At 48.6% G+C, this 71,841-nt stretch overlaps 1 protein-coding gene across 1 annotated transcript; it reads right to left on the bottom strand.

Moving 5' to 3' along the window:
* Positions 1-451: 451 nt before the first annotated feature.
* On the bottom strand, positions 452-36,988 carry Litaf (lipopolysaccharide induced TNF factor). Its single transcript, XM_034507835.2, has 4 exons — positions 36,885-36,988; positions 9,515-9,739; positions 5,648-5,804; positions 452-2,252 (listed from the first exon to the last, which is right to left on the bottom strand). Exons 2-4 carry the CDS (start codon positions 9,732-9,734, stop codon positions 2,144-2,146), a joined length of 486 nt encoding a protein of 161 aa, XP_034363726.1. The 5' UTR covers positions 9,735-9,739; positions 36,885-36,988; the 3' UTR covers positions 452-2,143.
* Between the last annotated feature and the right edge of the window lie 34,853 nt (positions 36,989-71,841).

The raw sequence follows: 71,841 nt of genomic DNA on the forward strand, positions 1-71,841 counted from the left end.
CTACCTCCAAGAAGCAATAGCAGGAGTCTAAATTCACACCTGGCATTTAACTCCATGTAATATATATCTTGAAGTCCTGACACAGGGCCTTTGTTTAGAAGACTCTGCATGTGTAATGAATACCAGCTTGAGATCAGTTACACATCACAATGACAGGCAAACTTCTAACTGCACAGCCTTGAACTTGACCAAATGAAAGAGAAACCACACAGTGGAGACCTCATACCCCATGAGCAGCGATTTCACAAGAACACAAATAAGGGTTTCGGTGCAATATAAACCACAACTAAATGACTTGATTCCCCACACCTTTCAACTTGAAGCTGTCACCACAGGTAGGAGAAAGGGGTGGCAGCCACGCTTCGGGCTTGGCACCCCGTCTCCTAGCATCTCATAGTCACGCCGGGCCAAGGAACAAGGAGGTTTTGTTCAGAGAATGAATGAGGACAGCTTTTCTTCTTGGTGTTTTATTAAAGCTTGAAAGCCGTGGCCTGCTGCCATCAATGACGACTATGGGCTCCCGACAGCCAAACCTTCAAATGCAACTCGTTAGCAACGGTCATCTTGCTATGGCTGAAGCCTGAGGTGTAGGTCTCGAAGGATTTTCTAGTGTAACAGAGCAACTTAAGATTCTTTGGGTAACGCCTGGAAACACAACACAAGGCCTTTCTTCATAACAGGTGAACTGAAGCGTTCACCTAGTGATCAAAGATTTTATTTGTTTAAAAGCAGATAGCATCAAAGTCATGTATGGTACCCATAATTCACTGCAAAAATTATGGTGAGTACTTCTGGATCATTGTATGAACAGCTCCGTCAATGGCTAGGCTGTATCTTAACCAATATGCAGACTTCTGTTCCAGGTCAGGCTGACTTCATACACTGATATTTGCAGCAGGTCCTGTGTAGGTTTAGGCTGGAGTCAGGACCTCCTGAGAAACTGGCCAGACTGTGTCAATATTATAAATGACAGAGTGGCCACCCTAGAAAGGCCCTGGACTTGTCTTTGGCATCCTTCTACCAGGTCAGTTGATGTTGGAGACCATGATGACTGTACCACACAAGCTCATCTCTAAAAAATGAAATCATGCTTCAGGGAGCTCCAGCAGCCAATCTCTTGGCACTGAAGCATGAGCTCAAATAGGGGTTCCCTGACTCCCCCAAAGAGTCCCCATAGACACAAGGTTTTCTAAACCACACCAAACCTATATAGGCAGTCGATGAAATTACCTGTTTGTTTTTCTGTCAAAGAAAAACAGAACAAAAAGCCCAATTGGTGCAAGGGCACTTGTTGAAAGCCCTGGGTATTTGAGAGGCAAAGACTGAGGATCGCCTGGGAGTTCAAGGCTGGCCTAGGCAACAAGCTGGTCTGTATATGAAAAACTAAAACAAAACCAACTAAAAACACACCAGCAAATGAAGGTTGTATCATGATTACAAAAATTATTCTAGAAATGTCTCCCTGCCAAGTAACTTCCGTATGTGTTTAAAAACAAAAGGAGTTCATGGGAGCTGTGTGAGGAAGAAGCCCCTTCACAGGACAGGGACTGAGACAGGATGGGCTGTGAGCCTTTTATTTAGTACTAGTGACCTTATCTGTATGTGACTGGTGGGTGTCAGCAGCCCTTCTGTGCACTTGGAAAAAAAAACATGAAATTAAAGTGATTCTGAGTGCCGGAGAAGCCTGCAATTACAGTGCCACAACGTCTTTAAGGCGAGGGGATGGGAAGAGATGGAACAGATCAAACCAAACAGTGAGAAATAAGGCAAACTGTGGCTTTGGGGTTTGGGACTGGTACCAGGAAGGCCCACTGAAGAAGAGGAGGCAGCCAATGGTAAATCATCGGAGGAGATGCAAATGGGGTAACAATCACAGTTAGTGGGGTAACGTGAGCAGGTGGTAAACCCTTGAAACAACACCCAAGGTCCACGTCTTCGCATGTGCAGGGCACAACTCCAGCAGCAGTTTCTGGGTTTGAAGGTTTGTTACCTTTCCGACTTTTCCCACCCCCTAAAAGACATGAAGATGGAGCCCATGAAGAGATGAGATCAAGGAAGGACCTCTTCTGGCTGTGGGGGCAAGGGTCAGGTGACTTCCGGTAGTACTTGTCTACTACCTCCCTGGCGGCTGGCTGGCCGAGTCCTACAAACGCTTGTAGGTGCCCAGGAGAGCTTTGCAGTTGGGGCAGTAATGGTCCACGTCCTGCAAGGCGTCTACGCAGAATGGGATGAAGCAGCAGCCAAGGATGCATCTGGGAGGAGAGACACAAGGAACACGTCACCAGCTGTGGAAGGAGGTCGGATGCAGCCAAGAACATGGGTTCATGCACTTGTGCTGGAACCCCCTGAAGGGCCTTTGATGGGTTGGGGGTGGAGCTAAAGGCCATCTGGAAGAATATGTCCCTGCATGCAAAAAGCTCAGAGTTTGACTCTCAATACCAGATGTACAAGCCTGTAATTCTAGCACTCAGGAGATACAGGCAGGAGAATCAGGAGTTCAAGGTCATTTTTGACTACCTGAGGGAGTTGGAGGCCAGCCTTGGATATATGAGACCCTGACTCAAAAAGGAAGGGGGAGGGTTTTTGCAAAAATAATTCTCTTAATACAGGACCACCCTGGAAACTTTAGTTGGGGCCCCAAACCCAAAACCAGTATCCTAAGTATGCCACCCAAGTACAAATGATATGTGAAATGAGATACAGCCAGGCGTGGTGGTAAACACCTGAGATCCTGTCACTAGAAAGGCAGAGGCAGGAGGATTTTGATTCAAAGCCAGCCTGGGATATACAGTTAAGACTAGAAAAGCAACAAAACACCAGTACTCAGGATGTGGCTCAGTGGGAGAGCACTTGGCCAGCATGTGGGAGAGCTGAACCCTAGCTCTGGCAGGAAAAAAAGCAAAACAAAACCAACAGGTAGGAGGAGCATTCTGGGACTGTCGCACAAACCACCACCAGCACCTCATAAACCGGACACAGTGGTATGGGGCTGGAATCCCAGCACTAGAGAGGTAGAGAGGCAGGGCATCAGTTCAAGGACACCTTGGGTATGTGGTGACTTCAGAGTGAGCCTGAGCTACATTAAACCCTATATAAAAGGAAGAGGAGGAGGAAGTAGCAGCCATCATCAGCTTAGATAAGGACTGGCAAACTGGCTTGTAAAGAAGTCACACAGGCCTCCCTGGTTGACAGAGAGTCCCAGGACAGCCAGGGCTACACAAAAGAAACCTTGTCTTGAGGGAAAAAAGAAGGGAACAGAGTTCATGTTAGATGCCCATGGCCTGTGTTTCGCCTGCTCAGCTGACCTGCTGCCTAGCTGTATAAACATGAAACAACGAGCCAGCAGCGTCCAGTCAAACTTAAACAGGAGTGGGCTGGAGTTAACTTGGGGACAAAGCTGTCTTCAGAGTTCTAGTGACCAGGAAACCAACTTCCCCAGATGACCCCTCTTAACAGTCACCTTCTGCACATGGGTAGGACTTCCTACAAACATCATAAAACCCAAACACTGCTGGTTGCTGCCTGCTCCACACCCCCACCCCCACCCCACCCCTGTGAGGCCCCTGCAACCCCAAACACTCATTGTGTATGGTTAGAGTTCATTCTAACCATACACGCAGAAGACAGAGAAGTGGGACTCCCGACTCAAAAAAACCTAAAACCTAAAATGTTGGGAATAAAAGGGACAGAAAGCCAGCCTCGACTTCAGAAGTTGGCTCACAAGAGGCTGACCTTGTACTACCCCACTCCAGTTTCAAAGATAAAGATAGTTTTAATATTAATATTGCAAAGCAATGAAATCTCCCTCCTCCCTTTCTTCTGAGACAGGATCTCACTACGTAAGCCAGGATGGCCTGGAATGCCCTATATAGATCAGACTGGCCTTGAACTCATAAAGATCTGCCTGCCTGTGCCACAACAGGCTGCTTTGTTTTGTGTGTGTGTGTGTGGGGGGGGGGGTGTCCATCTTACTGTGTAACCCAAGCTGGCCTTGAACTTGCATCTTCTTGTTTTGTCTTCCAAGACTAGGGTGACAGATGTGCACCATCAGGCTGGCAGCACTTTGTGGTACTGGAGATGGAAACTAGGACTCACAGATGCTGGGCAAGCCTCCGCCACTCTGTACTCTGCCACATCCCCAGCAGTCATTTTCCTTTTGTTTTTGGAAATAGGGTCTAGCCCAAACCCACTATGTGGCATAGGCTGGCCTTAGTCTCAGGCATGAGAGTGCAGGCATGTACCACTACGCACAGCTTTAATTCCCTCTGTGGACACTGTCTCACTCAGCTGATCAGGCAGGCCCTGAGCCTGTGATCCTACCTCACCCCTAAGTGCTGAAACGGCAGACCTAGTTAGCAGTGAACCTATCTTTAAGTCTTTTCTGCAGAGTGGGGCAAGAGTCCACAGTGGAGCTGCTAAGGAGGGCTGAGAAGGGCAGGCCCAGGGCCTGCTTCTTCCCTAGAGAACACTCTCTAAGGCTCTACATCTTTGAAATAAGGAAAAACAACATTGGTCCTTCTCCACCTAAAGTCACAAGCAGACAGTGAGGAGATGTAAGCTAGTCATCACCCAAATGTAGATGTCTCTGCTCTTCCAGGGAAAACACGAAGCTGTAGCCAAGTGGCTCACACATGAGGGGCTCACGGGTGAGGGGCTCACGGATGAGGGGGCTCACGGGTGAGGGGCTCACGGATGAGGGGGCTCACGGGTGAGGGGCTCATGGATGAGGGGGCTCACGGGTGAGGGGCTCACAGATGAGGGGCTCACAGATGAGGGGGCTCACAGGTGAGGGGCTCACAGATGAGGGGGCTCACAGGTGAGGGGCTCACAGGTGAGGGGCTCACAGGTGAGGGGGCTCACGGGTGAGGGGGCTCACAGGTGAGGGGGCTCACGGGTGAGGGGCTCACAGATGAGGGGGCTCAGAAGTGTTGGGGCTCATGGGTATGGGGGCTCACAGGTGAGGGGGCTCCCACTATTACCTGCTTTAGGAAAAACTGCAATTGCTTTTGCTCAGATTTCCCTCCCGGAACAGAAACTAGTACCTCTTTCAGTGCAGACATAAATATTTATGTAAACCCCCTGCACTGGCAATGAGAAAATACCAGAGGCTGTAAGTAGAAGCATACCTGGGTGAGGCTTTTATGTGTGTTAATGTATAAACCATTTGAAGCTCTCTTAGAGACAAAGCAAAAATTATTTAGGTCATGAAATTCTAGGACAAGAAGCCTGAGGGTCCCACCCTGTGCAGATGTGAGCAGCTGCTCTGTGGGTGCTACAGGAACACACACACAAAGAGAAAATGAAAGAGAGTGAGTGAGTGAGGAAGGGAGGGAGATAGGGAAGAGAAAAAGAAAGGCATGATAGGATGAGTTTATAATCCTGAGGTTGGGGAGTTAATCAGGGTCTGGGGATTACTATTCGGCCACCCTAACGTCTTTGGCAGGTCTAAGAGCACGGAGAGACCTTGTCTTAATAGACAAGACAAACAGGAGGCTAACCTTGGCCTCTAGAGTCATGCACACAGATTCCCACACGCATACACGCATTCCTGCAATGCATAGGACAGCCCCCACCACAGCTAAGTTTCCAGTCTGAATACCAGTAACCCCAGAGTGACCCTCCAGAGGTCAAGGAGCAGTACACTCACCCCAGCAGACACAGACTGCCACAGGACAGCCAGGTGAGGGCTCCGGCATTGTAGGACAGCTGGGTCACGATCATCTTGCTGCAGGAAGGACAGCACATCTGGACGGGGCGGTCATAGAAGGAGACAGGCTGCTGTACATAAACCGTCTGCACGGCAACTAAAAGCGGAAGACATTACCGGTCACTCAGTGAGCAAGAGAGAAAGCGCTTGATGATGTCAACATGTGAGGGTTGGGGCCACAGCGGTGACCCCAGAGCCCAAGCTCAGAGTGGTATCACTCTTGCTTGCCCAAAAGCATCAATCACCCAATGGCTTCTGAGGATAAAAGGATAAAAAAGATGTACTTGTCCAAACAATTATATCTCAGCCTAAAGGGATGGAGATTCTGATACAGCAGCCACCATGCTGAGTAAAATAAGCCAGCCACAGAAGGACAAGCACTGGGAGACTACAGCGATGCCTCCAGGAGCCCACGTCAGTCAGTGCCTGTGTGAAGATGTTGTTTAAAGGGCATCTTCACTCTGGAAAGACGGAGAGTTCAGAAACTAAACAGTGGAGGTGGACAGTGTGTCTACCTAACACCTAACAGCGAGCTGGACTTCACAGTGATTAAAGAAGTAATAGGAAGGACTTGGAGGTGGGAAGGAGACAGATAGGGAGAGTGAGAGAGGAGGGAAATGACGTGGATCCGATGAAGAATATATGAATAGACAGACAGACAGATAGACAGACACAATCTTCAAAGAATACATTCAAGTATTATTTTTAAGTAGAATAATTAAAGTGGTTTTTTCCCCTTCATCTTTTTGTGATTATGAGAATCTTACCATATAGGCCATGCTGCCTTTAAATCTGTGGTCCCCCTGCCTCAGCAGCCTACAATAGTCAATTTTATGTCTAGCGCATCTGTGTGCATGAGATGTTTAGGAAGGGATAGGATGGAACAGGGCCTCTCTATGTACTCCTGGCTAGCCTAGAACTTACTGCGTAGATAATTCTGGTCTTGGATTTGTGGCATTCCTCCTCCTGTGCCACCTGAGTATCATGAATGTTTTAAAACAGAAAAGAGAAAGAAAAATGACAAATGGAGAGAGCACACCGTGACAGATTTTCAGAACTTTCTGGGGAATTTTCTAAAGTTTATAGAGAAGACTTTCCTGTCCTCCTGGCAGGACCTGGCTCTCCTACATCACCTGTCCAGGTGGAGTCCTTACCGAAGACACCAACTCCCAGGCTCTGGGCCTAGGAGTAGGACTCAGTGGAGCAGCAGCAGCTGCCCCAAACTGCCTCTTCAGCTCCACCATTGGCGCACTGAGGCAGTTTGCGGACGGTATTAGAGATGCAGGGACATGATGGGTTTTAGGCCCGATTTCCACAGCCAGGAGTGGCTGGAGAGGAGGTGAGCTGGGAATGTTCTGGAAGCGGTGGCTGACAACTCTACCATGAGCTAAAGCAGTACAGAGTGAATTTATAGGTTCATGAGTTCCTTCTCCACACGGCTCTTACTGAAGTCAAAGGACAATTTCTACTAGAATCCTGAAAGGCAAATATTGCCTAATCTCTAAGGACATCAAATGGACATTTGCCACCAAGACCACCCCCAACACACACACACACACACATACACACACACATATCCACAAACACACATGCACATTCACATACACCTGCATGCAGGCACGCACACACATGCACACAGAGAAACAACCACAGACACACACACATGCATACAGACACACACACACACAAACACATACATATCCACAAACACACATGCACATTCACATACACCTGTATGCAGGCACGCACACACATGCACACAGAGAAACAACAACAGACACACACACATATGCATACAGACAGACACACACACACATACACACACACACACAAACACACAAACACATACATATCCACAAACACACATGCACATTCACATACATCTGCATGTAGGCACGCACACACATGCACACAGAGAAACAACCACAGACACACACACACACACACACACACACACACACAGGACGGGTATACTCTGACACTTGATGATAATGGTATAAAGCTTACCAACTAGGAAATACAAGCCCACAGCCAGGAAACTGAGTTGACCCACAGCTCAAATCCATAAACTACAGCTAAGAAGAAAGCCGGGAGCCAAGCTGCAAGACACTCATGGAGGCCAGGAGGTGTGCTCCAGCGATGGAGGCTCTGAAGGGCTGCTTCAGCTATGGCCCTGTCAAAGCAACTCCACTGCGAGGTCCTTAGAATGCCACTTCTGTGGTCTGGGGTCAGGGGACTGGGGCACCCAGCATTAACTCAGAACACTGAGACTCTGCTTCCAAAAGGCTGGAAGAAGCACACTTTGGCCATACATAAATTTGCATTAGGTAATTTTTGTTTTGGTTTGGTTCAGGAACAAGTTATTTCTTGATCACAGGATGATCTACCAGAGTAGAGGGCTGGTGCCATGGTTCAGTTGGTTGAGTGGTTGCCTAGTATGTAGCAACCCTCAGGACTTCATAAATTGGGCATGGTGAGGCCTGACTGCAATCTGAGCACTCAGGGTAAGAAAATCAGGAGTCCAAAACTAGCCTGGTCTACATACTGAGCTCCGGACCAACTAGAGCCACATAGCAATACCCTAGCTCACACTCTACCCCAACAAGTCAAGCAACACAATAACCACACTGGTTTCTTCTTAGCAGATGATGGCTCTGTGCTTCACACGGGGAAGTTAATTTTAGCAGAATGACCCACTGACTCAGAGAGCTGCTGCCAGACATCACAGATGAGGGAACTGAGACACAGGAAAGGAGAGAAGGGGCTAGAGAGATCGCTCAGCAATTAAGAGCACTGGCTGCTCTTCCCAGCACCCACGCGGTGGCTCACAATGCCTGTAAATCCAAAGGTAAATTCTGATTCAGGTATGTAACACGGGACACATACACACATACATACATACATACATACATACATACATACATACTTGCTAGCACCTACACACACACACACACACACACACACACACACACACACACTTTAAACAGAACAAGGTGGATAGCTCCTGTGGTTGACCTCTGGCCTCCACAGGTACACACACAAAAGAAATAAAGATAGGGCTGGGTGGGCAAGCTCTGCTGGCCCTCAGATAGTTTCCATCAGCTTACAGAGCACTCAGACTTGTCCTACAGGACTCTCAAGGACAAGGGATATGGAGAAGGCCCCCAAGGGTCCAGGTGAGACCCTGCCCCAAGGGAGGGGCAGCGGCTTTGCATTGTCTTCTTACTCAATGCTGTTTCTGTTTCTTGTACCTGCTCACATGGCAGCTGGCCGCAGGACAGGTTTTCTCTCTCCACCCTGGTCTCTGAACTCACAACCTCCCACTCCAAGAACTCTGGAACAGGGGTGGTGGCGAGGGCCAAGGGCCCAGCAGGCATGGGAGGATCTTAAACGGATTTTTCCTAGGAGTTTTGTTGTTATTCGTTTATTTATTTTGATTAATTTTTATTAATATCTGTGCATGTGTGTGTGCACGTACATGCACATGCATGTGGAGATCAGAGGACAACTTTGGGGAGCTGGTTCTTTCCACCATTTGAGTCCTGAGGAGAAAACTCAGGCAGTCAGGCTTAGCAGCCCTATTACCCACTGAGCCATCTCGCTGGCCACTAAATGTGTCTTATAATAGGGAAACCGCAGGCCTCAACAACGGGCTGTCTGAAATATCCTGTGAGAAACTAGGGTGGGGCGGACATCACAGTGCCTGTCATCTGCCTTTGACACTTGGGCACCTCACTGCCACCCTCTCCCTCCTGGAGTCCAGAAGGCTTGGTAACAGAGCTGCGAGGACCTGGGTAACAGACATACTTGCATTGGCGTTGGGGACAGGCACAGGCTGGGTGTAGTACGAAGGTGGATTCATGCCCTTCCCATCTGGGCCTGTAATGAGGCCTGTGGCTGGTCCCGGCACAGGTGCTGGGGGGGTTGGGTAGTAACTGTTGACACCCACTGTTTCTTCATAGGTTGGGGGTGCGGTGGGCATTACAGAAGGGCCTGCAGCTGCTTGGTAAGGTCCTGGAGCCGACATTTTACCTAAAACAAAACAAAACAAAAAGACACCCATAAGAAATTCTCTTGACCCAGAGAGTCGGGGGATGGCACATGCCTGAGATGGAGGTACTGGGGAGGTGAAGGCAAACCAAGATTATTCTCAGCTATATAACAAGTGTTGGAGACCAGCCCAGACTTCCTAAAACTGTCATAAACACCAAAAGGGACTGGGAGAAAGAAGGCATCCACATTCCCTGCCCCATCCCCCATGGCTCAAGTTTTCAACCTCCAATCTGGCAAACAGAACAACCAAGGAAATTATCACCTTCAAAGGGGACTTTCGAGTACAGATAAAAAGTAAGCAATTGTGCCCCAAATGACCGGAACCTAGAGACCCAGGGGGAGGCCGGAGCTGCAGTGGAGGAGCCTCCTCTTCAGCCCACACACCCAGAACCCAGCAGTTCTTGTTTAATCAATGTGGTTTTCACTAATCGGAAACGACGCAGCATTTACATGTCAGCTATGGGCAGGGTGTGAGCAAAACCCAGCATACCAGGAGAGAGAACTCTAGAAGGAATAGGAAAGGGAATTCTCGAGACTGGCTGTTCTCTTTGTCACACAGGGCTGGTTACATGGGTTCTTTTCAATTTGTATTTACAAATGGAATACAAAAGTTGAATACTAAAAACATGAAATTTCAATTTCTACAACTGATACTTGACCATTTATGTTTTTGTTTTGTTTTGTTTTTACAAAGTAACTGTTCAGGGCTCAGTGCCCCACACTATAATCTCAGCCCTGGAGTGGAAGAGGCGAGTTCAAGGACAGCCTGACCTACATTAAAAAAGTACTCAACGAATCTGACTCTTTTTTACTTTTATTTCTAAATGTGTGTGTGTGTGTCTGTGAGAGAGAGAGAGAGAGAGAGAGACAGAGAGAGAGAGAGAGAGAGAGAGAGAGAGAGAGACAGAGAGAGAGAGAGAGAGAGATGGAGTAAGTGCCAGAAGAGGTCACAGATGCCCTGGAGCTGTAGTGACAGCTTTGAGCCACTTGCCATGGATGCTGGGACCCAAACTCAGGTTGTCCCCTGGAGGAGCAATGCGTATTCTTCTAACCACAGAACCTTGGAGCCCTGGGCTGCCCTCCTGGTAAAGCAGAGCTGCCCTTTGGAGGACCCACAACACAAAACTCATGATCACCTGTAACCCCAGTTCCAGGGGATCCACTGTCCCCAGTTCCAGGGGATCCACTGTTTTCTTTTGGCCTGTGCAGGCAGTGCACATATGCGATGCACAGATACACATGCAGGTAAAACTCACACAGACATAATGTTTTTAATCTTAAAGAGACGCATATCAGCTGGAGATGTGGCTCGCTTGGCCAAGCGCTTGCCTAGCATGTGTACGGCCCTGGATTTGACCCCGGCATTTTAAAAACTGCATATGGTGGCAAATATTTGTAATCTCAATATCTGAGAGGTAGAGAGGCAGGCAGGAGGATTAGAAGTTTAAGGTCATTGTTGGCTACATATCAATTTTGAAGCCAGTTTGAGATACCCCTCAAGAGCCTGTCTCTCAACAGCCCCAAAGTAAACCAGCATCACATCATTCATTTCTCATCTGCAAAGTGGAGTCCCAGGGCAGCTAGGGACACAGTGACTTCCATTAGGGCAAAGAGTCTTTCTGCCCTTAGCCGAGCTGCTACCTGCCTGGAACTTATATTCCGGGATCCAGGCTGTGCCTTGGACAGCTGATGCTTGGCATCATGGGACACAGGGCTGTTTTGTGTATGGCTATTTCCCAACCAGGCAGGACAGGCTCTGTGGCTTTAGAAGAGCTATTCAAGTCTGTCTCAGGACACAGGCAGCCAGGACTGAAGGCAGTGTGCCATGGTACGGGGCCTGGGCAGACCTAGCGCCTCCATCCACAGAGATGATCAGTCCTGTTCCAGAATGTGTGGGAAGCAAAGAGTGGGCCCCTACAGAGAGAAGGCCAGAGTCCTTCAAGGAAACCCCACTGGACCCCATGGAGAGGAGTCCCCTGGGATTTAGACTAGCATTTCAAAGTGAGTAAAGAAATGGGAGGGGCTTGGTAAAACATCAAAAAAAATGCCAAGACAGCTAGCCAGTAAGGAGGCTCAGTGGATAAAGGTGCTCCTGTCAAACCTGACCCTCTAAACTCAGTCCTCAAGAGCTGCTTGGTGAAGAGACCTGACTCCCACAGCTGCTCTCCAGCCTCCCTCCACAGGCACGCTGTGGCTGTGTCCACCCCCAATGAATAAGTAAATAAAGTTAACATCCAATATCAGATAGGTTGTTACATAAAAATAAAGCCTAGATTTTAAAAACTTACTACACAAAATCTATGCAACTTAGACACTGGCTCCATGGTCAAAGGTACGAGCTACGTATGGGATTAAGTCCAGCTCCATCGGTGTCCTTTTCAAAGCATAGCTCTGAGAGAGCTTAAAGTGAGACACACGACTACCTTACCAGCAGAAAAAATGAAGTCTCCTCAAGGCAAGCCAGACACCCCATGTGGAAGTGGTGGGAGAAGGCACACCAAGTTCTCCAGAGGTCAAAAAGGAGGTTTCAGAAGATCACAGAAGCATGCTGTGAAAACCACTTCAGAGCAAGAAACACACACACACACACACACACCAACAGAAGAATGAGACAGGACCCAAAACCAGTTTGAGGTGCACTGTGGGTTTCTTCTGACAGGAAAGGAAATACAGAGAAACAAGGCCACAGGCAGGCAAAGCTCGCCCTCAAAATCAGCCGATGTCTCTGGGAGAGAGCCTACCACCATCCCCTCTACCTCTAGCACTGACCCGGCTTGCAGAAACTCCTGACGAGAGGAATAAGGCTGCTACTTCTCGGCAGTAACTGAAATTATCCTGCCACGAGAGGGGCAGATGTGAAGGGACACACTGGCCTTTCCCTGAACAGCCAGCCATGCTTCATAGATTTACTATGAAAACTGAGGGCCCACGTAAAAAATTACAATATCAGAAAACTGTGATGTGTTCAGGAATCCTAAAATTGGGTGGGACAAGAAAGGGTATTGTGAAAATGGCCTGGGGCCACCAGCTGAGCTGGCTTTACACAGCAGAGTCACCATAGCTCCTGCATTTTGGGTTTTGATTATCTTAAAAGACTTCAATGTACACCTGGCTGACCTAGAACTCCTGACCTGCCACCTCCTTAGCTCCCCAGGATTACAGCCTGGTGCCACCATGCTGGCTTTAATACTACATTTCAAAAGAATTGACCTACAGGTTTGACCTTCAAAATTTCCTGGTCTGTAGAATAAGGCCCTGCCTCCCATCCCAACACACACCCTCATTAACTGAGTCATCTTCATGTGCTCAGACAGAATCTTCTGGAGCATACAGATGAACAGTCTCTTCCAGGCTGTGGGGTCCAACAGACACGTAAACATTTATAATTCTTGAGAGAGAGCGAGAGATCGAAAGAGACAGAGAGAGACAGAGAGAGACAGAGACAGAGAAAGCAAGGGCCAGCAAAATGGCTCAGAGAGCTTCCACCCACACGGAAGGGGAAGAAAACTGACTCGTGCAAGTTGTCCTTTGACCTCCATACCAAAGCAAGCCATGATGTAAGTGTGTCCTGCCCCTCACAAAATTTTAATTAATTTTTGTTTGTTTGTTTGTTTGTTTGTTTGTTTAAAGAAAGTCCAGCTTTAGCCGGGCGGTGGTGGCGCACGCCTTTAATCCCAGCACTTGGGAGGCAGAGGCAGGCGGGTTTCTGAGTTCGAGGCCAGCCTGGTCTACAGAGTGAGTTCCAGGACAGCCAGGGCTACACAGAGAAACCCTGTCTCAAAAACCAAAACAAAAAACAAAACAAAAAAGTCCAGCCTCGTAACATCTTGTAACATGGTGGTCCTGGGAAGCTGAGTGGCCATACTAGTCAACTCAGGTAATCCTGACAAAATCCAGTTGCCATAGTTCCTGGGAGCTTTGTGGGGGAAATAAAGGAGTATCTAGCTGTCCCTTTCCTCCCTCCCCACTGTTTAACTTTGTCATTAGGATCTTTCAATTGTTCTTCCAAACTCACGTCACCAAGGGAACAAGGGAACACAAGGAACCAGCGTTGTTCATCCAGCCATCCGCCCCCCCCCCACCCCCATGTCTCTATCCTTAGCTAGTTCTAAACCTAGACTTCGGCATCCTTGTATAAACTAACAGGACCTGACAATCTCAAATCTTTTGTTTGGTTGTTTAGTTGTTTGTTTGTTTGTTTGTTTGGTTGGTTGGTTGGTTGGTTGAAGATGGCCTCACTATGTAGCGCTGGCTAACCTGAAACTCACATAGCCCCGTCTCCACCTGGCAAATGCTGAGCTTAAGGGGTGTGTCACCATGCCTAACTCTAGGCCTATTTTTTAAAGGTGGGAGCACAGAGGCTTTGGGTACTGCAAGGCCAGCTGCCTAAACACCCCCAGGTCCCACTGTTTTCAGTAAGGCCCAGAGCAGTGTTCTCAACCTGTGGGCCACGACACATTGGGGAGTAGAATGCCCTTTTCACAGGGGTCACCTAAGACCATCAGAAAACACAGATATTTATATCGTGATCCAAAACAACAGTAAAATTATAATTATGAAGTAGCAGCAAGAATAATTTTATGATTAGGGTCACCACGACATGAGGTTCTATCATTAGAAAGGTCTAGAGAATCATGCTTGGCACAGTGTCGCTGCTGTGGCGACCTTGAATAAAAGTCTTGCCACGTTTGAGCCCAGGCTCTGTAATAGCTTGCTGTAGTATAGAGGGGTCTCTGAGTTGGGTAAGCAACTCTTAGCTGCAGACAAGCAAGAACAGAAGTAGAGCCTGGACCAGTTGTGAGAATATCCCTGGTCTGTACCAACCCAGCACTCGAAACCCCGAGACTCCCTGTATGATGATCTGCTTTGGGGAAGACGGTAGCTTCAGTGATACACAGGACAGGATGGGACACACAGACTGATAGCCATCTGTGGCCTGCAGGACCATGTCTAGGAGACACACAGGCTCCACCCGAGCCTGCTACAGAGAAGGATCTCTCCGGCTTGTTTTCATTACCAAGCTCTATCCAGGCTAGGCAGAATAATTAAATTATGTTTAACTCAATTAATTAATTTAAATTTAATCTAATTTCTGCCTAACAAGAGAAATGACAATTAAGAACTGAGATTTTGCTGGGCAGAGGTGAGTTTTAGGACCACACACCACTGTAATAGTTAAGACTCTGTTTTTATACTGCCATCCTTTGTCGCTCCCTTAGGGTACTCGAGAAGGCCATCATGTCTCTTAGCCAGAGATGGCTCTTGATGTCACTGACGGAACCTTTCCAATACAAAGTTAACCGTTCGCTGACAGAACCTGGCTTTTCTTGCATCCCGCCAAGGCAGGCTGTCCCAGGACAGTTACAGCCCACCCGTGGGAGCAGATACCGCAGTGCATTTCCCTCCACTGCTCTGGGGACAAGCACAACTGAGCTGGCAGATGTCGACTTCCACCCTGTCACTGGGTCACTCTCAGTGTGAGCCAGGTCCTCCAGACCCACAACTTGGGCGTCCACCACTAAAACTACTGTGTGCTCAGCCCAAGAAGCAAGAAGGGGTGCCAGGTGGCTCTGGACACTGCTGGTGATTGTGTGTGTGCAGCCAGTCTCCCAGGGCTGTATATTATGGGAATGCCTGGCATTTATCTGGGGATTCAAACTCAAGCCTCGTTTTTGTGCAGAAAGTACTTTGCTAACTGAACCTTGCTAGGCATTTACTCTGAGCGTCTATATTCTGGATGACCAAATCTATTACAGTACTTATTTCTCATGGACCCACCCCACTCCTGGGTTCACAAATACACTAAGATGGAGTCTTGGTCTGGGCAGTGGTGGCACATGCCTTTAATCCTAGCACTAGGGAGGCAGAGGCAGGAAGATCTCTGAGTTTGAGACCATCCTGGTCTACAGAGTGAGTTCCAGGACACCCTGTCTCAAACAACAACAAGAAGCAACCTAAAAAAGAAATGAAGTCAGGGATGGCACTTGGGCTATGACTGCTAAGGCCCTAGTTTCCACCTCTAAACATAAAACAAAACAAAATACCAAGATGAACCTAGCCTCTTACGTTACTTAATAAACGAATTCACCCCTTTATGTGAGTCACTGAGACAAGAATACTATGATATATGATCATCCCAATTCCCACCTGAACAAGTGGGCTCAGACAGGTTAAGCTGCTTTCTACAAGGCAAAGGTGAGAGGCTGGGGCTTGAACCACATCCATGGGCTCCAGAGCTCTGCACACCTTACCAAAGCTCCTCCATTCTGGAGGAGCACCAGCAGCAGCGGCCTGATTTGCATGGGTTGCTCCCAAACCAAACTCACAAGAAAATAAGTGCAGGCAACAGCCCCAAGTCTGACTGGCAAGGGACCCCTGCTTTCTCTGACACTCTTAACACACAAGACTTATTTTTAATAAAGAAACTTTTTTGTATGGTATAATATGACTTTCATGCCCATACGTGATATAAAAATTCCTTGGCAAGTATAGGTTTCAACTATTTTATCACCAAGCACTTTTGATTTAAAAAAAAATAATAATCTGCCTCTTCCAAAACAGGATTCCATATTGGCTGGGGTGGGGAGATGCAAACTTCACAGGGCTGGCACCTCTCCACCTGCTTCAGAGATGGATCTGGGGCCCCTCACCTCCTGAGGAAAGCACACAGGTAGATAATGCTGCTGAAGATGAAAACACCTCCAAAATCCTGGAGAGAAGCCACACTATTGGGCCCAGTAATCTTTAGTGTTCTGAATTAAGATCAGCAAATGTCAAGGTATAGAGAGACACCCCATGTTCAGTCAGATTTGTTTCTAAGGAATTGTTCCAACAACTCAAGAATTCCCTGAGAGTCCAGGAGAGTCAGTTATTCCCAGCCCTGCCCACAAACCCTAAGTCTTCCTCTGGGCCTGTGCCCACAGCAGGCATCCCTTCCATGTTGATTGAAGCAGACTGGATGTCCTCACAGAGTTCAGCCCGAGCCCCAGTTAAAACGAAAGAGGAGGCTGCCAAGGGCCAAGAGGCCACCAGGCCACCAGGTCCCAGCCACAGCTTCTAATGATCCCAAAACTCATGGTGCTCTAGAGTCCAGACTCAAAAGGCTTCCTTCCCCACAGTCCTGTTGATGCCAAATGCCCACAACAGCAAAGTCGGCAGACATGGAAAGCAAACTGACTGTGGCCAGGGACTGGGGGATGGCACAGGAGGGAGGCGGGGCTCTTTTGGAGGCAATGAGATGGGCTAACACTAGACAGAGGTGACAGTTACACAACACTGTGAATCTATAGAGTGGCTTGCTGTTGGCTTAAATGGTTAGCTCTGTCAGCTAGCACATGCCTGTAACCTCGCACTCAGACAACAGAGACAAGGGGATCAAAAATTGAAAGCCAGATTGGGCTACACAGTGAGTCTCTGTTGCAAAAACACTAAGGAGCTGTTGGACAGATGGCTCTGTCACCTATAAGTTCCCTTTACGTAAGCATGAGGTCCTGAGTTCTGATCCCTTGCACCCACATAAAAATGCAGCTGTGGTACCAGGCATCTGGAACCCTAGCACTGAGCAGGTGGAGAAAGGGGCAACCCCAGAGTGCCACAGCCAGCTATTCTAGTCAGCTGGCAGCTCTGAATTCCGTGAAAGACCCTGCCTCCCAAGATAAAGCGGGGCATCACCACGTACACATGCACAATGAGGGCTCGTCTTAGAAAACTTAGTTATCTTCATATGACTTTCATGAGTCGGAAGCGTAAGGCGAAGCCTCCTTGAGGAGCAGCTCCCAGTGTCTTACTTGCTGTGAACAGTCTTGAGAGGTCTCACACCCAAACTTTTAGGGGTGCTTTGCTTTCTTCTGAGCACCTCTCTTTTTTCCTAGCCCTTGTGCTTAAGCATAAATCGAAGTATCTTTACTAAAATCTCTAACCCTGGGGGTAGGGGGGCAATGAAGACATTGCCAGAACTTTCCAAGCACAATTTAATATTCAGACTTGCAAATTGGTCCTTAACCCTTCCAAGGACTGAAGATCTGAAACCAATCAGTGACCACCCACACCACACCCTAACTAGGATGACCATGAGGGTCCCTCCCTATCCCATGCTTTGTCTCATCTGTTACCACTGCAAAGGTCTGCACCAGCAGTCTTGCTCACATGTCCCCAAGCAGGCTTTGCCTCTATAGGCCTCCCTCTGATGGCTGGGCCAGCCCCTCCTCATTCCCTACATCCATGCCTGTACTGTGGGCCTTTTCAGAGGCTCGGGCACACTCTGGCTCCTCCACGAAGCACAGTCAAGGGCACAGTTCACACCCAGGTGTCCTGTGTCCTGTCATGCTGTGTCCTTGCCATGTTGCCCCACGTGTGTGTGTGTGTGTGTGTGTGTGTGTGTGTGTGTGTGTGAGAGAGAGAGAGAGAGAGAGAGAGAGAGAGAGAGGTCTGTGTGTGTGATGTGTGTTGTCATCATTGTCTCCCCTCATCCTCATCCATGTCTGTCCCACAACCTGGTGTCCTGTGAGGGGACTTTAGTGCACAGGTTTTCCCATCTATAAAAGAGGCAAATGGTAGCTAATTCCTCATGCTTTAAGGAAAGTTAAAGGGACCCACCTGAGGCAAGTCCACAGAGTACAAAGGACAGGCAGGAGTCCTGCCTCATCTGCCAGCATCCCTAGCCTTTCCCTATAGCTGTCCAGGGCACTTTCCCATTACCTGTCTTCCTGACTACATGTGGGCTCTGTAAGAGCAAGAACGGAAATGTGTTAATAGCACCTTAGCAGCAATAAGCATGGCCAAAATGTCACGGTGACTCACAGGTGAGCCGATACCCTACCCTACCTAGGACAGAAGGTTTCCCTGAACACTTTGGGTCCAAAATCCAGGAAAGTCCCAAGCAGCTCAGAACAAGATGGTCCCAGTGATATTAAGAAAACACTTGCAGAGAACTGTATCCATGTTTAAATGCCACATAAGACCCATTTTAAGATCTGGAAGCACAGTTAGGTGTAGCTGATGTAGGGCTATAATTCCCAAGGAGGCCGGGCAGTGGTGGCGCACGCCTTTAATCCCAGCACTTGGGAGGCAGAGGCAGGCGGATTTCTGAGTTGGAGGCCAGCCTGGTCTACAGAGTGAGTTACAGGACAGCCAGGACCACACAGAGAAACCCTGTCTCAAAAAACCAAAAAAAAAAAAAAAAAAAGAAGCCACCTTGACCCCAAGTAGTTTGTGGCACATCTTAATAATAATAATAATTCCCAAGGAGGCTGAGCAGGAGGGTCAAGGCCAGGCTGGGCTATATAGACCCTCTCCAAAAGGGGGTGCATTAGGGAGCTAGGTCAGTTGGTGACATGTTTGTTTTGAAAACACAAAGACCTGAGTCTGATCCCGAGAACCCATGTGTTTTTAAAAAGCTAAACATAGTACTGCATGGCAGTGACCAAAGCACTGGGGGTAGAAACGACTCTCTGGGGTTCACTTGGCAGCCAACTTTGCCCACTGGGCAACCCCTAGGTCAGTGAGGTGGAACACCCAAGGAACCCCAAGCAAGGCTGACGTCTGGCCTCCTCACACAGATGTAATGGGTCATCTGGAAAAAAGCCCTAACTTACAATCTAAGGAAAGGAAGCAGTCTGTCAGGGGAAGTCACTGACGTAATGACGAGTGTTCGCATGGGCACCTTCACATTTCGGTTCAGATGTGAGACTCCAGTGAGAGGGTGGGCAGAGTGGCTAGCCACCTTCTGACTTGAGCCTGCAGCCAGCCCTTTGCTACCTACAGATTCCTGAGGGTAAAACATGGCTCGGCGGGGCGCCCTGGAATGTCCAGGCAGGAGGTCAAGCAAGCCACGATGTGGGCGGACAGACACTGAACAGGGAAATGTGGAGGCGGCCGAGCATGTTGAAACCAGAGAGAGGAAAATAAAATGCCAGTCTAGCAGGCCCACGGCCTGTTCATTTTGTAATCGCTGGTGAATGCTCACAATGGCACAATTTCCCAGCCCCGTGGAAGGGGCTTCTCCGAGGTTTTGCATCCACCCATCCCTGGGTCTAGGAAAGGATAAGGACAAGAATAAAGAGGTGCATTAGGGAGATAGGTGTAAGGACAAGGGGGGTGGGGCACGATCCTTCCTCTGTCGTGAAGGTCAAAGGGACAAAGGCAGGTTGAAAGGAACTAGAGGGCAGACTGAGCCTCCAAATGTCCTGTAGGTCAAAGGCTTTCCGAATTTCCCAGTGTCACCAGAACAAGCAGCCAGGTTCTGAGCCCCACAGGGAGATCCATTCAACAGCTGGACTCATGAGTGGGCTCCTATTGGCACCTCCCCATGTGGCTCAGAAAGACCTGCCATTCTGAACCAAACCTGCCTTTTCCTGGGGCATACGTAAATTCTGCAACCTTAACTTGGTTTACCCCAAGATGCTACACATCAGTGACTCCTGCAGGCAGTGTGCAGAGAGCTGTGTGTCACCACAAGGTGAGAGGAAACACTAACCCTGGAAAATGTAGAGGAAGAAGCCATGGGCCGAGGTAGAGCCCCGCCCCAAGGCACCGGGGAAGTCCAAATAACCCCTACCAGAAGAAAGGCAAGATGGCACCTAACTGTGGCCCAAGGATACACCTGAGGATGTGTCTCGTTCTCTGCCATCCCTTACTGTATGTTATTTTATTGTTGTTTTTAGGCAGGGTCTCATGTATCCCAGGCTAGCTTCACACTCATTATGAAGCTGAGGATAGTCTTAGACTTCTGACCCTTCTTGCTTTTCACATCTCTGGTACTGGAATTCCAGGCCTGTGGCACCATCGCTGGGTTACATTGTGCTGGGAACTGAATGGGTCTTTGTGCCTGCTAGGCAAGCACTCTACCAACTGAGCTATATTTTTAGCCCCTCTATGTGAAGCTGTGGGTTGGCTTCCTCCTGTTTAATTAAGGCCTGTAAGCTCCTAGAGGGTTTTTGGTGCAACAGCCCCAGGGGCCTCACCTCTTCTCTATCACAGTGAAGTCTACTTCTTGGCCCTGTCACCTCTCTCTCTCTTACAGATTCACCCTCTCTCACAGGTGCACCTTCTGCACAAGGCCTCTTCCTTCCCTGGCTACAGCCCCTACATAGTTTCTGTTTTCCTCAGGTTCTAAGCACAGGCTTGAAGACCACATCTTCCTGGCAAGATAATGCTGCCCAGACTTGTGATTTCTTTCCATAATGGGTCGCCAACAACTTGGGGTTCCCTCACTCCTCAACTCAAACCCTACAAACAGAGCACAGGCCTTCTCCAGGCCATGCTTGTGCATCTTCCCATTCTAGGCAGGCTTCACCTTCTCAAAACAGGGAGGCTCCATGAGCTTGCCACCACGATGGGAGAGAACGTCACTGCCACACTCCTGGTGTATCTGCACCAGATGGAAACCTGTTATGTGGAACACAACCAGCACACCTCAGAGTGGTAGAGTCCAGATCACGGCACACGAGCCAGAGAAACCAATCTGCAACAAATAGCAGAGCAAGACAGGACAACTAACCACAATGTGGGACCCAGGATGGGACAGAAGAGCTGGTGGCATGCAAAGGAGATGCGCGGTATGGCTGAGAAGTGGCAGGCCCATGACGAGCCCTCAGCAGTGTGATACCCTTGTGAGGACTCACAGCCGCACTGAGCACTGTCAGGCCGACTTGTCCTCGAACAGACCATGTTGAAAACCTGACCCCCAACACTGTGGTTCTGGAAAGGGAGTCTAAAGAACAGATCAATGTATCTAGTGATAAGGGTCCCTATAAAAGGCAGGTTAGTGCCCTTCCCTCTCTGCCTCAGGCCTCTGCCACATGACTTGACAGAAGGCCCTCCCCCATACCGTTTGCTAATGGACTTCCCGCTTCTATAACTGTAAACTAATTAGTTTCTGTTGATTATACATTAACCCAGTTCCAGGAGGAGGATAGGACTCAGTGGGTGGAGTCCCTGCTTAACATACCTAGGTCTGAAGGCCAGCACCTAGACAAGGGAGTAGGGGGGGGGAAGGAGCTTCAAGGTTGTTCTTAGCTATATAGGGAGCTCAAGGTCAGCCAGAGATTCAGTGAGATTGTTTCTATAAGTAAAATTTATTTACTTACTTATTTATTTAGAGACAGGGTTTCTTCTGTGTAGCTCTGGCTGTCCTAGAACTTGCTCTGTAGACCAGGCTGGCCTCGAACTCAAGGGATCTGCCTGCCTCTGCCTCAAGTGTTAGGATTAAAGATGTGCCACTACCACTGGCCGCTTCTAAAAGGTTTTTTTGTTTTTGTTGTTGTTTGTTTTGTTTTGTTTTGTTTTTGTAGGATTAGAAAAAGTCAAGCATGGTGGTACATCTTTAACACCAGTACTCAGAGGCAGAGGCCAGCCCATCTATATAGTTGTGTTCCAGGATGGCCAGAGCCATATAACAGAGAGACCCTGTCTCAATAACAATAAATAAACCGGGCTAGAGCTGGATTCAAGAGGGAATGTTTGGCTAGCAAGCACAAAGCCCTGAGCTAGACTGTTTTAATTACGAAAGTGTCATGTGTCCTCTTCTGTAGTAAACACAGGATGCAGACACAGGAGGGAGGTGCTGCCCTAATGGACAGCTGAAATGTACACATCTTTGGAACTGAGTAGCAGCCAGAGAGGAAGAGGCCAGCAGCAGCCAAAAGGGGGAGAGCAAAGTGACTTTAGGGGCACCTACAAAAGTGAGAAGGGACCCTGAGCCCACCATACTCATAGCCAGAGTGCCAGGCTAGGGCCTTCTTTCTGGCTGAGAGCTCAGAAAAAACTAAAGTAGAAAAAGCATGTGCATGCCCCAAGGCTCTGTGGGAGTAGAATGTAAGAACCACATTTGGCAGAAGAAATTCTTAAAGATGTTAAAGTCCTATGTTGTTGCATTTAACCACATCTAGCAAAACAGCTAGAAATGACCTAATGGAATTCATAAGTAAAACGGAAGCAGAAAGACAGCTGGAAACCACTCAGCCTGGCCACATAAGGAAATGTAGGGCATCCCTAGAGGAAAGCAAGGGTGTGGCTAGGTGACCGCCAGCTGAAAACAATGGTTTGGAAGGAGTCTGTGGACAATTACAGCAGGCAAGTGTGTTGGAGATGTCCCAGGAAAGCCGAGACCTCAAAGCCTGGCTTACTGAGGAGCTTAGAAAGCTAAGCCCACACACCTTATGAGGAACCCCTCCTCTGCAGCAGGTGCTGGAGCAGACACAAGCTACAGCAGCACACAGCCTCTTTCACCTGTGCCTCAAAGGAACCGGTATCTAGAGAACCGCGGTGCTACCGAGCAGAGACATGACAGGGATGGTACTGTGAGTCCCCATCAGGGTGACAGCTGGGGAAGGAACCACAGGGTGAAGTCACCAAACAGTGAACCATGAGAGCTGCTACATTAGAGACCTTGGCTAGGGGAGTGGGAGACCTAGCTCTCCAAACCTCAGAAGGTGGCACATGGAAGGAGAATATTCTGCCAGGCTTGCCTGTAATCTTAGCATTTAAGAAGCAGGCAGGAGGGCCAGCAGTTCAAGGCCATTCTGGACTACACAAGACCTGTCTAAAAAAAAGAGAAAGAAAAGGGGAGGAAATATATATGTGTGTGTGAGTGTGTGTGTGTGTATATATATGTATGTGTGTGTGTGTGTGTGTGTGTGTGTATGTATGTATGTATGTATGTGTGTGTGTATATATATATATATATATACACATACATATATATACATACATATGTGTGTGTGTGTGTGTGTGTGTGTGTGTGTGTGTGTGTGTGTGTTTATGTATGTTCTGGGGGTATGTGCCTTTGATCTCTGTAATCTTCATTTTCAAGGGGCAGAGGCAAAAAAAAAAAAAAAAAAAAATCACAAGTTCAAAGCCAGCTTGATACAGAACCACATCAAGACCCGTCTCAAAAAAAGGGAAGTGGAGGGCTAGAAAGACAGCTCAGGAGTTAAGAGCACTTAACTGCTCTTGCAGAAGACCCAAGTTCAATACCCAGCACCCACAGGTGCTCAGTACTGCCTGTAACTAGCTCTAGACAGTCACCCACAGGTGCTCAGTACTGCCTATATGTATTATGGGGTACAGGCTCAATGAGACATGGTCAGAAATGCACAGATGCAGATGTCACACTGTCTATCCTGTTGGATTGAGAAGTCAGCTGGGACCTGTCTTCCTCTTGCCTGGTCCTCTCTGGACAGGGACTGTCCTGTAACCATATGTTTTTCACAGGCTGATAGCTCAAAGAGAATGTGCTAAGTTGGTGTCCCTAAGTCTCACTCAGGTCTGACTCCAGAGATTCTGGACCTGAGACTAGAACTGGGCTGAACAAGACTTTGGCATGACGGGAACAGAATGGATTTCAGACGTGATAAGGCCATGTGAGGCCGGAGCAGAATACTATGTCCCAGATGTATAACTGCCCCTCAACACCAAACTCTGCACACAGACCCTGGATAGCACAGCAAAGAAAACCCTCAGTACATGCCAGCACCTTGCAGTTGAGCCTCTAGATCTGAAAGGATATGTTCCTATTTATTCTAGCACCCCAGCCTCATGAATTCTACTGCAGCAGTGAAACGCACTAAGGGCACACAGGAACTTTCTGGGCTAGTTTTGCATCTGTTCTGTAAATCTGAAGTTATATGAAGTGTTTACTTAGGGTTGGAGAGAGAGCTCTGCAGGTAAAGTGGTTACCTTATAACTATGGGAACTTAAGTTTTAATCTCTGTGAGCGGGGGGGGGGGGGGGGGGGGGGGGGGGGGGGGGGGGAGGGGGAGAGGGGGGAACAAGCATAGTGTGGCATTATTCATTTGTAATTCCAGACCCGGGGGTGGTTGAGGTAGGGGACAGAGACCGGCGGATCCCTGGAGCTCACTGGACAGTTCAGTTAACCAGAGCATGAGCTACAGGTCCAATGGGAAAATCCACATGAAAATCCAGTACTGAGCTCCCTGGCAAGCCAGCCTTACTAAGATGCGTACGGCACCTGAAGAATAACACCCAAGGTTGTCCTCTGGTGTCCATATAGACACTTGTGAACATACAAACATGAATACACACAGAAGATAACATAAAAAGCCTATGTGGGAGAGAAAAACCCATACCTAATGTCATGGTACTGCTTCTTACCCACCCACGCTGTTAAATCACATGGGAATTGGCTGGAGTGTAGACCTCCCCAGAGGGTAAACTGAGGCTCATGTCACAGAGGAATCAGCTGAAAGTCAGTGTGCATGAGTGTTCTGGACATGGATTTCCCTTTTGTGAGAGACATAGCTCCACCCACCGGAATACCGGGCTGTCTCTGTAGAGCTGCTGGAGAGGGCACTGGACTGCCCAGCCACCCTGCACACAGGATATGGTATGCAGCCATCAAACAGCATTGGGACTCTGCGTGTGGAGAGGACACGTCAACTCTGAGGAAGGTCATGGTGTGAACAAGCCAGCCAGGGACAGCAGGAAGATGATAGCACCTGCATTAGTCACAGTCCCTTCCAACACACCTACCTTGGGAGGCCACATAAGGGATGACGTCAGTTCCTGCAGGAAGTAGATGAGGTCAGAGAGGGGGGAGTGACCTTTGCTATTTTCATGTTCTCCTTGGCCACAGCTATAATCACACCCAACAAATAAACCCCCTTCTAGGTTAAAAAAAAAAAATGTCCTCAGCCTGCCTGCCTGCCGGCCCCAGTCTCAGGGCAGCTCCCCCAAAGTATGTTAAAGTAACTTGACCACAGCCCTTTGTCCTGTGAACTATGTGCCAGGTCCCTCCTGTTTGCACAGCGATCAAGGCCTCTAATTACAGGCTGAAGGAAGAATCTATCTGGTGTGTCCACATCTGCAGTCAACCAACCATGGGCTAAAATCGTTTGGAAAAACCCCAAGCCAGCTGCACTGGGCATGGACACCACTTTTTATTATTCCCAGGACAATAAGTAGAATAATTATTTACCCAGTGCTACATTGTTTTCGCTTTCTTTTTTCTTTTGGATTCTTAAAGAACGGTTTGTTTTTACTTACATGTATCTATATGGATATATTCACACCAGCACAGTTGTCTCCAGAGGCCGGAAAATGGACACTGGCTCCTGAAGGCTGGAGTTCCAGATAAGTGTGACTCACCTAATGTAGTTTCTGGGAACTGAACCTTGATCCTCTGCAAACCTGTAAGCCTCTTAACCACTGAGCCACCTCTCCAAACTTCTTTTGGACTTTTCAGACAGTCTTGAACCTGGTCTTTTGCCTCCCTCAAGTGCTGGGATTACAGGCAAGTAACATCACACCGGCTTTGTCTAGGTCAGATAAGTACTTATCAGAGTGGTCTCTGAAATGAAGGGCAGTGCGTGGGGGAATCTGTACTTCAACCCAACTCTGTAGGTTTGACATTTTTTTTTGTGAGGGGCTGGAGCAACCAAGAATTCTGACCCACCCACTGTGGCTGAGGGGTTTATCATTTGGCAAGAGGACTCTGAGTCTGTCACTCTCCACTTCGTAGTTTCTGTGCTGGTATTTTGTGCTATGGCCCATTCTTAAGCAGGGACTTCAGGAGGTCACGGATGGGCTAGGCAGGGAAAGCCGAGAGCCCTTCCTGGCTGGCCTAAGAGTCTACAGGGAGACAGAAGGCTAACCAACAAGCCCAAGCAGACACAGGAGGCAGGAATCAAGACCAGCTTCTTAGAGTGAATTCAAGTTTGGGAGATGGGGAAGGCACGGAACAGGGTGGACATCTGCCCAGAGGTAGCACATCTGTATCCTGGGGCAGAGGTAGTGGTGGGGGCAGTCCAGTTTCAAAGGCCTCCACATCAGGGGGCACCAGTCTGGGTCCCTGGAGGACCCAGTAGAGTTCCCCAAAGCACTTAACCTTAGCAAGAATGAGCTTAGATCCTCAAAATAACCCTCCAACCCCAGAATGCCAGAAGCCACGCTGCAACTCACTACAACACAAATAACACACCACATAAAGCCTTGGGCACCACTCACAAATGCCAGAGTCTAAGGCTCCAGAACTTTCTACGTCATTACAGTCTCACCCACAATCTGAAAATGTTTCCAGGAAACTCTATCTTTTTTTTTTAGGATTTATTTATTTTAATTTTATGTGTGGGTGTTTTGCCTGCATGCATGTACATGCACCAGACTGGTATCAGCAGAGGACAGAAGAGGGCACTGGGTCCCTGGAGTTACAGATGGTTCTAAGCCTCTCTGTGTGCTGGGACTCAAACTTGGGTCCTCTTCAAGAACCAGGGCTCATTTTATTTATTTATTTATTTATTTATTTATTTATTTATTTATTTTAGAAAGCTGTAAAGAAGAGTGGAATTATGACATTTGCAGGAAAAATACATGGAACAAGAGGTCATTAAGGGAAATAAACAAGACTCAGAAAGATAACTAGCTCCTTCAGTGGAAAGAAGAGGACCAGCAGGGTGGGGGAGGGGCAGGGAAAGTGGGGGAGGAACAGAGGGAGTGGGGAAAGGGTAGGGGAGGTGAGATGGAGAGGGGCAGGGGAGGGAAGGGGCTGGGGGAGGGGAGATAGGAAGGGGAAAGGAAAGGGGAGGGGGAAGAAGGGGAGGGGGAAGTGGGGGAGGGGAGAAGGGGAGGGGAAGGGGGAGGGGAAGTTGGCAGGAAGTGAATATGAACAAGGTGTGACGATATGCCTGTATGAAAATGTCACAATTAAACTCAATATTTTGTATGCTAACCATAAAAACTGTTAAAAAGAGTGTTCCTGTATACCATCCTGTGCAAGAGCTCTTTCCCTTTTCCCTTCATGTCTTATTCTTATGTGTGGCCAACAGTGTTTAAGAGCAGAAGAGAGCGGAGGATGAAGGAGGAGAATGGAAGGGTGGAAAATGACCAAAATTAATCTTAAACATAACTATCTGACCACACACACGAAGCTCCCATGTCCTGTGCCCTTTAACCATCCAATAAGGAAGCTGGAAAGCACAGACCTCAACTTTAGCGATGAGGCTCTGTCCACTGTAGGACATTTAACATCATCCCTGACTCTACAGACATGGTACCTCCCCTCTCCTCATCGGTGAAAATAAAAAAATCCCTCCAAGTGTTGACAGATGTTCTATGAGTGTGGCCAGCACTCTTAACCTGAGCCATCTCCCGGGTTCCAAAAAACAGTATCTTAACTTTTCTTCTAAAGCTGACCCCATATATCTGTCTGCTTTCTATAAACTTGGGAGAAGATGGAAAATGAAGACAGTCTGTGATTTTTGGTTCTAATTCATTCCTTGCTACTCCAGGGGCCTCAGCAGAACCCCACCATCACCTTCTCCAACATGCTGCCATGACGGGAGCTGGACCCCAGCAGAACCAAGTGTGTAAGAACTCTATTTTCAATCTACTAATGTTGTGACTCAAAAAAAAAAAAAAAAAAAAAAAAAAAAAAAAAAAAAAAAGCCTCAGGGCTAGGGATGTGGCTTGGTTAGTAGGGTGACTGCCTGGCATGCATGAAACCACAGGTTCCAACTCCAGAAACCTGGCCGTGCAGGTCAGTAATTCCAATACTCAGTAGGTGCAGTCGGGACAGTCAAAACATCAGAGTCACTCTCAGCTAGCTGCATAGAAGGTCTGAGGCCAACCTGGGGGGCTACATGAGGCTACATGTCTCAGAGGAAAGAAAAGAAAACTTGAGGGCTGGAGAGAGGGCTCAGCTGTTAAGATACTACTGAGCTTGTGAGAGACCCTGAGTGCTGTTCCCAGTACACTTCTGGCAGCTCACAACCTTCTACAGTTCCAGTTCCAGGGGATTCCGTGTCCTCTGTGGGCCTCTAAGAGCATACATACATACATACATACATACATACATAAGACTTAACCCCAAAGCACAGATCCTTGGCCTATAGATTCTCTGGCTTAAATTTCAGGACTCTGCCTTTTCCGTGGGAGCAGACAGCAGGAGCATTCTGAAGGACCCAGCTGTCCTGTCCCTGTCTCAGGAACTTCCTCACCAGAATGGCTCCTACTTACAGCATAGGAAAAACGACCAAAAGTCAATGCCACATGTGGATGGACTTTGTCACAGGCTGTCACCTGTTACACAGACCTGCTGTCCTCCCAGCACTCACGTCTAGAGAATATGTCTAAGTTTCTAGACGTTGCCTGCTTCTCTCTCTTTTCTGATGCTTTTTCTGTCAGTGTAAATTATGGGTAAATATTTCTTCCTGTGGGAGAAAAGCTGTGCCTGCCCTGTAGTTCTTCCTGGGAGTGACAGAAGCCAGAGTGGCCATCTGCTCTTGCCACTGGGATCTTTAGTCTCCTAGGGTCTCAAGATCTCCCTTGAAATTATGCTGCTGAGCATCCAGCACTATGGCACGCACAATCCTAGCGAGTCTGTGACCAGCCTGAGCTACACAATGATTCGAGGCTGAGGCACATGTGTGCTCACATACATACATACATACATACATACATACATACATGCATGCAAAATAAATATTTTTAAAATGAAAAAGAACCCAGACAAGACAGAGTGCAGTACAGAAGACAAGCAGAACCTCTCACAGACAGAGCAACCTTGGACAAAGACAGACTGACAGTGACCAAGGAGGCCACGCCCCACTTCTGCAAACTTTGTATTTTTTTCCTTTCTTAATATTTTTGTATTTTGAAACAGTCTTGCTATGTAAACCAGGCTGGTCTTAAACTTGCAGTGATCCTCCTGCCTCTGATTCCCCACTACTGGGATTACAGGTATGCCCTACCATACTCAACTTATTCTGAAATCTCTAGAACAGCTTTTAAAAACGTAATTTTTAAAAAATATTCGTGGACAAGGAGTTGGTGTGGAGGTCTGAGGACAACTTCCTGGAGTCAGTTCTCCATTTCCACTTCATGTGGGCTTCAGAGATTATACTCAGGTCTCAGGGTTTGTATTTATACAGCAAGCACCTTTACCTGATTGGCCACCTTCCCTGCCCAGAACCAGGAGTTTTTCCTGAGGCTCTGTCCTGTCCAGGTGACTGACAGGCCCCTTTGGATTATATAGTGTTAAGTGCTTTGTTATCAGAACCTCCTAACCAGCCTGGTGGCAAAGACCTTCAACCTCAGAGCTCAAGAGATGGAAGAAGGAAGATAAGGTCAGCTTGGAATACATCAGACCCTGCCAAAAAAGGAGGGGGAAGGAAGAGGGAGAGGGAGAGAGAGAGAGAGAGAGGCATTCAGTCCAGCTAGCCAGTGTTCCAAGTGGTTTAGAATCCTGGAACCAGCTTCAGGTAGTTATCTTCGATGGCCCTCCAGGGCCAAAGCCAGGACTCAGGCCCATTCTTCCAGTAATCAGAGTCAGAGTCCTGGGTTTTCAAGTCTGTTTACCAGAAGGGAAGGGTCCAGCCACAAAGGTCCCCCAAGCCTGTAAGTATCTAACAACTCTCTAATATTGAGAGGCTGGGGAGTAGCATCTACTTTCTAGCCCAGCTCTGACAAACTCCAGTGGCTGCAGGAAACCAGCTAAGGTAGGTAGCTTTGGGAATGAGGCCTTTAGTAAGACTTAGGCTCAAGCACCCAGCATCCTCTGCAGGCTTATCCTACTTCCCGGGGCTGCCTGCACACAGCCCTAAGGACACAGGACTGCCTCCTAATTGCTTCCCGCTCTTGGCAGGTTCTGTTTCTGCAAGGAGACTGACTATGCTCCTCAGGGGCAAGAGCCGCCTGGCCTGGATTCCCAGCACCAACATAGCGCTCACAACAGCCTGTAACTCTACCTCCAGGGGACCTGACAGCATCTTCTGGTTTATGTGGGCGTCTGGCATTCAAACTGTGTATAGATAAACATGCAGGCAAAATACCCATATGAAAAAAAAATTTAATTTAATTTTAAAGACATTTTCTTTAGGCCAGCCAGTATGGCCAATACCTGTAATCACAACTCTTGGGAGGTAGAGGCAGATGGATCTCAGTGAGTTCAAGGCCAACCTGTTCTACATAGTGAGTTCTAGGCTAGCCAAAGCTACATAAAAGAGAGACCCTGTTTAAAATAATAATACAAATTTTTTGTAAGAAAAGAAAAGATGAATAAAGACTGAAGAGATGTCTCAGTGGATAGAAACTTGTCATGCAAGTGTGAGGACCAGAGTTCAGTTCTTGGAACCCATGTAAAAAGGCAGGCCCGTAATCCCAGCATTCCAGAGTCAGACTCAGGGGCTAGGGGGTGGGGCAGCTGGCTAGCTAGACTAGCCAATGGGGACTCTGAGTTCAGCACAGGACTCAAAGGTTAACATAGTTAAAATTGAGGAAGAAATCTGACAACAACACTGAGTGTACATACTCACGCACATACATGTGCACCACCACACAAGCAAACAGGAATACAAACACACACACACACACTCCTCAAAATGGGAGGGAAAAAGTTTAAAATAAACTCAAAAGGGATGAGACCCCAGAATTTCAGCCAAAAAAAAAAAATGGTTTTCAAAGGCACCTCCAAGCTGAACCAAGTCCATAGCCCCTCCCTCCCTCCTTCCTTCCTTCTCAGCCACACATGGGTGGTACACGCTGTGGGAAATGCAGGCTCCAGACAGGCTCCCCTGAGCAGAGCGAAGGGCTTTCCAGATTTAGGTATCAGACCAACACTCAAAAGGGCGAGGCCTTCACAGAGACAAAGCAGCTTTACCACTAACGGAATCCTGTAAAATCAGTTCTTCCAGAAAGAAAAGGAATCTTTCATTTCCACTTGTGTGCCCGGAGCCCCGCGCCCAGGCCCTGGAAAGGAAGCACCAGGCTGGGTAGCACAAATATGGAGATCACAGGAACGACTCTAGTAAGGCAGAAAGGCGCTGGCCTGCAGATGGGAGCAAGCCTCAGAAAACTGCCTAGTTTGTAAACACGAAGGAAAACCAGCCAAGAAGGCCCAAAGGATCTGGTCTTTGAGGTCGTGGAGGAGGAAGTATACTATCCCTTAGGATAATCTGTACATAAAGGGACAGGGCTGTGCTAAACGCAGACCTGTATGTCTGTGAGATGAAACATTGCTTAACAATTCTTAGATTCAGTCTGTAAAATATAAAGTTGTGTCACTATAATGAAATTTGACTTGGAGATGACTCTGACAGCCAAACAAGGAGAAAGAATGGAGTTTCTCAAACACTTCAGAATGAGAAGGAAGGGCAGACTAGACAAAAGAACAACGTCAGACCCCCAGGCTTAAGAAACAGCATTTGCTGGGTGGTGTCAGTCCGCCCTGATCGACTTGATCCATAAACCTTGGGGGGAAACTCAGAAGCTCTTAGTAAAATATTTCACAGAAATGTTTTCAAGTTCCATCTTCTGAATTTCAGTGGTTTCTGTAGGCTCATACGTCCCACAAGGCGAAGATAAAGTTACCACAAGGTTCAAATACAACATAACTACAAATTACATTGATTTGTGGAATGGAAAACGGCTTCCACAGCGTGTGGAGCCGTGCCCTGCAATCGGTGTGTACCACTTCCCTGGGGTTTCCCGATGAAACCACGTTCCAGGCTCCCCCATGAACGAACGACAGCATCAATAAGCCTGCACCAGGCTATCGGGTCCTGTGTGTCCTGATAACAGTGACCAAGAAAAGAAGGGGCTCTCTGAGAGGAGAGGACCACCCAACAAAGGAAAACAGTGCTCAGCTCAGATCCTTGCCCAAATTATGTCTGATTTCATCTCCCACGGTTCCTGAAACCCTGCAGGGTTCTGATGTTTACTTTTAATTTTCAAATCATATGTATTTAGTTTGTGTGTATGTGTTCATACACACGTGTGCCTCAGTGCAAGCACAGAGGTCATAGAGCAACTTATGGAAGTCAGCTGTCTCCTTCCACTACATGGACTTTGAGGACTGAACTCAAATTGAACGACTTGGCAGCAAGTGTCTTTACCTCTGAGCAATCTTGCCGGTCCTACTAGCAGTTCTTAATCACATTTTTTTAAGCTGCCGATAGTGGTGCATGTCTTTAATCCCAGCACTACAAAGGCAGAGGCAGGGGGAGCTCTGAGATTGAGGCCAGTCTGGTTTACAGAGTGAGTTCCAGGACAGCCAAGGCTACACAGAAAAACCTTGTCTCAAAAACAAAACAAAACCAACAACAACAAAAAGATTACACACACACATGGGCTGGAGAGATGGTTCAGCAGTTAAGAGCATTGACTGCTCTTCCAGAGGTCCTGAGTTCAATTCCCAGCAACCACATGGTGGCTCACAACCATCCCTAATTGGACCCGGTGCCCTCTTCTGGTGTTTCTGAGGACAGCTACAGTGTGCTCATATACATAAAATAAAATCTTAAGAAAAGACTAGCAATACACAGCAAATTTACAGTTTAAAAAAAAAAGATTACACACACACACACACACATACACACACACACACATCAGTACATGGTCTATACATTTCACTGGAACCGGGGTTAAGTTAGTCAACAGTAAGTTTCCTGTTGCTGAGGTAGCTTTGCTAGTTTGGTTTCCCAAGTCTGGCCTCAGCTTCCTGAGGGCTGGAGCGAGAGGTGGGTAGGGCCATGTCCAGCTCACACTGAACTCTGAGACTTGAGGTCACTCAAAAGGCTCCATGGGCCAAATGGCTCAAGCTCTCCATCACTGGTTTTCTGGAGCCTTCCAGGTACATCCAACCTATGTCCCGGAGGCCAGATGCACCTCAGGGAGAATGAGACCCAACACAATTCTTTTTTGTAACTTGGTTGCAAGGTTTTCCAGTGTGAGTGATGTCAGAGCCTGGACACATCTGCTAGGCTTGACCCTGGGGAGTTCATGCTCTACAAGGATTGGATAGGTGCCCAATGATTAACCTATTGGAACGCAGGCAATGAAACTGCCAAGGATGATACTCAGCATACTAGTGACTCTGACCAGGAAGGGACACTGCCTGGGTCTCAGAAGCACTGCTGTCTCCCTCTGATGTCTTCCCGCCCACCCTCCTTATGGACAGGTGAAGGACTAGGACTGATTCCCAAGGCTGTCATAACCAGGGCCATGTGGCTACAATGGTGCTGGCCTAAGGACCAGAGTATAATCTCCAGGACCTAGAGAAAAAGCTAGACATGGTGGCATATGCTTGTAATCCCAGCACTGGGGAGACAGATGTCACAATCTCTGATACTCACTAGCCGGCAAGTGAGTCTGGCTAGTCTAAATGGTGAGCTCCCATGAGAAATCCTACTTCAAAGGAGGTGGTCAGTATTCCAGAAGATGACCCAAAGTCCCGAAGTTGTCCTCCAGGCTTTGCATATATGCACCTGCACTTAAAACTTTTTAAGTTTCATTTTTATTTTTAATTAGGTGTATGAGTCCAGATGTGGGTATGTGCACATGAGTGCAGTGCCCACAGAGGCCAGAAGAGGGCATCAGAACCTCTGGAGTGAGAGTTTCAGGCAGTTTTGAACAGCCTGACTAGTAAACTCAGGTTCTCTGGAAGAGCATCAGGGAATCTCTCCCCTCCCCATACACATACTTTAAAGAAAGAAAGAGGGAGAGGAAAGGCCATCTCTCTCCTGATCACGGTTGTTAAAACCTTGGAGTCCTGCCCCATCTCCAGGAAAATGAAATTTACAGAGGGCCAAAAAGATTGAGCAGACAGACTTGCTTCAGCCCAACTATCTGTGTAGAAACAAACTGTGTCTCAAAGTCTTTGGTCTCCATAAGTGAAGGTTTGTGGGCCTGTTATACTTTCTGTAGCTAACGTGTCTTTTGTTGAAGGCATTTTGGGTGTGACTCTTAGGATGCTGAGACAGGGGCCATACCTTCTTGTCTACAAACCTAATAAAATGACACACAATTCTCAAAGATCTGTAGTCAAGTGACAACCTCAATGAGTCTAATGCTGTCATTACTGTCCAGACTGCCAATGAATGCCCAACAATAAAACAAAGTTATGAGGACCCCCGGAAAGTAACACTTAACCTCAAAGTCCAGTTCCACAGCAGGTAAACATCACTCAGGTTCAGAGTCAGCCACGGGCAGCCAAACGGGCTGCGGAGACAGACACACAGAGCGGAGTCTATTTACCTGTGGATATAAGCCACCCGGATCCCTGGGCTATTTTCATGGCAGCAAAAAGCCAAAACAAACAAAATACAAATGACTGGTGCCAAGACTCCAGGGCTTCCTCCTACTTTTCACAGGTGCTTTGGGGAAATTTGCAGGAGAATTTGAGTGAGGGTCCTGCCTATTCTCACCATGAGGCCAGTCCAGATCAATAGAGATGACTGGATTAAGTGAAGGCAGGAAAGCAGGAACTGCCTGACAGCCCCTTTCTCTCAGGTTTCTCTCTTACTGTGTTTGATCCTGGACTTTCCTACACCTCTGCTGCAACTTTGCTGAGATCTTTCTGCTTATGTGCAGTGTGTTCAGACCTCAGTTTTTCCATTACAACTTCCCCTGTCTAGGAACATCTAGATTGCCTTAGCTGGGATTCTAAGACACGCTCTGAACTTTTCAACATCATACCCGCTTTTAACCCATAGCATAAACCTGTCAGGGCCAGGAGCCGTTTTTCCAGCATTTTAAAAGATGAGGGGTAGTCCTTTCCCATCCTATGGCCAGGCCATAAAAGTATTGAAGGACAAAGGAATGCATCTGCCAAAGGCAGGGGCTACTTCAGTCTAGTATTTTAGAGGCTTAAGACACTGGATGGATCTGAGAGCAATCACCGGGTCACTTGATTCAGTTAAATATCATAAGGATATTTTTTCAGGAAGGAATAAAACCTTTCGTTATTGATGCCTTTAGTGGAACAGGAAAAAAAGGACAATGGGCCTCTCCCACAGTAGATCTACAACAAATATTTCTGAGCTGGCCTGAACACTTTTAGAAGGCAGAGCAAGGACTGTCTGAGAAGAGAGCCAGGTGCGGTATGGGTGTTATTCTAGGCCAGGTATCGCAAGCGACACGCCCTCTGGATCCTGATCCAACTGATAAAGCCAAACACTGGAGGAATTACTGATGATACCACTCAGCTCCTTCCTCTACAGCCTTTTTCTCTGCATTAGTTCTACTTTAAAAGAGTCAATCTGAGAAGGCTGGAGAGGAGGGCAGAAGCGCAAGCAAGCACCTACTGTTGGAAATTATTTACCTTCAAAGGACTACAATATGGAGTCCAGTACTCCCTGAACCAACTCCAGAACACCATCCCCAGGGGAGGACGGTTTAGTTCAAAAAAGGCTAGAAGAGCGGCTCGGTGGCACAATCCTGTAATCTCAACACTGTGCAGGCAGAAAGTCCAGGGGTTCAAGACCAACCTCAGCTACATATGGAGTTGTGATGCCGGCCTGGACTACATAAGACCCTGTCTCAAAACATCAAGAAGCTGATGAGCTTAGAGAGACCCGTGACTTCCAGAAACTATTTCCCAACGACTGCCGCTCAGTCCAACAGAGAATGACATCAGCTCCACTATCCGGAAGCACAAATCCGACAAAGTATTAGGTAGGGAATGTCCAAACGCTGGAGCTTTGCCTTTCTAAAACACACCCATGCCTCTTCCTCTTAAACCTGAACGGAAGCTGTGGGCACAACACTGAATGATCAGGCGGCCGGTCCGAACCCACACTGACCGGGAAACCACTTGGAAGCAAGAACTAGGCTGGCAGGACAGGCAGGAGCCACGTCCTCCTTCGTCTGGGCTCCAGACTCCGCGATCCTGCAGTTCCCCTGCTCTCCGATACGCCCGTTCCCGTCTGGGAACCCGTGTGAAACCCACAGGAATAGGAGCAAAAGACGCATGGGCCCGGAACAGCTAAAGAGCATCTGGAAAGTTACCCTACTTTTTGTCTATTCGCTCTTGCTTTCAGAGTACGCACGGGATAGTTCTCCAAATCGCAACTTAGCTACTAAAGGTTACTAGAGAAAACCGCACCGTCTCCTATAAACCCGAGGGGCATCACTCGGGGAGGTTCGGATGGAGCTGTGTAGTCCGGGCCTGAGAACCAAACACTGGTTTGAGCACTGCTGGAACCCCTCGCCCTCAATCCCGCCCAGAGCGCGCCACCTCGGGTCCCACGACGTCCCTACTCGCCGCTCGCGGAGAGCGCGGTGCCCGGGGACTCTGGGCAGGTGCTAAAGCGTGATCCCCGCCTCCGTTGCCGCCCGGTGCCCAGCGCCCCGAATCTGATGTTCCCCACAGAGCACCCAGCAGGGCCGCACTCACCGCCGCCGCCCGCGCCGCCAGTCGAGCCGGGAGGTCTGCACTGGCCGCGCGCGCGGGCCGGGAGGGCTCTAGGGAGGCTGGGCGAGCCGGGGGCGGGGATGTTTCGGGGCGTGGCTTGACGGAAAGGGCCAGATGGGGCGGGGTCTGGGAGGGGCGGGGCGACAGCCTTAGAGGCAGGAGGGGTGGGGATGAAGCTGCGATCTGAGTGGGCTCCCGAGAGGAGGGGCGCACGGAGGCGGGGCCAAAAGGTTGGGCGGGAGGCGGACTCCGGAGCCGCGAGGCTGGGAGAGGGAGGGGCTAGATTATTCTTTGTTTCTAACAGCCACAACTACACCCCCACCAAAAACAAATAATGACTACCTACAGAATGGGAGACAACATTTGTATGTCATGTAGCTGATGAAAGTCATTATATAATGAACAGTACAGCGGGTAGAGGCATATATTCCAGGTCAACTTGATCTACAACAGTGAGTTCCAGGCAAGCTAAAGGCTTTATAGTAAGATCTGTCTCAAGAAACCAAAATCTAGCCAGACTGCAGCTCAGCTGGTAGAGGGGTGGCATTAGCATGCATGAAAACCGGGTTCATCCCCCAGTGCCCCATAAATAAGTATAGTGCCACAGGCCTGCAACCCCAGCACTTTTTAAGGCTGAAGAATTTCTCAAAAGAATTGAGGCTAATCTGGGAGATTTAGGAAATTTGAAGCCAGTTTCAGATACACAGTGAGACCCTGTCTCAACCCATCCCACATATACACAAAAATAGTATTCTTACAACATATATGTTAGTGTGTGTGTGTGTGTGTGTGTGTGTGTGTGTGTGTGTCTTGCTGTGTAGTTCCATCTGGCCTTGAACTCACAGAGATCTGCCTGCCTTTGTCTCCTTAGTGCTGGGGCTAAAAAGCTGTTGAGATTATGGCAGCTAAAGCTATGCAGATGCTGTTCACATTACAGTAGACCAAGATGGAGAAGAGTGAGTAATCAGAGCCAAGAAACATAATTAACCTTCAATGACCACCCTTAGCAGCTAGGCCTGCCTCCTAAAGTCTACCATCTCAGTGCTGGGATGGGAGAGGCAGGAAGATCCCTGCAGTTTGCTGGCAGCCAGCCTACAGAACTGGAGAGCCAGTGAGTAATGTTGAAAGGGAAGGGAAGAAATGATGCTTCCCCTGGTTCGCTGCTGGTGCACGTGAGAGGGTGCAGCTGCTGTTCTGATTCCAGGTGGCACACAAAACTGAAAACAAGCATCCCAACTTGTAACCTGTACAAGGCTGTTGAGGGCCGTGATGTGCACCAGAGCCGAAGGGAGTAAAAAACTCCAGTGGTCAACAGATCAGTGGATAAGCAAAATGTAGCCTGATGATGTATTCAAACCTAACAAAAGAATGAAGTGGTACTTGCCACCACAGCAGGGAGACTTTGGGGACATTGTGCAAGGTGAAAGAAGGCAGGCACACAAGTGGCCGCAGATCCTATGGTCTCGTTTGCATAAAGTATGCACAGAGCAGGTAAATCCATGGACAAAGCAGACCAGTGGCTAGTTGGGGCTGGAAAGATCAGGAGGAGCAAGGGAAGCCGCTGACAGGGATGAGACTAACATTGTTTGGGAAGTGGGTAGTGGTGATAGGTGCACAGCTCAGAATGCTTAGGTGCCACTGATGGGCAGCTCAAAGACAGTTAAAATGTTATACTTTTATGTGATGTAAACTGACTCCCTTTCTTTCTTTTCTTCCTTCTTCACACAGGTATTGGTATATACCCAGGATGACTTCTAACTCACAGCAATCCTCCTGTCTTAGCATCCAGAGCTGGGATCATAGGCATCTCCTACCACACCCAACTCTATCTCCATGTGTGTTGGTGGAGTGTTTGTGTGTATGGGTGCGCATGGAAGCGTGTGTGTGTGTGTGTGTGTGTGTGTGTGTGTGTGTGTGTGTGTGCACGAATGCCAGAAGTTGACTGAGGATGAAGAACAATCAAAGAAGACACCTGATCTTTTGAGACGGGATCTCTCAGAAACCCTGGAGCTGCAGATTTAGCCTGGGTGGCTGGCCACACGTCTCTCCCTCCCTCTGTGGGGTTGGGTGTCCACATTCAAGTCCTCATGGTCCAGCAGCAGCACTTACTCATTAGACCATGTCCCCCAGCCGCTTAATTCTTTAAAAAATCTAAATAATGGGTTTAGACAAGAAGGGAGGAAGGTAGTTGGTGTGTGCAGGAAAGAGCTGACACAAATCCCCACTTCAGAAGAGTACTTTATTACGAGACAGGAACTTGAAATCATGATAGCCATCATCGGGCCTTGATGCAGGAGAGCCTTAGAAAGGGACGGTACATCATTTCAGTGATGGTGACTGTGGAGGGGGACAAGGACAGGCTTTCCTTTAGAACCTGGAGAAGAGTGTCCTGGAGAAAGAACTTTCAACAAAAATGACGACTGGCAACCCTGTGGTGGTTTGACTAAGAGTGGCCTCCATAGGTTCATATATTTGAATGCTTAGGCAGGACGACCAGACACTTTGAAAAGGGGTTAGGAGGTGTGGCCTTGCTGGGGAAGTCACTGGGGGTGGGCTTTGAGGTTTCAAAAGCCTGTGCCATGCTTCTGCCATGTTGATAATGGGCTAACCCTCTGAAACTGTAAGCCAGCCCCAGTTAAATGCTTTCTTCACAGGAGCAGCCTTGGCCATGTCTCTTCACTGAAACAGAACAGTGACTAAGACATTCCCTAAACAAAAGACATATCTGACCCTAACATCTTTTCAGGGGGGTGGTGGGAAATCCCACAGCACATGATTTATTTCAACATGACATAGGCCTTGTGATGAAAAGCATGGAAAACCTAATTAGGGCCATAAACTAGGGGCTACGGGCTACATAGTGTTGTGGTGAGTTTTGCTACACCACTTTGGCTTCTGGCAGAGCCTGCCTAGGAGCTGTCTTTGGATCCGTGAATGAAACACACAAACACATTAGCTTATTATTAAATGCCTTGGCTACCTCAAAGGCTGGGCACTAAACCTTCCCCGCTACCTCAGGCCCAATCAGGGAAGTGGCCACTTACCCAAAGTCTCACATGTCTGGATGGCTTTATCTCTTACCGCTCCTGTGTTCCCTTCTTCTACCCCAAGTCATGGAGAGTCTCCTGTTCCTCCCTGCATCCTACCCACACAACTCTAAGTGTCCCGCCCCATGCCCAATCATTGGCTGTTGGCATCTTTATTGATTGACCAAAAACCAATTGGGGACCAGGACCTTCAGTGTCTGGACAGCAGATTCTCGATTGAATCAAAACATTCGACCCAATCTCCAACAACATAGCATGTCTTAACTCTGTCTGGCCTGTGGAATTGGGAGACATGGACTGGTTTCTTCAGACTCTGCGATCTGGCCATTTAGAGTGACCAGTCTCTTAACAGAGCAGGCCCAACATGATACAGCAGGAGAGGCTGAGACACAGCATGTTCCAGCACCTTGAGATTCACATGCTTGAGAAAGGAAGCCATCTCCTCTGGGGTTATAGAAATGGCAGCAACAGGTTCCTGACAGAATGCAGAGCAATCCTGTTTCACCTTTTTTGTTTTAAATAAAAATTATATAATACACATCTGGAAGGGGGAGTGCATACACAGAAACATCTGGAAAAAGTTCTCAAACTTTCTCAAGTATAAAGAATGCAATAAATAGTTGTATTTAATATAATATAGTGAGAGGATTTTTGGTTTTTTTTTCTGATGTTTTATAAGCAAACATAAATTGTTTGTCTAAAAATAACAAAACAGGGCTGACAAGAGGGCTCAGTGGTTAAAGGTGCTTGCTGCCAAACTTGACAGTGTGAGTTCAGTTCCAGCCCTCAAGCGGCAGGGTGATCTCTGTGAGTTGAGGTCAGCCTGGTCTACATAGCAAGTTTCAGGCTAACCAGGTTGACATAGTAAGACTCTGTTTCCAAAAAAGAAACACAGCTGCTGAAAGCAGCCTGCACAGTGGTTGTGGGTGACCCATGGCCTGGGAACTTATGTTTCCATAACACCTATCCATCTCCAAACATGAGCATCAGAAAAGCCAGAAAACAAAACGAAAATATACCAGAGAAAGGGTTATAGGATTAGTCGGACGGCACTTATCCCAAGCCTAACTGACAACCTGAATTCAATGTCCGGCCCTACATAGTCAAAATAAGATAAATATAGCCTGGCATGCTGGTGTACTTGGGAGACAGAGGCAGGAGGGGGAGAAGCTCAGCCTTCACTACCTAAAACTGTGAGACTAGCCTGGGCTACATGAGCATTTGCTCAAAAGACACAAAACAACAACAGGGCCATTGCAGTGAGAGGACATTAATGAGAGCTTACATGAAAGGGGAACAGAGGATAGCCATTGTGGGCAGCCTGACAGGGGACCTAGGAGGACACAAAAACTTCAGAGACATGCCTCAAATAAAGGGGGCCTCTAAGTTCTCTGGGTTGGTGGGAAATTCCACACCATGTGTTTTAGCACAACAAAACCTGCCTGACAGGAAACCTTCCCGGGAGCAGAGCTGAGGGACCACAGCACAGAAGACCTGACACTTTGTGACACTTCAGGGGCACATAGCCTGATTTCTAGGAGAGGGAGAGGGGCAGCTAGCAGGGTGGGGGTGGGGGTGGGGGTGGAGGTGGGGGTGGGGGTCTGCAATCTAACATGTTGAACCCTATCTCCTTCCTCTCTGAGGTGAAAGGTGAGTTTGTCTTCATCTCTCTACTACCCACAGTCTTTATCACAAAGAGGGCTGAGGTCATTACACAAAAACCAGAAGAGCCCTGAGGCTTTTAGTCTCAGATCCACATCAGCAAGACACTAGACTCTTCTTCCTCCCTTGCACCCTCCATCCTTCCCTCTCTCTCCCTCCCTCCCATTCTCCCTCCCAACCTATAGGTCAGACCAAACCCCAGCAGCTCTCCCCTGTCTGGGACACAGAGCTGATTAAAAATAAAAAACACAGGATGCAAGCTGGGCACGGTAGTGCATACAAAGGTCCTGCCATGTGGGAGGCAGAGGCAGGCAGGTCTCTAAGAGTTGAGGCAAGCCTGGACTATAACACAGAGAAACCCTTTCTCAAAAAAACAAAAACAGACAAACCACTATAGGATGTTTTGACATTGTGGCTACAGGTTTATGGTCCCACCTATTGTCTGCCTCACCACCCTTTGGCATGTAGGCCAGGCTAGACCACATAGTGTGAACCTTGGCAATGCCTCTGAAACAATGTAAGTCAGAACCCTCTTTCTTCTCTGGATTTGAAAAGAAAGTGCCCTCTCTCCTACAGCAGATCTCCTCCTGCCTACTCAGGGTGCTGTGCCTGTCCTAATGAGTGTCTCTTTGGACCTGCAACCCTGCTCTGCCCAGTCTGGGCTCCACATCCTATATGCCTTCTGAAGGGCGGTCAAGACAGCTCCTTTCCAGGACATGGAGCTTCCTTCTAAGCAGAGGAGAGTTGAAGCATTCAGACCAATGAGAGAACAGGAAGGAGAGGGCGAAAGCTGAGAGCCATAAGTCTTTGTCAGTAGAATGAGACCCCTGAGACCCAAGAGCAAAACCCCAAATGGGGTGTAAAAGCCTGAAGCAACCTTCCTCCAGTGGCAGAGCTGTGGGCCTAGAGCAGTAAGCCTCAGGCTGGAAGGCCAGCACTGCCTCTAACTAGCACTGCAACTGTGGCTCTGAATGACACACCAGGAGCTATAAGCTCTGGGTTTGAAAGCCCAGCAGGAAGCCTGACACTGAAGAGGTTAGGAAAGCTACCTGTGGCTTTAAGGGAGAGCCTACAGGCCGTTACTCTGTGCAGTCTCTGCTCCTGTTGCAGACAGGGCTGAAACCAGGGGAGCTTGGGTCCAGAAGGAAGCAGTAGAATCCAGAGATCCTGGCCTGGCCACAGAGTTATGGGTTTGCCTCTGTCTCTATTTTTAAAAACAGAAGAAGAAGAAGCAAAAAAAAAAAAAAAAAAAAAAAAAAAAAAAACATACCCAAATCACGGCACAGGATACAGTATGAGCCTATAAACAGAAGAGGAAGAGAAATTGGGGAGGAGGAAGCAGGAAGGGAAAGAGATACGAGTTCATCTCCTTGTTCCTTTATACAAATCCAACTTTATACAAATGAGAGAAGAAGGCCCAGAAAAATTGAGCACCACACCTGGGACACACTGCAAGGAGGCGGCTGGGGATACGGCTTGAGCCAGGTGGGGTGAGATGATTCTTCAGATTCCATCCCTGCTCCCCTCCCTGTCTCTGCCCCACTCCACTGCTGATGTGTCTTGAGCCCTGTGCAGTGTGTCAGGGACAAGGGTGAGGGGAACGGCAAATATCTTTGTTCTAGTTTCTCCAGCTGTTGTAAACCCATGACCAAAAGCATCTTGGGGAGAAAGGGTTTCTTACGTCTTACGCCTTACAGTCCCTCAGGAAGAGAAGTCAGGGCAGGAACACAAGGCAGGAACTGAAGCAAAGGCATGGAGGATCACTCCTTACCAACCTGCTTTTGTAGCTTGCTCAGCCCGTTTTCCTGTATAACCCAGGACCACTTGCCCAGGGACAGCACTCCTGGGCCCCCCACATCAAACATCAATCAAGAAAATGCCCCACAGACTTACCCAGAGGGCCAATGTGGAGGAGCCATTTTCCCCACTGAGAGTGTGTCTTTTTAGATGACTCTGGCTTGTGTCAAGGTTGACTGAAAACCAATACAATGTCGAACTGGCCTAGAGAGCTTTGATATTCTGGTTTGAATTATGGAAGGCAGGCTCAGTGGGGATCACTTGCCTTGTTCACGTGAGACTCTGGCTTGCACCCCAAGCAGAGCAAAACATAAGCAACTAAACAGGGCTGTGTGACCTCAGGGTCATCAGCTGGTTCCTCCTGTAGCTTCCAGGAACTACACACCCCCTAGTCCAGCTGAACTTCAGTCTCCAAGGGAAACAAGCTTGAGAGGGAAGGGAAGCATGACTCAGAACCATGTTTACTTCATAAACAGTCACATGATCCACCACACGCTGCTGTCTCAATAATCTTTGAAGGGAAATGACTCTCCTTTACAGATTTAGCAGTTGAAGCCCAAAAAGGTTAGGCAAATTGTCCACGCCATACAACTTCTACCTGTCAGCAGTAGGATTTGAACCCAGGCTGCCTGACTTCCAATCTATAGTTAGCTGCCAGCCGTGGACCACTTGCTTATCTGAGCTTCCTGGGCAGTTCAGCGCAGTTCAGACCTGTGGCTATTGGAGCATGTGGCCTAAGGACCTTTCCCTGCAATACCATCTAACCTATAGTCCCCAACCTACAGAACAGAAGGAAGCCGTTCAGCATATGGGAGTCAAGCACTAGCTAGCCCAGTTCCATTGCTTATAGCTGGGGTCCAGAAAGGAGTTGGGGTACTCTGCCCCATGGCAGGCAGGAGTTGAGACCATACCTCAGCACGCTTGAGTCTTCATGGGCTCACAGTCTCCCCAGGGTCTGGAATTGTTGTGTTGGGGACAGCTCCAAGCCAGGATCACAGAGGGACGTTGATCCTAGGGCTGTCTCTGGGGTATACCTGGCTGGGCCATGTCACACTTGTGCTTCTTGGAATTTGACTCTGAGCACTAGTGTTCGCCCATTAACTCAGGAGCACCTGCAATGGGAGGTTCAAGGCCACTTTCAGAGGCCAGGAGAAGCACAGGTGGGGATAGGCAATGAAAAGGCTGGGACCCCCTCGCCTCCTGGGGCAGGGTGTGGCCGCTGTGGATTCAGGAAGTAGTCCTAGAGGTAACAGTGGGGAGGCATGAAGGATGGTCTCCAGCTGTCACTCAAGACTGGCTCCCTGTGGGCCAGTTTCTCAGCCATTGTGGAACCTCTCCTGTCCAGGGCTGTGAACTAGTGAAGGGACCGAGGGTCCTGGCCTTGTACTCTGAGGTGTCATCCTTCTGTGACTTTGTTCTTGGAGCTGTCCACAGCGGAAAGCCTAGGATTACAAGCAGGTGCCACCACATGCAACTTGGGCTCTATGGACGGAGCCCAGGGCTTCCTGCAAATTTAGGGCAAGCAATGTACCAACTAAGTACATCCTTGACCCCAGAGACATCCTTCTTATTAAATGCCCTTTATAATCCTGCCTCAAAAAAGAAAATGATCCCAGCCAAGGAAACCACCCGCCTCCCCCACCGCATGACTCAGTTTCTCCACAATAGAGAGCTGTGGAGTGGCATTCTGTTTCCCATGGAACAGTTTCTCCACAGCGGAGAGCTGTGGACCAGCATCCTGTTTCCTGTGGACCAGCATCCTGTTTCCTATGGACCAGCATCCTGTTTCCTGTGGACCAGCATTCTGTTTCCTGTGGACCAGCATCCTGTTTCCTGTGGACCAGCATCCTGTTTCCTATGGACCAGCATCCTGTTTCCTATGGACCAGCATTCTGTTTTCTGTGGACCAGCATCCTGTTTCCTGTGGACCAGCATCCTGTTTTCTTACTGCCCTCATCTCCATGCTTTATACATGTTGCATGGCATCTACCCATTAAGTGACCAACCACATAGGTTCCTTGTGCTAGTGCAGCTTACCACAGGACCTTTGCCCCTCCGTTCCCACTTCTTGACCTGCTGTCACCCAAGTGCCTGCACTACCTGTTTCTTCCCTCAAGTGTTGCTTCAGCATCACCTTCTCACCCAGACCATCCCAAAGAATCTTACTTAAAGTTACAGCCAAATTTTTGGCCTTCTGAGACCTCCTGCTTTTCTGTTGGTCTAACCACTTGCCCACTGACTACATTATAGTTCTTACTCCTGTCTGCAACTGACTAAGCTGGAGGGGCAATCCTTGCTGCATGGGGCCACTTATAAGTCCCAATGACTGGTGTTTGCCTGGCACAGGCATGCATGAGTGGATGGATGGACAGCAGCCTGGGCAGGAATATGAGGGGGTGAGGAAGCTTCACTTCCTCCTCAGCTACTCTTGCTATCTTTCTTCCCTTCTTCTTTCATTTGAGGCAAGGCCTTAAGTAGCCCAGGCTTGCCTAAAGCTTACTGTAGGGCAGAGGATGACTGTGAGCATCTGATTTTCTGCTTTCCTCACACTGCTAGGATTACAAGCACATGCTACCATATTCTGTTTATGCAATGCTGGGCTTTCTGCATGTGGACGAGCCTCTACCCAAAAAGGGACTTCCCTAACCCTCTTGCTTTTTCTTGTTTGCTTATTTGCTTATAAGGTTAGATTTTTTTTCAAACCCTATTTTTAATAAGGTCCTAAAATGCTTCAACCTCTCTTCTAGCCCACCACCCATCAGAGGTAGTGGGGAAAAAATTATTATGATACGGGGGAAGTGAACCTGTTTAGGAATTGTTCTTAGGAGCAAATGCAATCTGCATTGTCAGGGAATTAGCAGTTTGGTCCTCAGAAATCAGCAGTGGCAGTTTGATCCACTCACAAACACTTCACAGATAATGCCAGCAGTCCAGTTCAGTAGTGTCAGGATAGCAAACACGAATCAGCAGCAGTGGCATGACCTAGCAGAAACAGCCAGGCCTCCAGAGAGTCGACACGAGTCAGCAGACACAATCAAGACCAGCAGGGACGCCAGCAAAGATGAAGCCTCAAGACCAAGAAGCATTGCAAAGGTAACTATGCAAACCACTCCCCAAGTCACTGTCTGTTGAGTCCTATTTATACTCCCTCCAAACATCATGTGTCCTCCCACAGGCCTTGCCTCACCACGTGAATGTGTATCAGCTGTCATCACTCTGCCAATCTATTCAAGAACTCAGAAGCAGCAAGAAGTTGCCAGAGCACCACCAGAAGGATTTTGTTGCATTTCTCTCTATGGAGTCATGACAAATGGAGCTCAGCAATACAATGTAAGGCAGACCAATACATGCATGTCATTAGCAAAAAGCCCTTTATCACACATCCTTTCAACGTGCTTGATTTAGCAAAACATCCTTCCTCCTGTATCTGCTTCAGTGAAACATTCCTTCACAAGTCTGCCATAGCAAAACATCTGCTCACCTGTGTCTGCTTCAGGAAAACACTCCTTCATATGTCTGCCCCAGCAAAACACCATCCATCACAACTGACCTCCCAAAGAAACCAGAAATTTCTTCATTTGGTTTTTGGTGTTTCAGAATAGCATTTCTCTGTGTATCCCTGACTGTCCTAGAACTTGTTTTATAAACCAGGTTGGCCTCAGGCTCAGAGATCTGCCTGCCACTGCCTCCCAAATATTGGGATTAAAGGTGTGCACCCTCCATTGTCCATGCTACCCCCAGAGGCCATGCTACAGCCAGGGGACGTGCTATTGTCTGTTGCTTGAACTGCCGCCTCTGACTGTGTTGAGGCCCAAGGTCCAAGTGGATGGCTATGGTCTATGCTGCCACCAAGGGCCACGTCAGTTGTCAGCACTGTGGCCAAGGGTCTTGCTGATGTCTGTGGTCCATGTTGCAGCCCGAAGCTGTGTGGCCATGTGTATGTCTGTGGCCAAGTGGATGTTCCTGGACAGTGTTACCATCAAAGGCCAAGTAGATGACTGGTCTGTTTTGCCACCTGAATCCATGTCGATGTCCATGGCCCATGCTGCAACTGGAGACCAACTGGAGATCGTGTGGATATCCGTGGTCTGTGCCCCTACTAGAAGTAATGTTGATGTCCATGGCCTGTGCTGTAGCCAGAAACCACGTGAGAGTCCATGACTCGTGCTTCTGCCGAATGTCAAGGTCAGGGAGTTTCTTTTGCAGTTGAGAATGAGAGGCATCGAAGGCTTCTGTGATAACCTCTCTGTCCCCAACCACCTCCATCCCTAAAAGAAATAGTCTGGACAGGAAGCCATTGAAGAGCTCTTAAAATTGTGATGGAGATACTGAAGTGTAGTTCCTCATGGATGGTGGCTTCTGGTGGCCCGGGTACAGAAGGACTCAGTTTTCCTTAAGGGGCTGCCCACTGGAAATTTGACCATGCTCCAATGAGTAAATGGGCAACACAAATTGGACTTGCTCCTCCTCCTCCTCCTCCTCCTCCTCCTCCTCCTCCTCCTCCTCCTCCTCCTCCTCCTCCTCTTCTTCTTCTTCTTCTTCTTCTTCTCCTCCTCCTCCTCCTCCTCCTCCTCCTCCTCTTCCTCCTCCTGCTCCTCCTCCTCCTTCTCCTTCTCCTCCTTCCTCCTTTTTCTCCTCCTCCTCTTCCTCTTCCTCCTCTTCTTTCTCTTCTTTTTCTTTAGTTTTGGGGGAGGTCACAAGGGTAGATGGTGGACCTGGGAGGACTGGGAAGTGAATGTCATTGGGGCACATTATATGAAATCTCCAAATAATCAATACAATATTGTGCTTTTAAAAACTAATAAACAAATTTTTACTTATAAATTGTCCTGGAGCAGCATATTGAGATATATATATATATCATATCATATATATATATGCTGGAGAGAGGGCTCAGCAGTCAAGAGCACTTGCTGATCTTGCAGAGGACCCAGGTTTGGTTCCCAGCACTCACATGGTGGCTCACAACCCCCGTCACTCCAGTTCCAGAGGATTGGATGCCCTCTTCTGATCTCCTTGAGCATACATGGTACACATACATGTATACAGGCAGTCACATATATAAATAAAAAAATTAAACATTTAAAATAATAATACCTGCAACACACAGCCAAGGGTCGGCTTTATACTCTACCAACTCTCTTAGTCCTCACAAGAAAGCGAGGCGGGAGCTATCATTATTCCCTGTCTGAGGCAACCAGAACTCAGTGGAATCAAGCCACTTGCCCACAGTCACACAGCTAGCTAGTGCAAAAGCTAGGCTAGAGCCCAGATAGGCTCTTCTCTGAGAGGGAAGCAGAAAACCGTTGCTTATATATGAGGACCAGGCTTTGAAGCCAGCAGAGCCCAGGCAAAGTGTCCACTCATTTCCTGCAGCCTCTGGGCCCTTGCCAGTCCCAGTGTGGTACGTGAGCATTAGATGTCGCTTCTGCTCCCTGATGGGAAAGTGTCTGCTACCGAGAGAGTCACTTCCCCAAAGCTCCCAAGTGACAAAAGAGGAAATGAGGAGGAGAAAGGAGAAGTGAGCTGGGCCCTCGGCAGTCCAACGCCAGGGGGCGTGGTTTCCAGCAGAGTCCTGGGGCCTGCCTTGAGGCATGCGCAGTCACCCAGCTGACTGGACACCACCATGTGTCTTGCCTTTCTGGTGTGCATGTGTGTGCTGAAGACTTGAGTTTACTTATGTAACTAAGGATGAGTTTGAAATTCTGACCCTCTTCCCTGTCCTTCCTTCTGAATGCTGAGATTACAAGGAGTGTGCTACCATGCCTGGTTTAAGTGGTATTGGGGACTGAACCAGGGCCTCATGCACACTAGGCAACCATTCTACCAGCTGATCCACATCCCTGGTCCTGTGTGAGGTAGTGTTATTTATGTGTATGTGTGTGTATCATCATGGGGAAGTCTGTGAACAGTTCGGGGAGGGAGAAGAGACAGAGGCTGCTTGCCTCCCTTGTGAGATGATCTGCTGCCCTGGAAGGAAGAAAGGGCCTACCCAGGCCATCCATGGAAATACTAGGGAAAGTGGCTACCTGCTGAGTCCCACATGCAAAGCCTAGTTGGAAAAAAGGGACCAGGGAGCCAGCCTTGTGAGTCAGCACCTAGCAGCTCTCTCTGCAGGCCACACAGTGGTGGGGCATGACATCACCAGGCCCTGGTGAAAAGCAGTGCCCTTCTCTGTAAACAGAAACAATAGAATTGGAAATGCCCAGATGCCCACTAGTGTCCTGACTATCATCACTGCCTAAAACTTCTGCTTTACTTACATGCAAAGCTGACCATACTGGGTTACAGTGTAAATTCTGTTCTTCCTGACGTGGCTTGCAACTCAAGAAAAAAAAATTTACTTTGGAAAATTTGGATGCAAAATATCTAAAAGAGAAAACAGGAATAGGCCAGGAATGCTTTCCTGGGATGGGAAGAAGGTGTCAGCCTGGCAGACATCACAGAATTCTGTAGATTTTGTTTTAACCAATGAGTATGTGTTGCTTTTGCAAGGAAGGAAAGCCTGGTTTTAAGGTTTTCAGGACAAAGAAACATTCTCACCTCCATCGCAGGAAAGGACTGTGAAAAAAGCTGACAGCACCTCCATTCTCCTCTTCAGGAAGTGTGCTGAGAAAAGCTTTCATTCTCAAAACCTGACCAGGTTCCCCTGGAAGCACCACCGGAGTCCCAGCTGGCCCTCCACACCATCACAAAAGGTTAGGGAAACCCACAGAGCTCCCCCGCCCACAGCTGAGAGCACCAGGCTCAGCACCAGGGTGACTGTTACCCACAGAGCATTGGTCACAGATGTCACCAACCACACAGTCACCTGTAAGCTGTTGACTTTGTTTTCTTTGCTTATATGGGGGTTTGTTGTTTTTGTTTTTGAGATATGGTCTTGTGTAGCCAGGCCACCCCCACACTCCTTTAGTAGCTCAGGATGATACTGAATTCCTGATCCGCTGGCCTCCACCCCTGAGTGTGGGTATGACATTCCACACCACACCTGGTTTATGGGACACTGAGGATTCAGCTGGACTTTGTGCCCACCAACTGACCCGCAGTCTCAGTCCTACGGTTTTAAAAAGTTTGTGTTTGTTTTGGTTTTTTTAAAAAAGGGGGTCTCAAGGCCTTGAACTTGAGATCCTCCTGCCTCACTTCCCAACTGCTGAGTTCACAAGTGTGTGCCAACACACACACACACACACACACACACACATACACACAGACTTATTTCCCTCCCTTCCTCTCTTCTTTCCTTTCTATATTTGGGGTATTTTAGTTTTTGTTTTGTTTAAGCAGGGTCTCATTCTGCAACTAAGGCTGGCCTGACATTCAGATTGTGTAGCCCAGGCTAGCCTGGAGCTCCACTAGTTCTCTGCGGCAGCCTCCCAGGGTCCAGGACTGCAGTGTGCACCATGCCTGACTTCCTGTTCTGCTTTTAGGATCCTTTCCTTCGGCAAATTCCCAGAAGTCCAATTTTGGAGAAGCCTTTGTCATTTCCAGGGCCTGAAGCACTCAGCCAGATGCTGGGAAAGAGGCCGGGCATTTGCCTTTCCAAGGGACTGCCACTCCCAGCAGCTGTAAGATCTCTGCCACGTGATCCAAGACGTCTGTTCTCTGTGTCAGAAACCAGAGTAGAGCAGGAAACAGGAGGACTTTCCCTTCCTTTCCAAGGACTGGCATCAGGACACGAAGGACTGCAGGGAACCCTCAGCAGGAGCAGCCAAAAGCCCCTACAGCAAGGAGGAACCCTTTCTGTCTCCATTTGGATCCTGACCTTGGCCCTCCACACCCACCCTTTAGGGAAGATCGGATATTTCTTCTTGTACTGACTATGGTCCAGGAACTTCTGACGAATGCCTATTAACATCACTGGCCACCATGTTTCCCTAAGAATGTGATCAGAGTATGTGGTATGTGCTCTACAGCTTGGTGGAACTGGTCTGGTGTCTTTCTCCTCTCTGAGATTTTTAGGGACACCCTTCCCCCAACCCCAGGCCCGGTTCCTGCTTCCTGCTCCCAGGCAGGACCCCGCCCATTTCCTGGATGGATGGGCAAGAGAGGGAAACCATCAGCTTCCTGTGTCCCAGCCCTAAGAGTATGTAGGCTTCTTCCCAGGCCTGAGTCCCTGCAGCTCGGGGAGCCGGGAAGAGGATCCAGCAGCTTCAAGCAGAATAAAAGAAACAGCTGAGCAAGGAAGGGGAGCTTCAGTAGCAAGCAGGTCAGAGTGAAGAGCAACCAAGAAGAGTCAGGACCTGACAGAGGAGGCTGAGAGACAGGAAAGCAGACATCACTGAGCACCCTAGTGGTGGGGGAGGGGTGAACCCTCACAACTGGTTCCCCCTCAAGTTTTTGCAGCCTCCTTGTCCCCAGGAAGCCACCAGCAGCTGCCCCTTAAGTATAAAGTCCACACAGCCATAGAGACTGGGGCCTCACTTTCTCAACATTCGATCATGCGGGATCTACCTAGCTGCTAATCTTGTGTCCTGCTTGCTGCGGAGTGCCACAGACACACACAGAGAAGAGAAGGACAGTGCCCACTGCCCACCTCCCACGCATCCGCTCACAGTTGATCCTATGCAGTTACAACTCCCAAGGACCTCTCAGCCACTGACAGATCTTGGGTTTATCTATTGTTACTTATTTTGTTTTTGAGATGTGGTCTCACTGTTTAACCCTGACTGGCCTGGAACTTTCTATGTAGACCAGGCAGGCTTTCAACTTACAAATCTACCTGCCTGTGACTCCAGGTGCTGAAATTACAGGGATGTGTCACCACAGCCAGCCGTGTTAAAATTTCTCTTAATTTACTATCATCATTAGTGTGTGTGCATGTGTATATATGTGTGTGAATGTATGTGTGTGAGTGTGTATGTGAGTGTGTGAGTGCATGTGTATGTGTGTGTGGGTGAGTGTGTGTGAGTGTATGTGTGTGTATGTATGTGTGTGTTGAATGTGTGTATGAGTGACTGTATATGAGTTTGTATATGTGTGTGAGTGTATGTATGTGTGAGTGTATGTGTGTGTGTTGAATGTGTGTGTGAGTGACTGTATGTGTGTGTGTATGTGTGAGTGTGTGTGAGTGTATGTGTGTGTATGTATGTGTGTGTTGAGTGTGTGAGTGACTGTATATGAATGTGTGTGTGTGAGTGTATGTACGTGTGAGTGTATGTGTGTTGAATGTGTGTGTGAGTGACTGTATATGAGTGTGTGTATGTATGTGTGAGTGCGTGTGTATGCACACGATATGTATGTAGCCACACTATCCATATAGATGTTAGAGGACAGCTTTCAGGAATCATCTCTCCCTGCTCTCATGACATCCAAGGACTGAACTTGGGGTGCCAGATCTATGTGGCAAGCCGAGCTCAACATTTGAGATCAGTCTCATCCCTCAGTCTCTACCTCCCTAGTGCTGGGGTGATAGGTATGCGGCACTTGGGACTGACCCAGCACTTTGTTCATGCTTACTTCACCAACTGCAGCACCCCGACTCTCTCTTAATCTTTATATACACAACGGGTGGGCACTGTTATCAGCTCCATTAAATGGGTTCCATTAAATGGAAGAAACTGACTCAGAGAGGTTTCCGAAACAGTCCCAATCACACAGCTACAGGGGAGTTAACTCAGGTCTTGGCCTAGGCATCTGGCTCTGGGACCTCTCTGTGTTCAGTCGCTCTCCTGAGCTGCCCTTAGCATGGCTTGCTTTCTGTAATCAGCTGGAACAATGACACCCACACTAGGGCGGGTGGTCCACAGACAAACCACGTAGCCTCGCTGTGTGGGAAAACTGCTGCTTAGGTTGAAGTCTACCGTTGACCAGATAGCCTTCTGGAGCTCCGTGTGTAACGGAGGACCCCTTCGTTAGCAGAGTTTTTCCTTCTCAGACCATATCTGGGGAATTCTAAATCCCCTACCTAAGGAATGTCATGTAGCTTAATTAGTTTATAGGATCAATTTCCTTTCTCTTGACAACACCTGTTCAGCCAGCGCCTGAGATTCCTGAAATGCTTCCCCATGCTAATGAGGCATGCCAGGTACCTTTGCCCATACTGGATGTCCCTGCCCTCAGTCCCCCAAAATTTTATAAACCTTCAGTTACCCTAATGAAAGTTGATCTGCCTACTGACAAGCGGCCGTCATTCACCATACCCAAGGGACTTCTGAACCCCCCTTGTTTGATGTCTCTGCTTCCACCTCAGGCCTTGACCCATTGCATGTGTGCCCTCCTACGGCCCCTGCATGGCTACTACTGAGGACAGTGTTGTCAGCCCCAGCCTGTTATTCTGACCCACAGAACAGCCCAAGTCCTTTAGGCCTTTGAGAGCTCTGTTTCCAACATTAAATTGGTGAGAAAAAAAAATCTCAAAATTGATTCTGCTGCTCTTTTTGCTCTGGCTGCTAGAAAGCTCAAAACCCACCACACAGCCTGGTGTGCATCAACCTGGGTATCAGCTGTGCTGGTTTGAAATTCCTTGACTGTATTAGTTCTAACCACAGTCTCCTCATTTCCCATTGATTTTGTTAGTATCTTTGTCACATCAAGTCCATGTCAGGAAGCAACAAGAGCACAGTCCACAGGTCATGGACACATTACAAGCTACAACCTGGAGCTTCCTTACTGCTAGGCAGCCTGGTGGTTAGGGAATGTTTGTCCCTGGCTTTTAGCTGATAGTCGCTGTGAATACAGGTACCACAGGTTGCCATGGTGCCCCAAGATGTTTCTGAGTGATGCTAAGGAACCCCCAGAAGCAAAAGCCTGGGCTGATGAAGACAGGGAGCTTACACAGCACTGGTAGACCCTGAGCAGGGAACCTCCAGCTGAAGCCATGGCCAGTGTCAATACACAATGGTCTCTCCAGGTTTCTCAGCCACAGAGCTCTCACCATCCTGTTACTCCCGGAGACCCCAGGGAATGGAACTGGATCCTTGCCTCTTATCTGTCCTTAAGTAGAGTTAAGAGAGGCCAAGAGTGTTGCTAACATCACTCTGCAAGTAGAATACACAAAGGAAGGAAGAAAAAGTGGATTCAAGAGTAGTAATCTCTAAGTCAGATCTGTTTGTGTGTATGAGAGACAATGTCTTAGGTAGTCTAGGCTGGCCTTGAACTCCTAATCTTCCCTGTGCTAGGAAGGCAGGCATGTGATCCTATCCAGCAACAGTCAGGTTCACCTAGGGCATCCTGGGTAGGATGGACACAGCATGAACAGGAATCTGAGCAGCCAGCTGGAGTGGAGATCCCAGAGATAATGAAGACACCTACGATCCACTCTCAGAGCTCACAAGTGTCTTACTCACAGCAGCCGGTCATCAAACACCCACATCAAGTCACCACAGTGACACACTAGTCCCTCTACGTATAAGGCGAAACACTGATGTGTCTCACGAGGCTTCCAAAACTCTAAAACACCACACACCTTGGAAGAAAGAACAGGCCCAGAAGACTCAGAGCAGTGTGTCCACAGGGGACCACGGGGACCAGAAGGGAGCAGCTAAAAGGATCCAGTGTCCTTAGTGAGAAGGAGCATCCTGGAGGTGGACTGTGGAGCTAGCTGTGCAGTCCTGAAAAGCAATTGGCTGTCTATTTATTCTCAAAAAGCAAGACAATTTTATTTGGAGCTAAGCAATGGTACAGAATAAAGAAAGATTGACAATGACAACAGACCATGCCAGAGAGGACACTCAAGGGCTTGCTGTCATTTTAAATGAGTGAATTGTAGCTCAATAAAGCTACAGAGTTTTCTCTTTTCTGATAAGGAGGTGAAAGATTATCCCAGGGCACTGGCTGAGCAACCACAGCTGAGTCTTGACTTCTCTGTCTGTAGATGCATGTGAAGTGGTTCTTCAGTCTAGATGACAGGGTTGGGGGAGTGGTTCTTCAGTCTAGGTGACAGGGTTGGGGGAGTGGTTCTTCAGTCTAGATGACAGGGTTGGGGGAGTGGTTCTTCAGTCTAGATGACAGGGTTGGGGGAGTGGTTCTTCAGTCTAGATGACAGGGTTGGGGGAGTGGTTCTTCAGTCTAGATGACAGGGTTGGGGGAGTGGTTCTTCAGTCTAGATGACAGGGTTGGGGGAGTGGTTCTTCAGTCTAGATGACAGGGTTGGGGGAGTGGTTCTTCAGTCTAGAAGACAGGGTTGCAGAACAGGGTGTCCTGCCAGAGCCAGCCTGAGATGTCTGTAGAGCCAGGATCCAGCTTCTGGGTGTGTCCTTTCTGCTACCCCTTTCTTTGCCCAAATTCTGCCAAGGCTGCTTTCAGGAAAAGGGCGAGCCCCTGAAATCAGGAAGCCCCACTACTCTGTCCTACAAAGGATACTAAAGCCTTCCCTGTGTCTGAGTGCCAGAACCTGATCCATGCTCCAAACCAGAATGTGGCCTGCCATTTCCGTTATGAAGACAACAGAGTGTTCAGGCATTGTGAGACGTACCTGTAACCGGAGCACTCAGGAGACCAATTCAGAAGGGTTGCTGTGAGTTTGAGGGCTGGGCTAAAGAGTGAGTTCTAGGCCAGTCAGAGCTGACCAGCAAGACCTTGTTTCTAAAAAACTACCTAACTGATTAGATAAATAGATGAATGAATGAATGATGGCAAGTGGTCCCCCAAGTCTATTCCCACTGCTACTGTTGGTTTTGGGGATCTTAGGGAATACCACTAATGACTGTCACTAATCCTGCATGGTAATCCAGGCTGGCGGGGTAGTGTGGTGGGGGCCCACAAAGAGGCGAGTGTGCAAGAAGCCGTGCTCATACAATGGCCCTTCAGAAGCTGGTCCCTGGGGAAGGCAGAGGATCTCAGTCAACAAGGCTGAAGAAAGAGATGTCTGTCTCCATTTGGGCCCACCCCCACAGGCACAGGGCCAAGAATGCAGCCAGCATCTATTAAGTTTCTAAAATTATGCCTGGGCACAGCTGAGGATTGGAAGAGGAAGTGGTGGATGGGTGGGCAGGCAGGAAACTTGCAACCCGGCCCCTCCAGCACCAGGCGAGTGCCGGGTAGCAGACAGGGAGCACCCGCCTGTAGATGTCCCAGAAAACCAAAAGCCCTCTTGTGCATGGCCACCCTAGGGAAGTTAACTCTGTCGCTGCCCTCTCGGATCACTGCAGCTGTCCACAGAACAGAGGAGAAGTGGGAGGGTGTCCTCTAGCTGCCCCACTGAAGGAAGATTTGAAAGAGAAAACAGTATCAAAACCAGTGAGTGCAGGCAGGGTCACTCTGTCAGGTTGTACAGGTTGGTATATTGCAGGACTGCAGGGAGACACTTTCCTGGGTAACACCTATAAACTTGCTCACGGTAGCCCATAATATCCCGACGGGTACCAGGTGTCCTGTGGCCAGGTTCCCATTCTTTCGTGGGCCTGTGAGAATGTGGCCCAGTGGCCAGCAGGCATGCAGAAGATGGAGCAAAGCCTAAACTCAGATAAGAGTCCTTATCCAAATCCTCTGTCCCTCACTGAATCTAAGGTGGCAGCAGGCAAGTTCAGGGAGGTCCTCGAGATGCAGGGCAGGCTGTTTCTTGTCATGTTGCACAGTTCAGTTTGCTGCTGCTGCTGCTGCTGGTGGTGGTGGTGGTGGTGGTGGTGGTGGTGGTGTGCATGCAATCGTTCTTTCCCTTGGTTAAGGTTTTAGGGTGCATACAGAACAAGGGGCTGCACCAGTGTGGCTTCTCTGAGTGACGTCACACCTGCTCTCATTTGTTCCCTCCCTTGCTAGACCTATCCCTCCCCAGTCCCTTTCTTCTTCTACATAGTGTCCCCTCTGCCCTCCAGCCACCAAGGTGAGTTTCATCACCCTATGGCGCCCTTCCCTGAGATCCTCTCTTCCTTCCTTTCTCCTCTTTCCTTTTTCCCTTTTCCTAGCCAGCAAGCACACATGTATAAGTAGAAACATAAATGCACACATATAGACAGGCATACATGCACACACATATAGATATACATGCACATATATCGATTGACATACACACACCCATATATAGATAGGCATATATGCCCACATATAAATAAACATGGATCCATATGTATATATACATGCAGATATATAGATAGACATACCTGCATCCATATATAGACATACATGTACACATATAGATAGACATACATGCACATATATTTAGATAGAGATATAGGCACATATATAGATAGTCATACTGTCACACATATATAGAGACATAGATGCACACTTGCTTTGTAGATCAGGCTGGCCTCAAACTCAGAGATTGCCTGCCTCTGCCTTCTGAGTGCTGGGATTAAAGGTGTGCGCCACCCCTGCCCGGCTTCACCAAGTCTTCTTCTCAGGATCTCACCGACCATCTTGTGAAAGCTCACACCAGAGTCTTCCTTCAGAGGACCCAGGCTCCAGCTGTGGCAGCCACATAAGAGTTTTTATACAAAAAATAAATAAATAAATAAATAAATAAAGTGAATTAAGTCTGAAAAAATAAATAGGTGCAGTGCTATCCCTCCCTAGAACCCCGGCCTCCTGGGAGTCTCTTACAGTGTAACCTGCAGCTCTGCGAGTCACTAGGCTTTCTGAATTACTCAGGGAAGTGTAACTTCTGTCTCTTCTCTAGGCTTGCCTTCCTAACACTTTGGGCTTCCTTGCTGTAAGGGTTAGCTTTGTCAATTTGACCCAAGTTAATGTCATCTGGTAAGAAGAATTCAACTGACGAGATGTCTCCATTAGATTGGTCTGTGGCCAAGTCTGTGAGGCATGTTCTTCATTAAAGACGGATGTGGGAGGGTCCAGACTGCTGCGGGTGATGCAGGTGGGCCTGGGGGCTGTAAGAAAGCAGCCTGGGCAAGCCATGGAGCAAGCCAGTGTGCGCTGTAGCTTCTGCTCCCATTCCTGTCTCCAGGTTCCTGCCTATAGCTCCTACCCTGACTCCCTTTGGTGAGCTGACAGCTGCAGGATAAAATAAAACCCTAAGTTCCTTCCCTATGTTGCCTTTGGTGAGAATGTTTTCACAGCAACGGGAAGCTCCCCTCCCTGACGTGAGGTTGCTTGTCTGCATGTGACTGACCTTTGTGCCTTTAACTCCAGTAGGACTTTCCCCCTTCTCTTCCCGTTCTCCACCTTCCGGCAGCTGAGGAGGTTTGCAGCTTGCCTGCCCTCGAGTTTTTCTTCACACTCTAATAAAGTTGTCCTCCAGCTTCTGTCTGAGTCCACTCTTAAATTCTTTTACTAATGAGACTAAGAATCTAAAAAGCACCCCTGCTCCTGATCATCCCAGTATCTGTCTTACTATATACCCCAGACTAGCCTGGAACTCACTGCGTAGCCAAAGCTGGATTTGAACTCATGGTAATCCTGTTTTGACCTCCCAAATACTGGGATTACAGGCATGGTGACAGGGCACCAGGTATGATACCTGTTAGGTTTCAGACCTGGGACAAGTGGCTGAGGATCTAAGACAGCATGTCTACGGTGAGAAGAGCACCTTCCAGAGGTCCTGAGTTCAATTCCCAGCAACCACATGGTGGCTCACAACCATCTGTGATGGGATCCAATGCCCTCTTCTGGTATGTCTGAAGACAGAGACAGTATACTCACATATATAAAATAACAAATAAAAGTAAAAAAAATTTAAAAGTTGGCAAATGCAAGTTATGAAGGTTGGAAGACATGAAAACCATAAACAGTCATAGGAACGTGACAGGGTATGTAAAAGAAATGAAAAAGCGCTTCAGATCCTCCTCTCACTACGCTACTGTTGTGGTAAGACCTCCAGGGTGTTAATGCTTTCAACCAAAATCATTTACTGTAGCTTTTACTATGACAAAAGGGGGCAAGCCTGCTGCTCTTTCTGCTATGTGGATTCAGTACAGATTACAAACAACCTAATACTAACATATCTAAAATGTATCTCTTTTTTGTGAACTTAAAAGATTTTTGCAAGCTTCAGGGAATCCACTTGGTTGTACATCTCACAGGTTAAATGACCTCCAATAAGTAATGTCAATCAACAGTCTGTTTCTGAGAGTGGGATTTATTCCCCTTTCCATGGTCCTGGGACATTGCACCCCACCTCCTCCAAATATCGAGACCATGGGCCTAAAAGTTTCAAACATACACACAAGCAAAATTTTTCTCCCTAAACTCCTTAACTTTATTTCCTGCCCCTAACATATCTACCTGTCCTAGCATCCTATCAAGTCCAGGTGTCTCCTCAGGGCAGCCCGAAGCAGCTACCCACAGGTGCTCCAGTCCAGCCTCACAAACTGCTCCAACTGGGCCTTCACATCCCTAGCCTCAGATGGCCCTGCAGAGCTTGGACGGCACCCAACTCTTACCAGACTTGGCCAGCATTCCAGCTTTTGGACCCCCAGTAACAAAGCCCCATGTCAGCAGGAAGTAGTCATAGACGATTATGTCATTCTTATTCATTTATTATCAACAAAAGGCTGGGATGTTGTGAGTCAGACCAGAGACAAGGGACTGAGGTGCATGTTTAACATACCAAAGTAGACCTGGCCTCCAGGTTCTCCCAGCATGCCTCAGTCCTTACCTGTTAGGGGCATGGCTGGCACACCCATCCATCTACGTTGAACTTCCCAGCCCAGAGGCTGGGCTTCCTCTCACTCAGACACTCCTTCCTATATAATCCAGACACTCCGGTTCTCTCCTCCTATCCCTACCTCTGCATTTCACTCCTCTCCTCTCCTTTCCCCTCCCCTCCCCTCCCCTCCCCTCCCCTCCCCTCCCCTCCCCTCCTCTCCTCTCCTCTCCTCTCCTCACTCTTGCTCTCCCCCTCTCTTGGCATACATGCTTTCTCTTTGTCTTCACCTTCCTCTCTTTCTCCCTCAGCATGGGGACCTCACTGACCCCTCTTGTTCAATCAGTGAACTTACCTGAGAGCTGCCCCCAATAAGCCTGCCTTTATATTTAATTTGGCTTAAACTGGCTCATTTCATTAGTGGAGATAACCTATCAATATCTAGCTCAAGCTGAACGTCAGATAAACAATGTCTAGTACCACATTAGCCTCTGTGTGACACATGATACACTTAAAAAGCCATTTGCTCCCTATCAGACATTTAGGCATAGCTGGGGGTCCTGTGTTTTTATTAGTCTTAGCGCGCGCGCGCGCACACACACACACACACACACACACACACACACACACACACACACACACACCAGGGCCAGGCCTGTGAAGAGTCTATCCTTGCCAGGAAATACTGGTAAACCTGCAGCTAATTAAGAGCAAAGCCCCACTCCCCGACCTTATGGAGACAGCCACGCACATTCACGCATACACAAGCATGTCTCTCTGTGGGCTCGTTCTTTCCCCTGGTAGTTGTGGAGTCACCACATGGCCAGTCACAAAGGGTTGTTGATGCCTGGCACCAGCTTGTTCATGGGAGGACTCTGAGCAGAGGACACCACTGTGTTCCCAAGCCAGTCTTTTGTAGGTCCTGCCCAGCCCAGACTTCCTCCCTGGGCTGCTTCTGAAAGTCAGGTCATGTGACATTCCAGGACAATGACACTGGCATTCTGGGGCTTTTGTGGGGATCCATTGGAGAGGGCAGGCTCCTCCCTGTTTCTGGACACGTGGGATAGAGGAGAAAGGAAAGTTCTCAGGTAACTCCAGTGCTGTTACCTTGGCAATAGCTCCTGACTTAGGTGGGGACACCTGTGGTCACAAGATACTGCATTCTTGTGGCCAGGAAGCCCAGCCCAACATCCATATACAAAGGAAACTGGATGGTAATAACTCCAGGTTTGGCCCCCAAGCCTCAGCAGAGCACACCCTAGTCACCACGCCCACATATCTGTGAGTTAAACCCTGAGAGGACAGAGGGACATAGGACATGTTTAGGGTGTGAGTCATCTATTCCAGGATTCCACTGGAGGCCAGGCTGGATCCAAACACTCAGCTAATACCTTTGACCTGCCCTCTTAGTGGTTTCTCAATCCTTCTATCCTGATCTCTGGAAACGCACTGGGGTACTCTGTAGCTACAAAACCTGTCCTGTACTTAACAGAGTCAGAGCCTAGGGTGTCCTCCTCCCAGGAGCTACTGTGACAACCAGACAGAAGCCAAGCAAGACACTGGTCCAGCCCCTTTGGTTGTCAGACTATTGAAACAATGATCTCCCCAAAACTGGAAGTCCCCCAGGAATTTCTGGAGGAAAGAAGGGCCGATGAGGGTGCAGCCTGAGGAACTTGTCTCCCAGGAAGAGATTTTACATAGTTCTGAACTTGTCAGACCACCTTCATGAGGGACTGGGGCCCAGAGGATGGAAATGGGCGGGCCATACCCTGCTCAGGGATGCTCAGCCATGCAGGCCTCCTCCCCTGGGATTTAAACCTAATCCTCGGGTCAGGATCCATGTCTGGTGTCTGTTTAATTGGCCTGTTGAGGATGGGAGGCCCAGCCTAGCATGTGAGGGCTGCCCATCCCCAGGCTCTGACCCTGACTTCAGTGCCTCTAGCAGCCCATCAAGTTCTTAACTGTTTTGGGCTTTTACAATGCTGGGAACAGAACCTAGAGCCTTCTCCAGGTCAGGCATCGGCTCTGCCAAGGAGCCACACCTAGTAAAGGAGCCCTCTAGCTGGACATTGGATCCTGGGCACCCTCTCCTGATGGTGGAGCTCCAGAAGCCCCTGGGGGCCGGCAGTCAGGGAAGGCTTCTTGGGGGAGGCTACTCTTTACATCTCAACCTTAGTGAAGAGCAAAGGAGCAGCAAGGTTGTTGTCACGGGGGACAATGGCAAGGCTTTCCTCTCTGGTCCAAGTACAAAGGCTGATAGTGTGTGCAGACAGTGAGCACCAACCTAGAGCATAGCATATGCCTGAAGAGTGCTCCCCCGCTGTGAGTGCTCCAACCATGATTCAGCTAGATAACATAAACCCTGCCTCCTTACCTGTATGTAGTAACCCTGCCCCCTTCCACCTAACCCAGCTTCCCTTTCTGTCTGTCTGTGTTTGTCATTTCTTCACATCCTCACAGAGCCCAATTAGGGCAAGTCCCTGCAGCAGTATGTGCAAGCACCAACCAAAGGCTGGCGCTCTTCTGGAGGACCGTGTTGGTGGCTCACAGCCACCTCGTAACTTCAGAGGACCTGGTGCCTCTGCCCCCCCCCCCCGCCCCCCGTGAGCACCTATACTCAGGTGCACAAATGCATACATATATATGATTTAAGGTAACGAAAGCAAACCTTTCAAAGCCAGGCGTGATGGAACAAGCCTGTGTCCCAGCATTCAGGAGGTAGAGACAGGTAGACTTCGAATCTCCCTGCCTCCATCTCCACCAGGCCTGGCTCGGCTCTTGCCTTTCCCCACCTCTCTTCCCACCACTCACTGGGCTTTCACGGGACCCTAGCCTTATAAACCGAATGTTCCAGATCCCGAGCCGCTCTCTCAGGCTTACCTGGGAGCCAGGAAGGGGAGCTGAAGAGTCAATGGCTGTTTAGATGAAGCCTGTTTATCCTGGGTAGGAAGGTCAGTGAGCCTCTCTGTTGTTGTTGTTGTTGTTTTTGTTGTTGTTGGTTGTTGTTTTCTTCAAGAAGAGACCAAAAAGTAGAGGTTTCCTGCAAAATTCTCCAGTTTTTAAGACCTTTCTGAGCTGGGTGTGGTGGTGTCCACCTCTAATCCCAGCAGAGGCAGGTGGATTGCCGTGAGTTCCAGGCTGGCCAAAGGCAATCTTGTCTCAAAAAACAACAACACAAATAAAGAAAAGAAAAAAACCAAAGGTGCATCTCTGTCTCTGTCTGTCTATCTCTGTTTCTGTCTCTGTCTCTCTCAGTGACTCTCTCTCTCTGTGCGTGTGCGTATGTGTGTGATAGTGTACAGAGGTCAGTTTGTAGGAGTTCGTGCGTAATGTGTGTATGTGCATGTGTGTAAGATAGTGTACAGAGGTCAGTTTGTAGGAGTTCGCTCTCTCCTCCCACCATGTAGGTCCCAGGGACCATCAGGCTTGGCAGCAAGTACCTTTACCCATCAAACCATCTAACTGGCCCCACGTTCTCCAAATTTTAATTGTGAGTTCAAATTAAACAATATAAAATGAAATAAAATGCTGGAGAGGTGCACTGGTGGTTAAGAGCACTGGTTGTTTTTGCAGAGGACCCAAGTTCAATTCCAAGCACCCACATGGTGGCTCACAACAATCTGTAACTCTAGTTCCAGGAAATCTGATGCCCTCATCTAATCTCCACAGGCCAGAGATACATGAATACATATGCCAAACACTCATATGCACAAAAATAAATAAAATTTCAGAAAAAAAGGAAACAAGACGGAGCCAAGCAAATACACAAGCGGGAGCTGGCCATCACTCCAGCAGGTACAGGGAGCTAGAAGTGGTCAGGACGTAGTCATGGCAGTGATTCGGGGACCTCCGTGCAGGTGCAACCACAGGAGATCCTGGGCAGACCACGCACTGGCCCAACTAGAAGTTTCCGTAAGAAACCACGTGTCCACCACACATGTATACCACTCCAGGCTGTGATGCCAAACTCTGCTTCCTGGTGGAGACCCTGGTTCTTCTGATTTCTAAGCTTAAGCCCAGAAAAATCAAATATGGGCAGCCAGGGCCTCAGGCAGGTACAGGGCACGAGAGAGTCATTGCCTCGCCATACGCTTGCTGTGAAGATGGAAGTGGGTGCCTCTGCTTCCTTTCCACTCCCTCTCCTCTCCTGCTAAGTTTGAGTCAGGGACCAACCAGCCCCCATTCCCTGAAATACTACAGATGCTATTAGCCACTGGAAGAGGGAGGACCTGCAAGAGTTACATTCTTGACTTTATAGAAAGTTTATGAGGAAAACTGTAAGGTGGATCTTAATAAGGTTGCCAGAAATAGATTTTTTAAAAGTATTTCCATTAAATTGTTTTGAGTATTAGTTACAACCACTTATTATACAGCACCCAGAGGATGGTATTCAAAAGGCTAAAACAGCACACTATAACTTCACTTTGGACCTGTAACATTCTAACTCTCCACACGTGGTGCCATCCATCCTAGAAGCTGCAGCACAGCAAGCAGGTGCCGCTTGCAGAAGGTCCTGTGCAGACAACATCTTTTTACAAAGCTCGAGCTTCATGATAGTCCATGTTCCCTGTGGCTAGGAGCTTGTCCTTGATCTAAAAAGGCTGAGCTATCAGAAAGGCATAATTGGTTACCTAAAGCCACTAAGGAAGACATCTCTGAACTGTATTATTATGTATTAGCTGCGTAGTAATGTGGGTTCTAGTAGCTGTAAGATTTCAGGGAGATGTTGTAAGATCCCCCTAAACTCAAACTGAACCCTCCCTTCCTCCCCCTCCCATTCCTTCCCCTCATCTATCCTCTCTCCTCACTTTGCTCCTCTCCTCTTCCAAAGACAACAAGATAGGAGCCTCTTTCAGGATTGGTTATTTGAAACCATCACTTTGCTAAGAGCTCTCCAGAATGCTGAATCCAAACACAAAAGGTTGGGCCTTGTATGGTGGCACACATCTAGAATCCCAGCACTTCCTGCTCTCCCCATCTTTCAGCTGTGCTCTCTGCTGTGACTGCCTCATCCTCAGGCAGGTCTTCCCCCTGTGACTGCCAAGATCATCCCCAGGCATGTCCCCAGAGAGCTGAGCAATCCCATAGAAAGAATATTTATTTCCTAGCTCTCCCAGAAAGTCTTATTGGTCCTATGTGGGTCATGTGCCTATGTCCCTGCCCCATCTCTATAGCAACAGGGACCAAATTTCTGACTACATGTCACCCTTGAGTTCAAAAGGGCCAGTTCCACTAATGCAAGGGGACATAGGTACCTACTGTCCCAGAAGGGATGCTGGACATTAAAAAATAACAGATTGCTACTGCAGTGGGTCATTTATCACAACTATCCTACATATGATGGAATCTCTCTTAAGAAAGGAGTCTGACAGATTGAAAAACATGACCACAGTATTTGGCAACTCTTCCCATTAAGGCCAGCATCTTTCCTCACACCCTACCTGGGCTGGTCTAGTGACCCACATGCAAACTCTACTGGGTAGAACCTGTGCTTGTGACATTGCAGATGAGTCTGAAGCAGTTGGTGGTGGCACACACCCATCATCTGAGTACTCAGGAGACTGAGGCAGGAGGACTGACATGAGTTCAAAGCCAGCTTAAATAACAGAGTGAGACTGTCTCAGAAAATAAAAAAAAAGGTTGGGTGTGGTTCTGGTGTGGCTCGTGGGTAGAATGCACATCAGGTATGAATAATGCCCTGAGCTAATCCCAGCTGCATATAAACCAGACACAGTGGTGCACATCTGTAATCCCAGCTGCATACAAACCAGGCACAGTGGTGCACATCTGTAATCCCAGCTGCATATAAACCAGGCACAGTGGTGCACATCTGTAATCTCAGCTGCAGCATGCAAAGCAGGCACAGTGGTGCACATCTGTAATCCCAGCTGCATACAAACCAGGCACAGTGGTGCACATCTGTAATCCCAGCTGCATATAAACCAGGCACAGTGGTGCACATCTGTAATCTCAGCTGCAGCATGCAAAGCAGGCACAGTGGTGCACATCTGTAATCCCAGCTGCATACAAACCAGGCACAGTGGTGCACATCTGTAATCCCAGCTGCATATAAACCAGGCACAGTGGTGCACATCTGTAATCCCAGCTGCATATAAACCAGGCACAGTGGTGCACATCTGTAATCCCAGCTGCATATAAACCAGACACAGTGGTGCACATCTGTAATCCCAGCTGCATATAAACCAGACACAGTGGTGCACATCTGTAATCCCAGCTGCAGCATGCAAACCAGACACAGTGGTGCACATCTGTAATCCCAGCTGCAGCATGCAAACCAGACACAGTGGTGCACATCTGTAATCCCAGCTGCATATAAACCAGGCACAGTGGTGCACATCTGTAATCCCAGCTGCATACAAACCAGGCACAGTGGTGCACATCTGTAATCCCAGCTGCATACAAACCAGGCACAGTGGTGCACATCTGTAATCCCAGCTGCATATAAACCAGACACAGTGGTGCACATCTGTAATCCCAGCTGCATACAAACCAGGCACAGTGGTGCACATCTGTAATCCCAGCTGCATATAAACCAGACACAGTGGTGCACATCTGTAATCCCAGCTGCATATAAACCAGGCACAGTGGTGCACATCTGTAATCCCAGCTGCATACAAACCAGGCACAGTGGTGCACATCTGTAATCCCAGCTGCAGCATGCAAAGCAGGCATGGTGGTGCACATCTGCACAGCACGTGAGAGTTAGAGACAGGAAGATCAAGTGCTTAAGGTCTTTCAGAAGTACATAGTGAGTTCTAAGATGGCCCAGGCCACAGGAGATCCCTGCCTCAGAAGAAGAAAGAGGAAGCAGCAGATAGGTGGAGAAGAGGGGAAGAAGAGGAGGGAGGAGGGGAAGAGTAGGAAAGGTGGGGTGGACAAGGGAAGGGGAAGGGGTGGGAAAGAGCAGGGAGAAGCAAGGTTAAGAGGAGCAGTGGTGACTGCAGCCATTAGGTTTCAGCCAGGCAGGATCGCAGATGCCTGTCATCCCAGCCCTTAGAAAAAGAGGCAGGAGAATCATGAATCTAGAGCCAGCCTGGGCTAATAGGAAGACCCTGTCTCAAAATCCAGCTCCAAGTAAACCAAGAGTCTAGGTCCCACCTTGACACTGAGTAGCGTTCTAACAAGCACAGGGTTGTAGCGGACGAGAGTCACAGTGCACAGCAGCCCACCTGCAAACAAAAGGATCCAGAAGTGGGCAGACTACTGGGAGAACTGTGCCATGCTACTTCATGTAAACTGAGCAGATTGTGTTCCCAAATTTTTCTTGTGTGGTACCCAGTTAGAGTTAGCTGGAAGAGAAAGAAGCCCAGGACACAGGGAAGAGAATCAAGGCACAGTACAAGTCTTTGAAGGTCACAGTAGCCAGGTACCATAACCCTGTGTCACAGCCTAACATCCACCATCCCAGGTCTGCTGCTGCAGGGGAACCTGAGTCTGTAACAGAAGGCCAAGCTCCCCCACGTAGGAGCTGAAGGGACTTCTCAACGGTTCAGAGACAGCACCAACCTTCTCTTCTCATCATCATCCATCCATCCATCCACCCATCCACCCACCCATCCATCCATCCACCCACCCACCCATCCATCCACCCACCCATCCATCCATCCACCCACCCACCCTCCCATCCACCCACCCACCCATCCATCCACCCACCCACCCATACACTCATCCATCCATCCACCTATCCACCCATCCATCCACCCACCAAACCATCCATCCATCCACCCACCCACCCATCCATCCACCCACCCATGCATCCACCCACCCATCCACCCATGCATTCATCCATCCATCCATCCACCCATCCACCCATCCATACACCCATCCAACCATCCACCCATCCATCCACCCACCCACCCATCCATCCACCCACCCACCCATCCATCTATCCACCCACCCACCCATCCATCCATCCACCCACCCATGCATCCACCCACCCATCCACCCATCCATCCACCCATCCACCCATCCATCCATCCATCCACCCACCCACCCATCCACCCACTCACCCACCCATCCATCCACTCATCCATCCATTCATCCATCCACCCACCCTCCCATCCACTCTCTCACACATTCATTCAAACAGCAAGCTCCTGCTTCTGGCCAGGATAGAGAGCCCAGAACTGGGAGTCAGCCAAACTGGATCTGGCCTCAGCTGCAACATACACACAGGTCCCTCAGCCTCTGGGAGCCTCCGTGAGTCCTGGCAGTGGTCATAGGAAGTCTCAGGATCCTCATTTTTTCAGATAAAAGAACAAGGCACAGAGAGTTGAGAATCAAGCCCACAGTCACGCAAGTCATCAAGGCATGGGTGGGATTTGAACTCAACAGCTGTCTCTAGCTGCCAGTTCCCAATCAGGTCCCCAGTAGTTTCCAGGACAAGGACAATGGAGGAGACTTCTGGAGTGTAGCACTTGTCCCCACAAATGGTGTGAACTGGTTCCTTGGCACTTGGGAAAGAAATGACTTTTCCAGTCTGATGAAGTTAAGATTTGAGCCCTTCTTCTAGGAGACAGGACTTGGCCACTTAGAAGCCACCCCAATACCTCTCACTAGCCCCTTCCAGCCCACCTCTACCCTCCTGGAAACTTGGGTGTCACTGTCCTTAGCTGTGGGTTCATGCTTCCTGGCCCCAACCCAGGCTCTCCAGACACACCCAGCATGCAACCATGGCTGGTCAATGGTAGCATGGCTTTCTGATCACCTAATCACCTAATGCAAAGCCATGGGATCCGAATCCAGCTAGTGAGACTCCTAAGACTCACTGGAACTCCCAAGCACAGGCAGTTCTCTCCTAGGCTGGTGAGAGGAAAGCTGGGAGCACAGAGGACTCATTCACCCAGCAGATGGAGGTTGGCACCTTGAGGAAACACAGATCTTTCATAGTTGCCTGAGCTCCTGGATCTAGCCATGCCTGAAGCTATCCCATCACCAACTCCCCATGATGTACATTCTGTTTGCACATAAGTCAATTTAATTCTGATTCTGTTCTTTGCACATTCTATTAATAATCCTGAATAACATACTACAGCGCGCGCGCACGCACACACACACACACACACACACACACACACACACACACACACACACAGGTTCTTCACTGGCCTGAAGCAAGCACAGATACTGAGAAGAGACATGGTGCTTTTCAGAGAAGATGTGGGAGGGGAAGATGTTTCTCATTCTTCTGGGTTGAATCAGCAGATAAAAATAGAGCGATCTGGCTTCCCAAGCGGGGCATCCTGCCTGACCACAGGACTCACATCAGCACCAGCCAGGAGGGCGGGGCCTTCCCAGGGCTCCCACACTCTGCCTACATAGTCTCCCTGGACTCAACCCCTGGGTTGTTTTTTCAATTTCTTTGTTTTATTTTACTTTTTGTTTTGAGACAGAGCCTCATGTAATCCAGGCAGACTGCAAATTCTCTATGTAGCCAAGGATGATCTTGCACTTCTGCTCCTCCTGTCTCCATTTCTCGTTTACTGCACATGGGCCATCGTGCTTGGTCCCACTGTGGATGGCACCTATGGCTTTGTGTATGCTCAGCACTTGCTCTACTGACAGCTACATCTCCAGCCCAGCACTGGGTTTAAAGCTTCCAGAAAACACATTGTGTTTGTCTTAAGTTCCACTGCTGTAATGAAAGCCCGTGACCAATAATAGCAAACTGAAAAGGAGATTATCTGGTTACACTTCCATATCACAGTTCATCAGTGACCAGTTCAGGACCACCAACCCATGGATGCACTGCTCCTAGAACCTAGGTTCTTCCATATCAATGATGCCCACGGCCTTGCCCATGGGCTGGCCTGATGGAGCCTTTTCTCTGCTGAGGTTTTCTCTTTTCAAATGACTCTAGTTTGTGTCAGGTTGACAAAAAACAAACAAACAAACAAACAAACAAACAAACAAAAAGCATAAAACCACAGAACCCAGACCTAACCCACACACATGCACATTCAGGCTGAAGAGAGCCTGGAGGACCCCCATAACGTACTGCATGGTTCAGAAAGACTGACGGGGCTTCTGCAGGAAGTTCTGGTACCAAAGAGAAGCTGACGTTGGCTTTGCCCTTCCCACCAAGCCCTGAGCTCCCATCGAGACCCCAGAAACCCTGGAGTCAGCAGGGGTCAGACAACAAGGGACAGTTTACTGAGACCTCCTCCAAAGACTTACAGAAGGCCACAGGGGGAGGCAGCAGACCTGGTGTCATTTAGGGCGGGTCCTAGAGGCAGCTCCTGAGTCAGGCACTGGATATACAGGTGGCCTTTTGGAAGGTAAAGAAGCCAGAAACTCAGTGGCGACTGCACACACATCCTCCCTCTGCCTGCTCACCTGCTTCCAGACCACTTGCAAGTTGTTGCTTAAGAAGAGTGCAAAAAGAGCTGAGGACCTGGTGCCTATGTGCCAGGCTTTGGGAGAAAAAGGCAGGTTCTCATCCTGCCTCTTCTGGAGCTGAGGGCTGGAGGAGGCTGGCTTAGGAGGAGGAACATGAGGCAAACGCTCTTTTAGCCCCCAGCCCAGGCAGTCATTACTGGCATATTTCAGTTTTGCCTGTCTCCTGGTGTCATAGGCCTGAGCCCTGGGAGAAATTCTAGCATCAACTAGTATTTGGAGGCTATGTGTGAGTGTGAGTGTGAGTATGAGTGTGAGTGTGTGTGTGAGTGTGAGTGTGTGTGTGTGTGAGTGTGTATATGTGTGTGTGAGAGAGTGTGTGTGAGAGTGTGTGTGTGTACGTGTGTATGAGTGTGTGCTTGTGTGTGTGCGTGCATGTGTTTGTGTGAGTGTGTGTGTTTGTGTGTGTTACTGTGGGGGGGGCATGCATGTGTGTGTTTGTGTGAGTGTGTGTGAGTTTGTGTGAGTGTGTGTGAGTTTGTGTGTGTGTGTGTGCATGCATGCATGCATGCGTGTGTGCATGTGTGCGTGTGTGCGTGTGCGCGTGTGCGCGTGTGCGCGTGTGCGCGTGTGCGTGTGCGTGTGCGTGTGCGTGTGCGTGTGTGTGTGTGTGTAAAATGCCTTCTTGGTGTATTTCAGCATCCACAGAGCCTGACAGGCTTCCACCTAAGCCAGATCTTGGCTTGGCTTTGCAGGGCTATGGGACTTCAGAAGCCTGGAGGTCAGCAGAGGCAAATGTCATCCAAGTAGTCGCCACTGTTCTTCCCACCAATGGGTGGGAAATATCCCAGCTGGCATATGGTCTGCAGGCTGGCCTGCTGGTCTGTAATGCACGGTCTAAGGAACAACTCGTTAATTGAGGGTGCTAGCATGAATTTGTTTCAAACCTCCCGAAGGCGGTGAGGCATGGTGGACACACCTGTCAACCTAACGCTTGCAGATTCAAGGTTGTAAGGAGCCTCAGAGTCAGCTCAGGACACCTAAGACCAAGTTCTCAGCACAAAGGAGACACGTTTGCTCCAGAGGGATAGAGGGCAGGGATGAAGACAAAGATAGGCGGTAGAGAATCAGGGAGAAGGGGAAGGGAACCAAGGAGAGGGGAGAGAACGGGAAGGGGAGAAGGAGCAGGGGTGTTTGTTTCAGAGGACGAAGGATCGTCTTTGGATAGAGAGGAGACAGCAGTGGCCCCTAGGAAAATGACAGTTTATAAAGGTAAATGGGGGAACTCTGTTGAGATGAGGCGTTTAATTTTGATTGGGCATGTTAATTAAGTGATCCAAAGGGAGCTTTTGATTGCTGGACTTCAATACCTTGATAGCTGGACCTTCGTTAATCAGCCTTAGAAGAAGGAAGAGACCAAATAAAGGAGTAGACCTTGGGGCTAGCTTTAGGGATGTCATCTAATGGTTTTTAGCAAGGCAGAGGGAAAGTGGGAGAAGAGCAAGACCCTTCTCCTGCCAGAGCTGTGATTGTCACGCTCCGCTCTGGCAGGCTGGAGTCCTGAAGTTCAGTCCATTATCATCATGGTGGGAATCCCGGC

The sequence above is a fragment of the Arvicanthis niloticus genome, chromosome 6 (genome assembly GCF_011762505.2).
Source record: "Arvicanthis niloticus isolate mArvNil1 chromosome 6, mArvNil1.pat.X, whole genome shotgun sequence".
Lineage (NCBI taxonomy): Eukaryota > Metazoa > Chordata > Mammalia > Rodentia > Muridae > Arvicanthis > Arvicanthis niloticus.

What these genes read in the sequence shown, in the direction of transcription:
- Litaf (XM_034507835.2), bottom strand. Translation starts at nt 9,734, where the DNA reads ATGTCGGCTCCAGGACCTTACCAAGCAGCTGCAGGCCCTTCTGTAATG. An exon ending in TGTCCCCAACGCCAATGCAA is followed by an intron (nt 5,805 to 9,514) that starts GTATGTCTGTTA and finishes TTCCGCTTTTAG; the next exon opens with TTGCCGTGCAGACGGTTTAT. An exon ending in GGCAGTCTGTGTCTGCTGGG is followed by an intron (nt 2,253 to 5,647) that starts GTGAGTGTACTG and finishes CTCTCCTCCCAG; the next exon opens with ATGCATCCTTGGCTGCTGCT.